At 31.3% G+C, this 72,089-nt stretch overlaps 2 protein-coding genes and 2 long non-coding RNA genes across 4 annotated transcripts; 3 read left to right on the forward strand and 1 right to left on the reverse strand.

Annotated features, from left to right (window-relative positions):
* The first annotated feature begins 13,005 nt into the window (after positions 1-13,005).
* LOC143078628 (perlucin-like protein) lies at positions 13,006-16,452 on the forward strand. The gene is made up of 6 exons (XM_076253478.1): positions 13,006-13,036; positions 13,363-13,469; positions 13,951-14,032; positions 14,922-15,163; positions 15,573-15,583; positions 16,401-16,452. The coding sequence occupies exons 1-6, from the start codon at positions 13,006-13,008 to the stop codon at positions 16,450-16,452; spliced, it is 525 nt and encodes a 174-aa protein (XP_076109593.1).
* Positions 16,453-20,949: 4,497 nt separating this feature from the next.
* LOC143078221 (perlucin-like protein) lies at positions 20,950-26,152 on the forward strand. Its single transcript, XM_076253151.1, has 6 exons — positions 20,950-21,042; positions 21,975-22,099; positions 22,452-22,555; positions 23,006-23,087; positions 24,043-24,284; positions 26,050-26,152. The coding sequence occupies exons 2-6, from the start codon at positions 21,976-21,978 to the stop codon at positions 26,077-26,079; spliced, it is 582 nt and encodes a 193-aa protein (XP_076109266.1). The 5' UTR covers positions 20,950-21,042; position 21,975; the 3' UTR covers positions 26,080-26,152.
* A 6,949-nt stretch (positions 26,153-33,101) lies between these two features.
* LOC143079942 (uncharacterized) lies at positions 33,102-37,742 on the reverse strand. Its single transcript, XR_012979554.1, has 3 exons — positions 37,387-37,742; positions 34,845-34,937; positions 33,102-33,788 (listed from the first exon to the last, which is right to left on the reverse strand). It is a non-coding gene; the product is annotated as an uncharacterized LOC143079942 (long non-coding RNA).
* A 13,080-nt stretch (positions 37,743-50,822) lies between these two features.
* On the forward strand, positions 50,823-55,241 carry LOC143079941 (uncharacterized). The gene is made up of 3 exons (XR_012979553.1): positions 50,823-51,005; positions 53,692-53,779; positions 54,473-55,241. It is a non-coding gene; the product is annotated as an uncharacterized LOC143079941 (long non-coding RNA).
* The last annotated feature ends 16,848 nt before the right edge of the window (positions 55,242-72,089 follow it).

A 72,089-nucleotide genomic window follows, 5' to 3' on the forward strand; every position in this document is an offset into this window, starting at 1 on the left:
GCCATTCAATTTTTCATCAGCATTTAATTTATAAGTGCACTTGGATTGTTTAGGTTTTATGTGGTTTGCAATTGAAGGGTGGAAGAGTTTTCATTGATATGTTCATAATTATAAATTTACTGTTAACGAAATTTGGTATTTATGAAACACTAAGGCTTTTCTATCTCAGGAATAGATTACCTTAGATGTAATTGGTAAAACTTTTAGGTATGTTGGTCCTCAGTGCTCTTCAACTTCGTACTTTATTTGGCCTTTTTAAAAATTTTGATTCGAGCGCACAGTCTTTTTTTAGACGAAACGCACGTCTTCCGTAAATATAAAATTTCAATCCTGGTATATATGATGAGTAACTATACCATAGTTTCAATAGAGAGAAAATTCTTCGATTAAAACACTAGGGAACAGCAAGAAAGTTTACCGAAGAAGAAGTGGGATTTTTTTTTTATCATATATATTTCTGATAGTTTTCCCGACCTATTCACATACTTTCCAACTTTAAAGGAGACCTCTTTCAGCGACACGAGCCTGGAACATGTTCACATGACAGTTGTAAGTAATAGCTATATAAATATTAAATAGAAGATGTGGTATGATTGCGAATGAGAGAATTGTCAACAAGAGACCAAAATGACACAGACATTAACAACTATATGTCACCGTACGGCCGTCAACTATGAGCAAAGCCCATACCGCATAGTCAGCTATAAAATGCATTTCAAAGATACTAGAATAATTAGATAATTAGAATAAAAGGTTAAAGTACTTACAAAATATGTCATCTTGTAGAATGTGATTTCACAAATATATTATTTTCAAAATCGCAGTCCAAGTCAACGTCAAATCGGTTACACACATTTTTCATGCTATAAATCCATTCCAACAATATCATTTTAAACACACACTAGCTTGCCTTTTCATTAATTTGAATAAAACAAATTCAACTAAATTTTGTTTATTCCCATCAACAGAGAAATTTCACACTCATCCCAGACGTTAATAATACTCATGCACTTCAATTTTGATAAACAATTTATTGATACGGATGACAACGCTTTAAAAATACGTTACATCAGGGTGTAAACATATGTGGATTTGTTTTTAATTGAATTCAAAGATAGATTAATGGGAAGCTTTAATAGTGAAATGAACTAATTTTTTGAAGAATCGCCTAAATGTATGTTGCATAGATGTATTTGAGCCCAACAATTTTATTTAGATCATGCTGTAAATTATATTTATAAACCAATTATTTGTAAATACCGCATATCTGCTCACTGTTTGAATATAGAAACTTGTCGATTTTATAATATTGAGAGATATCTGAAATTTTGTAATATGTGTGATAAACAAGTAATTGAAGATGAATATCATTTTATTTTAGTATGTGTAAAGTATAATGAACTTCGAAAGAAATTTATCAAACCATATTGTTGGAGAAAACCTTCGAATTTAAAACTTTTTAGACGATCAATGCATTTGAATGGGGACATATAGTTGGAACTCGCCCCTTTTTTTTTGTGCTCGGTCGGGACCCCCCTTTTAAAATTGCTGGGTGCTCCCCAGTCTCTGTTCATAATGTAAAGGAACTTAACAATTAAAGGGAAGTTTTTATTTCTGACTGAGAAGGCACGAAATTAAATTCATTTATTAATGCTAAAAATGTGTTATATTTGATCATACTCTGCTGTACTGTTATATGAGTATACTTACTTAAATGATTATTTGACTAATTGTTTAAATGTGATTATATTTCACTGATGTAATTGAATATTTGTAATAATTATATTCTGTAAGTTGTATTGCTAACGAATAAAAAAGTATATTATCAATAAAATAAATATTATGACTTTCCTTTTTTGATTGGATGACCATGCAGTGGTGTTGCAATGCCAAAGAACTGGAAATAGAAAGCTATTTCAATTTGATACATAGGACAATGAATCTTAAAAAAAGGTTCCATTAATTCACTTGTGAAAAAAAATCACTACCGTGCATTAACTCAACAACCGTCCTTCGACAAATATTACTTGATATTCATTGAAATGATAACAGGTAAACAATTATTGTAAAAAGCAGAGCAGCCTTAAATTCTAATAGTTTTGTCGATTACCGATACAACGATATTTTATATATTTTGAGTTGAAATTTCCTAGCGGTAGGCTGATCACCTCGAATGCAACACGCTTAATCTTAATCCAAAAGAACTGTTTGTAAGTTAACACATCCGGTGAAATTTCCAGTATTTTGGCAATGTTTGTTTTTAGTTTACCAATCAGTCTATCCCAGCACTCACCACACCAAGGTGCTGCTCCTATTATGAATTTCAAGTCTAATTGAATGCTCACTTTTTTTTACAGTAATTTTACATCTCGCACAAAAGTAAGGGGAATTTCATAATCCACTAATAGGATGTCATTCCTACTGGTGAAGCTTTCAAATGCTGACATAAAAGCGTCAAGTGTCATATCTGGAATAAGTTCTAAATAATACACTCGATGACACGCACATGTAAATAAACAAATGGACATCTGTTTTCAAAGTCCTGTTTTTATTTTTGCTTATTTTGTGTACCCTGCTCTTTCTTGTTGCAAATTCTAATTTTATCAACATTTTGTACAGGTTTTCGTCGATTTGCAGTGTGTAACTCTGTGACTTCTCTCATCAATAAGTTTCACTTTCATACATGCATGTGGGGCGTAAATGGCATACAATATAAAAAGTGTTTACTGGTTAAATTTCTGTAATTTGAATCGAATTTGGTTTTTTTTTTATATATATATAAATGCCGGAGCAGACATATCTTCTGTTTCTAATTCTAATAGACCAATGACTGACTGAATTGTAATCCAAACTTAATTTCGTCACGTCGCAACCGTGAATTCCACCTGTAATTTCCGTGCACATGGAGCATATTTTGTAGGAAGTTTCCTGGAAATTGTTTAAAGATGGTTAGAACTAGAAGGCTCCCGTGTCAGTCCCATTCGCTAAAATCCTCGAATATTTAAAAAAAAAAAAAATAGGCGAAAGATACAAATGGACATTCAAACTCATATGTCGGGAAATAAACTGACAACGTCACGACCTTATGCCGGCGTCACTCATTGGCGTATAGACCGGTGTGCACCAAACGTACAGAGAAAATTGACAATGTCGGTATACGTTAGTTGCACGCCAGAGGAACGCCAAGCAATCGTTAAAAGCGCGTGTCATAAGTTTGAAGTACGTCGAAATTAAAAGGTATACGCTTGGTGAACTCTATACAACTCGAGGAAATTTTTATGCAGCATACAAATTTTCACCCAGCTCAAGCGTGTGTCTAGCGTTTACCTGTACGCTTCACGCACGTATAACATACGCTACAAGCGCTATAGATAAGTTTAAGACACGTTAAGAGCACGTTGTATACGCCTGAAGATCGTTCGACCTTAACTGAAACGTATGCGAGTCTGTTTGTAAGAAACACCTCATAATAGAACGTCAAAGATACGACCGGGACGTGTCTCGAATACGTTCAAGAAACGTTTTTCCTTCGTAGCGTGCATTCCATCTACGTAAGACAAACGCAAAACATACGCCAACATACGTTTATTGAACGACGTTAAACGCTTAGGTACGCTTCTCGTACGCCAAGTTCACGCTTAAAGATCGTTGTGACACATTTCATATATGATTGACAGGTAGAATGCATCCAAAATTACTAGCGTATTGGCAGCGTACATGATATTTTAACACGCCCGGCGTACGTCGGATCTATACGCTGATGTGTGACGCCGGTATAAGAAGAAGAAAAGATCAGGCAAACAACAGTACCAAACACTACATAAAAAATAAAGACTGAGCGACACGGACCCTACCATGCATTTTGGGGTTTATCTTAGGTGGTACGAAAGGACGTCCTTCAAACGTAAAAAATATGTTGTCAAATGCAAAATCAATCATCTTGATAATGTCAGTTCAAATATGTGTTTGTTAGAATCAGAGCGAATGCATACAAAGTATGATTAGTCCATCCATCAGACAAGATACTTGTTTCAACGTTGGTAAATCTTTTAAATGAAACAAAGAAGGTCAAACTTTTTCAATTTGTCGTTTACTAGATTATGGAAATGGACCATACTTGTGTACTGTGTAGTAAAGTGAAATGTTTCATTAATATTGCAAGATAAAAGGGTCTCAATTTGTAATGTTAAGGAAAGATCTTTTGGGTTAAAGTTTCTACATCTGATTCACAACACCTCTAGAATGGGTAGCTTCAAAATAACTTGGCAACCTGCTGATAGAATGGACATTTTAAATTTAGAAAGAAGTTTCGTGGAGCACTTGGAAGATTCAGCAATATAACGTTGTCGTGTTTTTGGTATTTATTGAATCTACTTGAATTATTAATACCTTATCAATGCATCATTGACAAATAGTTTATGTTAGGTGATTTAGACACAACACTATCGTGTTTAGGGCTTTGCAACATTTGTATCTTTAAATGTTGATGTGACTTGGGTATGCATTGACTCATTCAGTTTTTAATTCTGATTTGTATCACCGACCCTACAGCCTTAAACCATTTAGAAAGAGTGTCTAATGTCTTTTTACTTGCGTTTAACCCATGGTCTGGCATATTCATCGAATGCATCCATCAGTATTTTGAAGTTGTGGTCCCAATTGATAGATTAAAGCACACACTATTTCGGGCCTTTGCATACCATATTTCGCAGAGAAGTGTTATTGACAAAATTTCGGTCACTAGTAATATCGTGGCTAGTCAGATATTATATGAATGGGAAACTAGCACAAGTGCAATCAGGAGGTTTGTACTTGAATTCGTTAATATTTAGATCCTGCAACACGTGTTTGTAATCATACATTTAGTTGCAGTTGGTTTTGTACAGTTATAAGAAATAATAGCTATGTAAGACTGATCTTTGAAATAACAAGGTATTTTCGAGAACAAATATTTATGTTAAAAGATATTGTCCAATTTGGTGGCATCGATACCTTTGTTGGCAAATGGAAGTTTAAGAAAGGATCTTTTCAAGTTTTTATCTTTTCTAAATAATGCAAAATTTAGCTCTCTAATATTAAGATAGATTTGGTAGACTAATGAGGATTGCATTTACATGAATAGGCATTCACAATTTTGTGCTGTTGACCCAATCTCTGTTTCAATACATGTAGGGCTTGAACCTTATTTGAGTTTGTAATTTGTAGTCTTGGAATACACTGGCGTGCTCTTACAGACAATTGAGCCTTTTATGTAAGAATCTGGAACGTTGGCTAACGACGAATATTCACTGTTGCATAAGAAGATAAGAATTTTTATTAATCTAATCAAGAACCCATAAAAAGCATCATTTTACAAAACATTATGCACAATATGATTTCATAATAGGAATCCAAAACTGGAAGCACTTCTAATATATTTCATCTGAACATGGGTAGGTTGAACATTGGCAATTTATGGTACATACTGGAGTTAAAGATGCTGATTGATTCGCTTTTGCGAAACCTAATATGCTAAATTCAGTTCAATGTGTATAGTTGTTTAAAATGGTTAATTCAGTTACATAAGAGTTTGATTGAGGTTGATCGTTGTGTGGTATGCTTCCTGGATGACTCTTTTTTAATTTTGTTCATTATTTTTGTCAAATGCATACCTGTAGGATGTTTTATAACTTAATGAACATCTCTTCCGTAGTATTATTATTGAGTTTTGGAAGCATTGTTTCCTTTTTCCGTATCAATTATCTGATTTACATAAGTTCATTCACATCATATTCCTGTAATAACTCCTGGATATGTGCGTGAACCCGTTTCAGATTCTGTTATTGCACTAGTTCGATGTCCAGCTCGCATGTATTTCAGTTTGGAATCAAATACTTGCCACTTTACCAATGTGACATATATTCTAATGAAATAATGGAGACCGTCTTCAAATAACGAAATCTTTATTTAAACTAAAAATAATCACAATATCGTTTCTCAGTAGCGACGTCGAATATATTGTTACGTACATGTAAATACCGCGCTATACGACGTTTGAAGATGTTAAGCAAATGGATATATGAAAGAAAGTTATATTCAACACTAGCAATGTAAGTGTCAGTATTTGTATTTTACAAACAAAAAACAATAGTCATCAAACAAAATTAATGTAGAAAACAAATTAACCCTTGCTACTGAAGTCGACATTAGACGATTGCATGATTTGTTTAATTACCTGCCGCAGATACATTAACTTTATGTGGAGTTTATTGCCAAAAGTCTATTAATATCTTTCCATTATTGAAATCAAAAGGGGCGAGTAATTCAGAATAGAATCTTTTTTTCTCCCTTGTAGCGCACTTTAGCCAGATACTTCATTTATAAGCCATGTCAAAATAAGATATTCATGCTTGAAGAGTTTATATTTCATAAAATGTAGTTTAGACACTATGCATGACACCTATACAAAAAGTGTTAACCATGTTAGTATGGAACCTGATCATACTGCAATTCCTATAACAGAAAGAGGTTTTACAATTAATTCAAGTTCTCGCACAATCTGAACCATATATGACGCTATTATGCACTTCCTATCACCCGGTTTTACCAAGATAGTTTATGTTTTCTTTTAGCATGTTTAGCAAATTGTGGACTTCTAGCTATTCTCCTGGATTTGGTTTGATTCATGAGAAAGTTGATATATAAATGCATAATAAGAACATGTAGAGTGTTACTTCAAAGTGTGACATGTATATCGATGTACGCAACATCTACCCGTATGATTTTATGTTCTCATACTTAGTGCAGTTGAAACCATAAAAAAATAAGATTTTGTGGTAAGGGGTATGCTTATACAGCATATGTGACTGAGTGGTTAAAATGTGAACACAAGTTTAAAAATTTTAGATTTACTTAAGAGAATCTCCTGCAGATTGAAATTATGAGCAATAAGGCTTGTCCATGGTTATGATGGTTATAATCAAAAGGTTTTCTCTTCCTTCTAAAATTTGAATATGGATTAATCTACATAATATACTTAAATGTTTCGACAATTTTTTCATACAATACAATATATATATTCCTAATATCTAAATTGTATTGTATCAAATCTATGAGTTACTGTTAAGTATAGAATGAATTATTTTTAATAAACATGCTTAAACGAATAGCATTACCCAAAAATCAATATTTAAATTTTCTTCAAATAAATTTTTACTTAGAATGTTATTTGTCGGGCAAATCATAAAAAAAATGACAAAAATATTGCGGGTTTGGGCTCACATTGAGAATGGAAATGGAGAATATGCCAAAAGGAAACCAACCCGACCAAAGAGTGGGTATCGCCGAAGGCAAGCAACGAGTTTACAACGCAGCGAGAAAATCCCGCACCCTGTGGTGGTCCGCAGCTGGCCCCTTGATAAAAATGTGAACTAGTTCAGCGAACTTATTTTCCTTATATGTGTCTTATATATGTCTTTCTGATGTCATAATTGTCAACATTGGTGGTTCAAGCTATTAAGAAAGTGTATAAATTAATGACAGATTGTTGTTGCTCGCCTGAATACGAGGCCTATGTTTGGAAAGCCTTAGGCATAAAACACGTTAAAAACGTCGATTTTTGGGTTTTACAAATAAGGCAAGCTATCTTTATTTTCTTTAAGTTTAAATGGATAATTTTAAAATGTTAACAGTGATAAAACAGTTATATTGATCATTAATGCTTAATTAACGTCAAGCGGCAAATATCTCATAATATCGCGGCTCCGATCGATTGAATTTGAAATGAAAGACAATACAGAACAGTTTCACAGAACGAATCATATTACTCAGAAAGTATATATTTGAAATTAAATAGTAATTACTGTTGAAATCAAAATCAGGATAAAGGGTAGGTTACAAATTCTAAAAATATATGTTTAAGAGAAATAAATCGGTTGCAGATATTTTACACTGTACTACCGTAATATCATATAGTGACAGGTGGACAAAAGAAAGTTAAACACGATAACAAATGATAAGTTTGCATTGTTTTTATTTCATAAACCAATATTCAGTATCAGCTTTATAACTTTACATAAAAAGCAGAAAGGTAAGTTAAAGGGATAATTCGCGAATTTTTACTTATTAGCTAATTATGTTCATAATACCATAAAAAACATATTCACCAAGTTTTATCTGGATATGAACAGCAATAAAGGAGAAAATTAAGAATTATTAATTTTATTTCTTCGAACTTCCTGACTTATGTGACGTAGTTTAAGTCTTTAAGCATGCCGGGAGTGAAAATAATCTCATTTTAAATCTTAATCGTGAATCATCTTATAACGCTATTTAAAGCGCATCGACGACGTTTGGTGTAGCTATTAACCAACTAATAATTAAGATGGAACAGCGCTCCGCTTGAAATTAGAATGTACGATTTATATTTTAATATTTTCTGAAATGATTACAGTGATACAAGTTAATCATATAAAATATTTTTTTATGATTTTTTTTTTTCGACGGATATTTTGAACAAACATATATAACTGATAGTGTTTTAAAAATGCATGTTTGTACTTTTTACCTTTTACGTCAGTCTAGTAAATATGTGCTGCTACATGTAGTACATTTGTAATGTGCAAATACGGCCCCGCAAATACAATGTGTATTGTACTTTGACACACACTACCTGTTAAATGCATGGGTAAATTCAAGTTAATTAAAAGATTAGCATTTTGTATCTTTTGATCTTTACTCAGTGAATTTAAGCCGTCACGGTTCACTTTTCTAGGTGTGAACAACATTTCGTATGAATGATAAACGGGGGAATCTTAATATTTTCCATGAGCTCAGGTTAATTAAATATATTATTGACGCTGAATATTTTTTGTTAAAAAAAAGAAATACTGAATTAATTTAATTGAATGAATTGATGAATAATGATGTCCTTATAAACACGAGTAAATGAATTAAAATTTTTAAATAAGAATCGGTGACCTTGAATTTTTGAAAGAGATAGTAATTACCAATTGCAGTTATATAAATGGGTCGTTCAAAGCGATCTTCTTTTTTTTTTAAATATTCAGGAAGTAATGTCCTGATCAAAATAATTTAATTCTCACCACGTTCTAATTCCTCAGCTATTTGAACGAAAATATCATAAAATATAATTATGGTAGGTATTAACCTTAGTCATTCATAAAAGATTCAAATCATACCATTGTCATATGATAGGGCTCTCAAAAGAAAAAGCACTGATGGATTGTACTAGAAGCATATTTTATGAGAATAATAATGGTCTATAAGCAGTTACATTTATTTCATGTTTGAAGCGGTGCAAATTTTTTAATTTAATTTGACTTTTACCAAGAAATGCCTTGTAGCAACGGGGAAGAGTAAGTCTAATGTCAGAAAATCGAAATAATGTAATTTAACAGTAAGGAAACAAATAACGGACTTTGGCAAAAAGGAAGAACGCTTTTGATATATCCTTTTCTCATTACATAAAATCTTTTTTCAATAAATCATCCTACAACAGCTTAAAAGCTGGAAATGCCACCGATTTCGCGGGTGTGTTTTAGTGTTGTAAAAATCTTATATTGAAAAAATGACAACTCCTTTGAATAATTGAATGTACATGTACAGAAAGACAAACGAATGCCGTTTCTAGAGACAACCACGAACTAAGTATCATCTTCGTGTCATAATTGCACATGCTTGTCTCTTCACATACAAGTAAACGCAAATTTCCTAATGGCAAATTATTTCGTAATTGCGCCCGCTCATATCGGAAATAGGACAAGAAAGTATAAGATAGTCATCCATAATGCTCGGTTAAATTCTCTACGATTAACTCCAAACAATGTTGTAAAATGATGCAGTTTTTTTCTTAAATTATTCATCACAACTCACGACCACAACTTAAATTTAACATTTGATTAGCAAATAAAACAAGCTGACAAAACATAATGAAAGTTATTGTGTACAAAAGCATTGGCGGATCCAAAGGGGGGGGGGGGTGGTTTCGAGGGTTGGAACCCCCCTTTTTTTTGGCCGATCAATGCATTTGAAGTCAGACATATAGTTGGAACCCTCCTTTTTAATGTGACTGGATCCATCCCGAAAAGTAAATCCCTTGTACAATTGAAATTTCAAAAAAAGAATCATTTTACATGGTACGTGTACACAAGGAATTGTATATTTAAATATACAATTCCTTGGTGTACAGTACTAGATAATCTTCTACACATTAATTTTGAAACCGAAGTCAAAATTAATAATTTACGGTGTTATTATTTCTGTCTTTGCACATGTCAGAATTAATCAGCATGTGGATATAAATTTTAAACTCTTAATTTCATATTTGGACGGATTTGTGTATTTCAATCAGATTAGGGGCATACATTTTTAACAGGATGTATAATACACCTGACTGCATTTTTGATGGCACTTTTACCTGTGCACACCTGGGTCAAACAGCTAGGTCCGGAATTGCGTAATGTCAACAGTTTATTACCCCGCAGGAAGTCACTAGAATACCTGAATGTGACACTATTACACGACCTCTGGCAATAATTCAAAAGATCGTCGGTTTTCATATTAGAGTTAAGTACCCGAAATGAATAAAATCTATTACAGATAAAAGACTTTTTTTTTTTGGCATAGTATTTCGAAAAGTTGAAAGCCGCTACAGATACCTTTTAATCTCATTAGAATTATTTTATGCTTTTACAACTTCCAAATTAGTGTCCACCCTACTAGATGTATTCCTATCATAAATTTAGGAAGAAAAATTACTCCTACGATTGACCATAAATCATTACAAATTTCGTTAGCCTAGCTGTCGACATTTTATATCCCGAAACTGCTTAGCCTTAACTTGTAGGACCACGCAACTGGGTTGACCTAGTAGACAGATAAAAAACATAACAAGGGGGCGGTAAGATATATTAAGTTTCCGTTTCCACACGAATACATACGCTCCCATCTACCCATCACCTCTTCAACCTTTTCTATGGGGCAATATGTAAAAGGCGGGAGGGGGGGGGGGTTAAACAGCATCTATACTACATGTAAATAAAGTCTTATTTTTAAACCATTATTATATTAAACAAATGAACCTTTAAATGTTTTACGTAATTTTTAATTTTTTATGTACACATAAAATTAGTGCACCTAAAAAAAATATACTTCATTGAACTGGTGAATTTACGACAGAAAGTCACAAAACAAAACGTCATAATTCAGTTTCGAGTTTATTTTTCTTTAAACGAGAAAACGTATAAATTAAATAATTCTTTTTTGGTTTGTTCTTGAAATATTATTTTTAAAGCAAGTTTTAAACAGAAATTATTAAATTAATATAAATGACATCACATTATTGTTATAAAATAAAAATGCCAAAGTGGCTAGGTACCTTTTATGGCTTCATTGTGCCAAGAAATATATATCCCCTTGCATGATTGAAATCAAATATCTTTTTATTTTTAAGGCTTATAAACAAGTTCATAAACTTAAAATTGAATAAATGTAATAAATAATATAATATTTGAAGATTTTTTTCTTGTTTATATTTAAAAATTATCAACAAATTTGTTGTGACTTTTTGTCTGTGACTTTTTATCCGTTTACTTAACTTGTAAACAACAAAATCTGTAACTAATGCATGAATGCCGAAATACTGAACAACATTAATCTGACAATATCTTTCAACCAGGCTTGGAACGAAATAGCAATAAAAACATTCATGAGAAAAAAATCATAATTACTATCAAATTTCCAACGAAACAAGATGCTTCAAAATGGTCTGCACACACTTTCTTGAACTTGTTGTGAGTGAAGGTGGTTGGTGTTAGATTAAGGTTAATCATCCACGTCTGGTACAACTCTTTCTTTTTTGCAGGATCTGGGAAAGTGTGTAAGCTTATGCCATGGGAACTCCGAGTTGTACATCCGTACGCTTGACAAGTCATTTTGATACTGAATATACGATATGCCATGCTTGTTTTTTCGCTTTGTGGTATTCAGATATTTTATTCAAATATACTCACCACGTGACAATTTGTATCGGAGATGCCGTCAAAATGGCGATAAGTCGAGAAGTGATAGTGGGATTTTAATTTTTATTTTAATCATTTATCTAGAAGAATTGAACAATAATTTTAACAAATCTATGATTATTTATATCAAATAAACATAATATAAAATTTTCATTTTTTTGCGAAGTTTCCCTTTAAGTCAATAATCGTAATTTGTTATAATTTTGGTTTTAAAACCGATGTAAATTAAACATTATATACAGAAAAAATAATATAAACAGTACCCAGAATCGATTTATAAACAGGTGTGTTTGTTTGTAAATCTGCATGCTTTGTAATTGTATTTTAAAGTGTCAATTTCATAACTATTTAAGGATGCACTTCTGTAAGTATAGACACTGCACTTTTCCATAGGGCATAGGACTTCATCTGTGCAACTTTGACTCTGATGTTTCATATAAAAATTATATCCTAGCATCAGAAGTTCATATGCTAAACTTTTTTTTCAAAGTTCAAAATCAAACCATAGGGCTGTGCGGTACAATTTTAGCATACATGTACACATGTCTCGAACTTGTACAGTGTATTACCTCTTCCATCACTTTGAGATTTCTGTTGAAACTAATCTCCCCGTTATATCCTTGAGTATAAATACTGGTAATATTTTCCTATCAGATGAAACATAGATATGGTTTCTATGAATATTATATATCTCCCAAAAAGAGTTGTGTTTTGTGAAAAAAAGCTGTATATACAAAGTGCAACCTATAGAGAGTTAACTGAAATTAATTCCCTCAGCTATAATAAATCATATCCGTTGAATAAAGGTGCAGAATAACATAAATAAAACTCAGAACATTGATATCAAATTTGAATTCTTTTTTTTTTAAAGATTAGTTTTTACAGGATGTTCCTATCTGTTGTTTTTTTTCTGGTTCTGAGTTGCATTTCTATCATCGAGTCAACAACATGTGATATATCCAAAGAGAAATCAACAATATATAGCATGCTTCAGTCCATAGAAAAAAATATGAAAGGTAAATTAAACTTTTAATTATGGGTACTTAGCAAAGTTTAATAGATACTAGCAAAACTTCATTTTGCACCAATTTGACGATTCTTAAAGAAAAATATACTAAACAAATGTTGGTTTATTTTTGTTTGATCATAAGTTGTGGAGTACTTTTTTTGACGTAGATTTCAACATAAAGTGTTTTCAATTTGTTTACTATTTGTTAAAATGACTCTTATACTTCTTAAATAGTCGGAATTGAAACAGTTAAACAAATGGTTAAATGTATTTTTCATAATTATGTATTGCGCCACAGTTCTTGGTATACTGCTTATTATATTTATTTAACAGACTCTTGTAAGCTCACTGTCGATAATAATTGTCCAGCCGGTTGGAAAAAATACAAGGATCACTGTTACTTTTTTTCACCGGAAACAAGAATATGGCATGATGCTGCAGTAGGTCACCTCTTTACATAATTATACTTATATAGGAAATTATTTACAAATTTCAATCAAACTGATCAATTCATTTTTTTCAAGATCAATTCGATCATTTATTTGGTGTTAGGTCAATATTTCTCTATTATAAATAATGGATTTAGTTGACACTACTAACATCCATAAGCCTAGATGAACTGTTTTAATAGCTTTTGATTAAAAGAAATGGTCCAGTACAAGAATATTGACTCAATAATGAGTGTTTTTGTGTAATGTTAATGACAACTCACTGTTATTTTACTATAATAATAGGTACTAATGTTTTTCATCTTTCATATCTTCTGTCAAGTATCTTGTAATGTAAGAAATGTTTCATAAATTGTATGCAAATATATAAGATTTTAAAGTTTACTAAAAAGTCAGAAGACGACATCTAAAAGTATAATTACATGCTTTTTTAATGTCCATGGTATACAGTGTAATTTCTGTTCTTGTTTAGAAACAATGTATCAAAATGGGAGGCTACCTTGTAAAGATTGATGACTCAGCAGAAAACTCATGGGTTGTTAGCAAGATTTACGGTAAGTATATTTTATACATATGATAAGACGCACCGACACTGTTACATATTTGAAACACAGTTGTGTTAGAAAAAAATAACAAAATAGAGAAATCACAAGTGAAAGAAATTGTGTGAAAATATTTTTTTTCGAGTTTAGGAAAGAGTGTGATCGTATATTATGATATCAATTAGGTTGTTGTTAGGGAGGAATAAATACTTAAAAACAATAAAGTGCATTGTATATCAATTTCTTGGAAATATACCAAACAATACACAGTAACGTCATCAATGATTGTTTACGCGTTACTTATTTCAATTGTTTATGTAGTATATAAAAGGAAAAATCATTAAATAACAAAACAAAATGATAGAGCTTTTAAATCAAATAAGTAAACTTACCAACAACTTCCATTGAATAAAAAAGCATGGTTTCGTGTTCAAGCTACATAGAACAGCTATCTCTAGGATACATTTCAAACTCTGTTGACCACTTTCGCGCCAAAATATATCATAATACAATCTATTGCAATTGCTACTTAAAATATTTAACAAATGACAATTTTTAACGTTCCGTCAGTTCAGTAAAATTATGAGTTCACATATAAGTTTTGTTACGATTTAAACATTTAATTTTATTAAATTGAAACGAAAGATATATCGGAAAATTAACCGAAGTCCAATTCAAAACAACGTGGTGTTTCATTGGAAAACGTCTGTATTTTTTTTAAATTGGTAACACAGACAATAACGAAAGTATCGTATTATTGATGTCTTTCATAATAAGTATATAACATCAGGATATGAAGTATAATCACGTCCATTTTCATTTGCATGAATAATTATTTTTTTACATGTTTTATAAACTGATAACAATTAATATGATATATTTTTATTATTGCTGAAATCAGAATCGGTAAAGCACACATATGGCTCTTGGATTGGAATGGCAGACTTGAAGAAAGAAGGAGATTGGAGATGGGTTCATGACTCTTCTAAGGTTGTTTATTCTCAGTGGTACCCAGGCGAACCAAACAATACTGGACACACTGGAAATGAAGACTGTGGTCAATTGTGTGCAGTCGTTAAGTATAAATGGAATGATGCACGATGTAACCATGAGAACACAGGGTACATCTGTGAGTGTTCACATGTAAGTGTATTATCATAAATACAGTTTCCCGTTTTCATTTCTATGTTTGTTAATTGGATTTCCTATGGCCAGACATGGTGGGTCAACTGATAGGATTTAAATTAATCCTCAATCATATTCAATTCAGGGTTATAAACGGCATTTTTTTTTAATTTAAAATATCTTAAATGTAAATTATTAAATTATTTGGACAATAAATTGTCTGATAATTTTAAAACAAATATCCCCATTACTCCTCTAACAAGGTCTTATTAGAAAGGAGTTAAGTTGAGATAATGAAAAATACTGAAGTCGTTTTCCATGGCGTTAATAACCAGCAAATTTGTTTTAATTGTCATAGCGACAATAACTTCCTATTTGTCGCAATTTTGAAATCATAAATTGTGACTTATCATGTATATTTCTTCAGGATGAAACTAGGTCTGTTTATCAATTATGCGTAAAACGAAATCACCTGTTGATGTTCTTTTCGTTTTTCATTAAATTGTTGTTTTGATTGTCCCTTTTGGTTACTTCTGCCTCTTTTGTTGCAGTTACTCGGAGGAAAGTCCATAACCCATAATCAATTGGCAAAATCAAAAGCTCAAACGAATGGATGACAAATGTCATATTCCTGACTTGGTACAGGCATTTTCTTACATAGAAAATGATGGATTCAACCAGGTTAAAACCTAGCTAACAAATGTATACAGTCATGTTTAATGGTGTTTAGAACACTTTTCAATGTCTTGATAGATGTTGAAGGGAAAGGTATTAAAAAAGTAATTTTTTCTGTTGTTTAATAGAGATTCAATCGAGTAAGTTTTCGTGGTGTTCATACTGCTCAAAAACTTTGTTAAGGTAAATTGTAATATATTACCTGCTGTATGTTTTGTTTAGTATTATCAATATTCACTGAATCGTTTTCTTATCATTTTGAAATTCATCATTTAAATAACTTGTGTTGTAAAATTAATCGTGCGGAAATAAACAGGATTTATTAAGTCAAACATATAAAAGACATATTACTCCCGTAGCAAACTGCACTTCAATATTTTACCAAACAGAATAGGAGTATTCTTAAAAGGTAAGACTTATATTTTTAAATAGCTTTGTTTTGCAAAGTGAACATATGTTTGTAATCTTTGCTAGTATTTTTTCATGACAACTGTTTTAAATTTTCTCCAATATACACAATTAATTTTGATTTAGAAAGGGACATCTTCAGACATACTCATGTTTTATTCTTCTGTTACAGGGACCAAACTGCCGTCCGCACAATGGATGAGAGAGAAATAAATAGCCAGTAGAAGACAGATTTGATGTTATTTTTAATAAAGAAATGTAATCACAAATAATTTGTCTGTTTATCTCATATATGATAAATAATATAATGTAAACTTGTCTCACCATTCAAGAGTAACTATTAGAAACCAGCATTGGGATACCTGTACAACAAAATACCACAATAAGTATCTGCAAAGTTCTGGAAAGGCCTCTTAAATCCGAAAATATTCTCATGATGTACCGAAAGTCTAAATATTTGTCAACAAACATATTGGCGAAATAAAATTGAGAATGGAAATGGGGAATGTGTCAAAGAGACAACAACCCTACCAAATAAAAAACAACAGCAGAGGGTCACCAACAGGTCTTCAATGTAGCGAGAATTTCCCGCACCCGGAGGCGTCCTTCAGCTGGCCCCTAAACAAATATATACTAGTCCAGTGATAATGAACGCCATACTAATTTCCAAATTGTACACAAGAAACTAAAATTAAAATAATACAAGACTAACAAAGGCCAGAGGCTCCTGACTTGGGACAGGCGCAAAAATGCGGCGGGGTTAAACATGTTTGTGAGATCTCAATCCTCCCCCTATACCTCTAACCAATGTAGTAAAGTAAACGCATAACAATACGCACATTAAAATTCAGTTCAAGAGAAAGCATAGGAGAAAATGCTAAGTGTATGCATTTTACAAAGAGTCTATGATAAACTTCCTTCCTCAGTCTGAATTTTCTTTGGTTTTTTATTTGAAAGACCTCATAATCCCAGTTCAATATTTTACGCGTTTCCTAAAACTAATCATTGTAATAACAGGAAAACTGGACATGACTTAAATTCGGTCGAGACAAAATTGAATGGAGAACATATTAAAAAAACCGTGTTCATTAGTTCAATTAGATATAGAACCCAAAGGAAATTGTTTTAAGATGACTCGTATGTGTTACTGAGATATTTGAATGTGGTTTAACCAAAACACTTATCCATTAAAAATTAAAGGTTTTATTTAACAGCCTATTCTTACCTAATCAATTATCTTCTTTATAATAAATGAACACTTTAAATATGTATTAATCAAAGAACATCTTGAACTTACACCGACAAATTGATAATGCTTTCAATAGACAAAGCAGAAAGAAAGAAATTGTAAGACCCGTTATGTTTTGTTAAATGCTAATACGTTTACTAATACAAATACCTCTTTGTTTTGTCGCACTGCGCTTTATTGTTACTTAAGACAAGTCTCTTATTTCAACAATAATATAACCTGCAATTAATCCCAAAACAGTTAAGTTGTGGCTATTAGCTGAATGAGATCTCTTTACGCTAAATTTTTCAATTATTTTACAATGGACATTTGAAAGCAGAAGCTCAACCCTTAAAACCCATAATTTAAAAATACTACATGAGTCAAAAAACTCTTGTTTTGATAAACATTGAATACTTGAACGTTCTTTATTGGCATGTTTTATAATTCGACTATATACCGGATTGGTTATAGCATAAGCAACACGACGGGTGCCACATGTGGAGCAGGATCTGTTTACCCTTCCGGAGCACCAGAGACCACCCCTAGTTTTTGATGGGGTTCGTGTTGCTTATTCTTTAGTTTTCTATGTTGTGTCATGTGTTCTATTGTTTGTCTGTTTGTCTTCTTTCATTTTTAGCCAGGCGTTGTCAGTTTATTTTCGATTTATGAGTTTGACTGTCCCTCTGGTATTTTTCGTCCCTCATTTGTTAAGTGTTTGTATTTAAATGCTATATTATACCGAATGTTTTTTTCAAAATAAACGATTTACTCCTTTCAAAGAACAAATTAAATATTTGACGATTAATTTAAATATCAAAGATTATGAACATTAAACAGTATTACAGACAAAAAGGGATTAAGATCTATAGACGAAAGAGGGTCGATTGTCCAAGTGCTTGTGGACCTACACAATGTCGGTTATTTTCATGCCTAGAGTTTGTATAATATATTGATTCATCGTTGTCTGAAAATATATATAATCCTTGCAATGATAGAAATTACACGTTTGCGTTTACAAAATTCTTCTGAATGTCAAATTGTTGTCTAATAATTGAAAGTATATTATATAAGTTTGTTTGTTTAAGCGTAAATATTTCCTCTCTCCTTCTGTATTTATATAAATCATCTGTCTCGTCATTTATATCTTTTCTTGTTATAAAATATCAAATATCTATAATGTTACAAACAATATTACTCAGAAGGAAATATCAAGTTACCTTTTTTCCCTTGGATTTCTCCACAAAAAAGGAGAAAAGTTTTCGGACAACCAAGTCGACAAGTAACTGCAGAAAGTCTATGTATAGTTCATTTTATTTTTGAAAATAAAAACCTTCCACCTGTCATTTTTTAAAGATATTATTCAAACTTCAAAGAAAAAGAAAAGTTTGTATTTGACCTAGCACAGTACAATACGTATTTTTTTCTGCATTACAATAGACTTAGATCAAATTGAGCAGACATTGGATCAACGTGTCAAAAGTGTCAAACACCTCCAAAAAGTAGAAAATAGTCGAAGACCACCAATGGGTCTTCAACACAGCGAGAAAATCCCGCACCCACAGGCATGATTCAGCTGGCCTCTTAATATTTGTGTGTTTTGAATGTGTTCTCTTTTTGTAATTTCTGTTGTGTGAACGCTGTCACATTGGTAAATCATATACATCTCCTTAATTTATATTCTAAGACCTGTAAACCTTAGTTATATATCCTTGCAACTCTTTCGAAATCATTCATTTCATTTTTTTAGCCATAAAAATGTACCTTGTGCACCTTTTCATTTTGTAGCGCTATCCGATTTTTTTTTAGGTTTTCTTCAACAATGCATATTCATGATATTATATGTGAAGTTTTGTCGTCGTACAACTTTTTAGTAATGTCATAAAAGTCTGGCTTTTAGTCGTCTGTGATACAGACAATAACAATCAAAACCAAGGAGTTAAAAAAGAATCACAAAACCAAAGGACATTAACATCAACAGTTATAAATAATAATTAAGAAACAACACGAACTCCACTAAAAACCGGGAGTGAAATCAGGTGCTCCAGAAGGGTCTCATTTCCTGCACCGTATAGAAATTAGGAGTTACTATTCATTCTGATTTTATTCCCTTTGAAAGTTTATATATATACCTTTGCCTCATCTACAAATCGAGACAAACATTAAGGGAAATGGTGAAATATCAATATGAATAGGTAACTTCCTGTTAAGCGTTTTAAATATGTCTTTCGAACGTCAATACACTCATCAATGTGTTTTCCATCTAGGTATCTATAAGTTGATGACAGATCTTTTTTTTATAATATGATCATTTAATGTATAAACAAAACGACTGAGAGCTTGATATAGACACCTGTCTTGTTCAAATCTGTATATTGTTGATTTATAAATAGACAATAATAGTGTATTGACTTGACATATCAATGATATAAGGATGACGCTTAAAAACGGGGAAAAGCGAGTCTCTGTCGAGCTTTTTCCCCGTTTCGGGCCGAATTCTTAGATTGTTGATATGTCAAGTCAATGCACTATTATTGTCTTTCTACTGCAATCTAGAAAAAAAACATTTCCAAGTAAAGTAAAATCACAAAAATACTGAACTCCGAGGAAAATTTAATCGGAAAGTCGCTAATCACATGGCAAAATCAAATCACAAAACACATCAAACGAATGGACAACAACTGTCATATTTCTGACTTGGTACAGGCATTTTCAAATGTAGAAAATATATTGGAAGCAAGAACAAATTGAGAGGTCGTATGAATAACTAGATATAGTTTCGGCAACTTCTATTTAAATATTCATGATGAAAAGTGATATCGGGTCAGACTTAGTGACTGTATATGACATAGAAATATACAGTCAACGCATTTTGACTGCTCAAATAAAACGAGTGCAGTATAAATGCCTTTTCTTGTCATGTTTTTTTAACATAGGTTTAAATACGTATTATCTTCAAGTCTCTCATATTTGTGCAGCCTAGACCAATTTTAATACGCGGCCTATGATTGGAAAGCCCTATGATAAAAGCATGCTAAAACGCCAGTTGTTGGGGTTCAACACAAAATACAAAAAGCAAGCTATCTACCGTCATTGTCTGTAGGTTTGAATAGCTAGTTCTAAAATGTTCACAGTGTTAAAACAGTTCTATTGACTTAAATATGTTATAATTTATGCAATTAATGTCAAGTGGCAAACATCTCATGGAAGAAACAAAGTTGAACAATACATTTAAAAACATGTTCTGAAATTGAGCGACCAATATCAATTAGATTTGAACTGGCAAGCAAATTCAGAAATCTTTCTCAGTAACGAATCTTATACTAAGGAAGTACATATTTGAAATAAAATGACAATTTGCGTTTGAATCTGATCAGGATAAGTTAGAAGTTTAAAAAGTGTAATTTCTAGAAAAATAAATCGGTTGCAGATATGTTACACTGTACTACCGTAATACCATATAGTGACATGTGTACTATTAAAGTTAAACACGATAACACAAAGTCATGATAAGTTTGCATTGTTTCTGTATCCTAAACCAATATTCATTTACAGCTTTATAACTTTACATCAATAACCAAAAAAGGTTTGTTATAATGTTTTTTATTTACTAATATATTTGATTTTATGATCAGTATAATGATTTTGTTTTAATTTAGTCTAATTTGAATTACAAATAATATACAGAAATAAGAACATAACCTAAACAAATAATCGATATCTGTACTGGTGTTTTTCCAAATCTGTTTGCGAAATATGTATATTCTATCTAAAAGACGCATCTGAATGTAAATAGTTTATATATGATGAAATGTATGTTAACCGATTAAATGGTCCCTTTGTTATTCTTAACGATCCAATAAAACACCATCTCACAAGTAAACATGTATAAGTTCGTAAAGATCATCTCTAACTGTTTCACTGTTCAAACTTCAAAGTTTTGAGATCACAATAGTTCTCAAATGTTTCAATCAGATGTAAGCGGTTTTTAAATAAAATATAAGGTGTATATAATGAGAATTGTATCACGTGATAATAGTTTGAACTGGACTGGCTTGATATCATTATAATCTTTAAAACATGGATATTATAAGTTGCCCGTCACAGAGTCCTTGTTTATAATCACTCTTATATTTCCGTAAAATTGTCAGGCGGTCAAAATCAAAACAATGAACGCAAATTTAGTGAATTTTTCGTGTTTTCGTGAGTTTATTCTTCTTTAAAAAGGGGCATTTTAACCTTACGTGGGAACCTAGAGTTCAAAGACTACGCATACAGGGTTTGGACTTGCTTATATTTTTATTTAACAGAAATTCCAATAATCTGAAACATGAAGAAGTTTACGACAAATATAATAACATATCATAACAATTAATTATGGGCGTCTGAAATTATATAATATACCTCAAAGAAAACATAGTTGTCTGTTAAATTATAGTTGCATGATTACATTAACTGGAATCTGAACCTTGCTGTCTTTGTTTGAAATTTGTTTTAAATGTTAATAATTTTTTATAAGATGTTTCTTTCTGCAATTATGGTTCTGTGTTGTATTTCCATGACCGAGTCAAACTCATGTGATATATCCAAAGAAAAATCAACGATATCGAGCATGCTTCAGTCCATAGAAAAAAAGATGAAAGGTAAATTAAACCTTTCCATTGTGGGAACTTGGCAAAGCTTAGAATTACGCCAAGCTTCAATTTGCAACAAATTTGACAATTCTTAAACATGATATCTGAATCCAATATTGTTTAATTTTTGTTAGAAATTAATATTCATTTTTTGGGGAGGGGTACGTTTATAACGCAGATTTTTTCAAAAAAAAGGTTTTAAAGTGTTTCAAATTTGTTAAAATCACTTCAATAACCGAGAGAAAAACAAACGGCTAAACAAATGATTTGACATCATTTTTTTAACGTATGGATTGTTCATTATGAGATTATGCTACATAATTGCAATAATACTTCTAAATAATATTGTATATTTTTATAGAAAAGTGTTCTACCAACTCAGGGAATTGTCCAGCCGGTTGGAAGAAATACAAAGATCACTGCTACTCTTTCTCACGTTTGACCAAAACATGGCCTGCTGCTTCTGTACGTCAAGTCTTTGCTTATTTTTAGAGAGAAAACTATGCATATGCATATGTTAACAAGTTTTCTTTCAAAGAGTTTGCTTAATCTTATCAAGGGTTTTCAAACATCCATTTTGTGTTCAATCAATATTTCTCTATTGATACAACTGGATTCAGTTGACACTTCTGGAGGCCCGTATTTATAATGTTGGATTCAACGGCTTTTCTCACGCAATGATTGGAAATGTTTCTCATGTTCTATTTTTCATGATTTCACTGTTCTGTCAACACCTTATATTGTAATTAACATTTCATCATTTTAATAGAAATAGATATCATTTGATTTTATAATAAAATTCAAGCCGACACTAGTACACTTTTGTTTGTTTTTATGTAACATATGTAAGAATGATGTTTATGTTTTGCTGTTGTCTATCATGATAAGCATTAGGTTCTAGTTCTGTTATTACAGGGACAATGTAAAAACTTGGGAGGCTACCTTGTGAAAATAACTGACTCTGCAGAAAATACATGGGTTGTAGACATGATGAAAAGTAAGCTTATTGTTTACTTTATGACTTTAAATTGTATAACACATATTTACATTTTGGAAACGCAGCTGAATTTTGATCTGAGACGGTTATTTTGATCTGAACAGATCTTAAAAGACTGAACAATATGTTCATAAGTTATTTCAGTCATTCATTCAATTTTCAGTTAATTCGCTTGCATTCAACTAAAACAGACATGTTCAGTCGATGATCAGATTTTCCGGAGGTAGCTATTTACCTGTACACAACAACATTATTCAAAAGTGTTTGAAGTGCTCCTGGTCAGTACTTAGTTGACTGCAAGCATATGGTTTGAATAATACTTAATTTACCGTCACGTAGTGGATAAATTGGATGATTGACTGAAAGAATAAGATGACAACAACATTTATTGTTAGACTTTCAGATGATGATAAGATCAACTGGACCGTTACAAATCAAATTTGATTTACTAGTGTTATATAAAGCAAACAATCGCAGAAAGATCTAGTATTATCATATCTTTAAAATTGAGGTAATATATAGTCAAACAAAACACTTTGACTAAATTAATGTACAATATATTTTGTATGAGTTATATGATAAAAATGTAATAAAAATTATAAGTATTCATGCATATTCAGATTGAATTTAAAAGACAAGAATAATATGAGAACTCGAAACAGTATTGTTTTTGTGGTGGTAAACCCTTGTGAAAACATTTGTATTGGTCTGGTACTAGGGGGAAAAGTGAAAGTGGTGTCGAGTTACTGTTATTTTTTTCAGTATGTTTTCATGTTATAAGGTTATTGTTTACTTGCATACATAATTGACCCTGTTTCGATTGGGGAATTTTCTTTTTTAATTTTCCTCGGAGTTCAGTACTTTTGTGATTTTACTTTTTATGATTACTCTTATCATAGAAATATTATTGTAATGGTTATTGTTTTAAGATTTGATTGTTTATTTCGATGAACAGAATCAGTTAACCACCGTTATGGCTATTGGATGGGACTGGCAGATTTTAACAAAGAAGGAGATTATAGATGGATGCATGACTCTTCTAAGATAACTTATTCCAACTGGATTCCACAACTACGTGGGCCTCACAGGTATGGACAAAATGAAGACTGTATTCATTTTTACAGTGGCGCTAGATATGAATGGAATGATTTTCCATGCACCTCAGATGGAATGGGATATGTGTGTGAATGTTCATATGTAAGTTTATTGGTATACAAGGCAGTTAACATTTTCATATCTATAGTTGATACATGTTTTGGACCTTTAATAAAAGTTAAAATATCATTTATATTCGGTGTCATGATATTATTAGTTACATAGTGTGTTAGTGACCTAATATGATATATACAGGGTCAGTAAATTCCATATGGGTGAGAGCGAAGCTCGAACCCAATATGGAATTTATTGACCCTGTATATATCATATTAAGTCACTAACACACTATGTAACGAATTTATCTTACCGACTATCTTTAGACTAGAGTATCATAACACATCTTCTTATTTCTATATTAAAGTGTTCAAGTGTTCAATTTTAAGAACCTTCTTCAATTGGTCTGCCCTAAAAAAAAAGCTAATGTAAACGATAATTATTTATTATCAACAACCTTTATATAACAATATTAAATTAAACTTTTAATACTTTTAAATAATCAAACAGTGCCAAAGCCGTAATTCCACTACTAACCGTGTATTGAAATAAGCCCCGCCTCCCTACTAACCTTATATTGAATATACACGGTCTCCACGAGGTCGCTTTTAACCAATCATATTACTAGAAATGTATATGAGGTAAGATAAATATCGGTATTGAGAACATACACGTTATGAAATTAGTTAGACAGTACATGGCAGATGTATGTTTGCCTCATCGTTCCTGTATTCTTGTTTGGCGTACGTACAATGAGAAAGAGATGACAAAAAGGAAGTTATTACCTCGTTTCACATCCATGACATTTCTATTGAATAATGTACAAAAAAAAAGAAATGTGGTAGAACAATTACAAGGTATATATTCAGTTCAAGGGGGTTATTTACCAAGTCCGAGAAGGTTCACAAGACTGGCATTTAAGGTCAACATCAATCTTGCAGATATATCAGTTTGATTACATCGAATATTAGTAGAGATTTTTAAGTTAATCATTTAAGATAATCATTTCGCTATTAAGACGTAAACAAAAGAAGGAAATTTTATAAAGCGCACAAATGATTAAGTCTCTCCATAAAGGGAAATATCATATTCGTTTTGGAAAATACAAGAAAGGCAGTACTTGTGTAAAATATACATAGCCTTGTGCATATACAATGGCGATGTTGAATTCATTTGATAATAAAAAAAATACATGAAAAACATCCGCTATCGATTAATAGACTGACATAAATGATAATTGTATGAAGAGAACAGATCATTAAATAACCAGAGACCACAAAACGATCATAAAACAATTAAACTCAGAATTGTCTATACTATTTTAGGTATGCTATTTCATTCACTTTTCATAAAGTAAAGAGTATCTTTTTTGGGGCATTTATAAAAAGGGATGTAATTGTATCAAGTTGTTTTCATATTGGCCATAAGATATTTTAAGGTCACCTACAAAAAGTTGTTTTAACATACTTCATAAAATAATATAAACTCAACCGTGTTTTATTCATTTTGAACTCAACCCTTTTAGAAGGTAAACTACTTGTTGGATGTGCGGACGTTAACTCTAAAAGTCAAATGTTACTCATAATGCAACCTGCACTCCCATATCTTACTGAAGATAATACGAAAAAAAATCAAAGTTTATATATACATATTATATTACATACTTTTGGAAATGTAAATAAATGTTCATAATATAAGATATTTATATGTAATGATTACTTTCTAAGGTTTCTTCCGATACAAATGACACATTTTAATTGATAATGAAAACAAATAGAAATAATAATACTGTTGTCCTATTGTGTTCCTACAGGGACCAAACTGTCGTCCGTTCCATGGATAGGGGAGAGATTTGTTTGCAGTGTGATACAGTTGTACATGTACAGTTCATGTCATTAAAGAATACAAAAATCACACAAGGAATTGTTCATTTTATGTATTTGTAAACTTTACTAACCCTTACACGGCCACGTTTACAAAACAGTATTGTGACAATGTACAATTGAACAATAAAAAAAGAATTCGGAAAACTACAAAAATATTCTCCTGCAATACCGAAAGTTCAGCGTTTAATATTTGTAAAAACAAAAACAAAACACCACAGTATACATCTGACGGGAAGGAAACAACTATTGCTACAGTCGACTTTTGCCCGATTTAGAAGGATTTTGTTTAATCACTTGCTACAAACACGTTTCTAAGGAAACGAATTACTTGTTAAAGTTTGTGCATATCTTACAATCTTACTTTATTTTACCTTATTTGGCAAAACGCTGTTGTAATCTTTACTTTTAGTAAACATCGTGAGAAAATGAGATATTCATGTTTTATGTGTTTATAATTCATTATGTAACATTATCTTATTAATATCGTAGATACTCCGTATTATTGAATAGTGCAATCAAAACAACGAATATTGGCTGGTTACCAAACAACTCAATTTCCGATAGTTCGAGGATGGAGTAATTGTTGAGCTCGGCCCTTTTTAAAGTTTATGAGTATAAGTAGGTTAGACACAAAGTGGAAATTTATCAATTTTTCACCCAGTCTTGACTATGAAAGCTTGTGATCAATACAGATTTTGACGTTTTGCATAAGAATATGTTTTAAATACTGATTTGTCGTTGTCACAAATATATATAAGAGTTCCTTACGATGATAGAAAACAAACATTAGTGTAGAAATATTCTTCAGATGTCAATTGTTGTTCAAAAATTAGAAATGCACTTTTAACTCTGTTTGTTTTAGTGTAAAAATAATAAATACGAATTTTCAGGTTATACTTAGTGAAACTAGCTTTAATAATACAACCAATTTTGCTTAGAGGAAAGTATGAAGTTACCTTTTTCACGTTAGTCCCCCTTAGAAATAAGAAAAAAGAGAAAATGTTTTGGAAAACCCAGTCAACAATTTTTTGATGAAAATCTAGGTATATGTATGGTAAATTTTAAATCTGAAATTATATACCTTCAAACCTGTGTGTTGTTACAGATCCCATTATCAATTCAAACAAATAGAAAAGTTTGATTTAAATAAAAACACTTCATTGTATTAGACTACGAACAGTTCAATAGGTGTTTGTCTGTCTTGACTTATGATTTTAATGTCTGTGTTTTAATGTGGGTTTTTTTAATTTGTGTTATTGAAATGTTGTCTCATTGGCAAATACTAGACATCCCCTTTATTGATATTCTACAGAAAGTAAAGCTACAAATGAAGTTACATATTCTATGAGTAAACCAATTAAAACACGTAAAAGACCGGCATCGTATGAAACCTGAATCGTAATTTCAAGGGTTAAATTTTATTCAGCATGATCCTTGCATATCGAAGAAAATTTGATCGTTGGAATCTGCTATGTGACTTCAAAATATCTTCCACGCGACAAAATCATGTAGTCAAGAAGAAACAAACGTATTGTGTTTGAAGGTTGCATTTCTGCGTATACTCTTAGTTTTTCTTAACTGTACATTTTATACCATGTATACCCCTCCCATGTTTTAACTTTTTTAAAGAATTTGAAGACTTTAAATATTGCCAGCTTACCCTTTTTGCATATTATCTGATAAAAAATGCCTAGAACCTGTTTAAAACTGTTTTGATAACATATTGAAAGCATATCAGAATACTATAAATGTAATGTTTAGCAGTCAATCATTACAACATTCAAGATTTATAAAGTATCCAATCCAGCCTCTGTCTCCAGTCCACATCTTACTGTATGCCTATTTGTCAATAAAAGTTCGTATTTTCTGCCTCAAATGGTCAATTTAGAATTTTTGTCACAACAGTATCATCTGTGACCATATATCTGACACAATTTAGCAAATATATATACGAGAAGTGTTCAAACAAAGTCATATTTGCAATAGTTGTATGTATGCAGATACCAGTCTGAGATATATATTCACCTAAAATGTTATAGAGATGACTGTTAACATCTGATTTTTGGATAACTTACAAGCATAGTTATTGTTGTCAATATCAAAATCTTTAAAATCATAAAATTGTAGCATTTACAAGTTAAATTCTTTATTTTATGACCCAGTGGGTAGGCAATTTTCTATGTCTTTTGCCCCTGGGGCTTCAAACTTCCTTAATTATTCTGATGTTTCTAGCAATTTGGAAAGTTTAGTACATATTCAGGATAGAACACACTGTTGTAAGTTTTATTGAGATATCTTTGTATTTCTAGCTTGTATTTTTTATGCCGTGGTGACAAAAAAAGCAGATTAAGGTATTACCGCTTACTTTTGGTTAATTGACAGGACACAAACACCCCATAGATAATATTGAGGAAGGATCTATGAGTTTCAATGACTGCGAAGAGTAAATATTAGCAATTCTCAATAATTCAACTTACATATATGCAAATATTATGAATTAATTTTGTATTCAGGACTTTAAGTAAACTCTGCATACTGTTAACTGTGAATTTGTGCTGAGTCATCATATTTAAGGCCAAGGATTCTATCCATCTTCATGAAATATTTATAAACCTTCATATTTGAGTTTATTTCTTCAAGATCTGAGAGACAAAGCAAATTTGGTTAAATCCTGAATGTTCTCTTTTTTTACCCAATATAGGTTGCATTTCTGTAAATATTGACAATGCAATTTCCCATAGGAACTCCTTTTACGGCTATAACTGTACCACTTTTACTATGAAGTTTTGAAAAAAATCTTTTCCTATAACTGAAATTTCATATGCACTACAATTTTTCTCAAAGATCAAAATATAGGGCTGTGCGGCATATTTTCAACGTTTATATGCCCTGAACTTCCCAGAGTTTAAACTAACACTAATTTTCTTAACTATCCCTACCTCGAATGAAGGATTACACAGATTTCAATGTAAACAATATGTACATGTATATTTACTGGTAACTTTCCCAAGTTAAGTCTCTGTGAGAAAGAACACAGAGAGCATAACAGGGAACCAGTATGTAAACATAATTAATTTTCTATGGATATTCAAGATCTCCCCAAAAGAGGCGTGGTTTGAAAACAGTTGTATTTACAAAGTGTAACCTATAATACAAACATTTATTCAAATAGAAAACTCTCTAAAATCAGTTTTTCTCACATTAATACTCATTTATCAGAATTATAGCCTTAAAAAAATCGCCTCAGGGTGTAGGAATTTTCAACAACGGTGTAAAATTCTGTACACCCCTGATTACACCAAGATAACTAATATTCTATCTGTGTAATATTTTGTTTATACAATACATTATTTAAATCAGCATACAAATCTAAATTACATTCTTTAAACTTAGACATAATCCTAAAACACCAATTTCTTGTCGTATTAAGAGCATTACTGTAACACCATTCAAATATTCTATAATTTAATCTATCTGTGCACATTGTGTTACATCTAGCCCAGTGTCGAAAAACACGAATCAACTGCTTAACACTTGGAGGTCGAACGACCTTATTAATCAATAATAGCTTACATGTAATACCATCTACATATAATCCGAAAATATGTCATATGGCATACAAAGACGAATATAAATTGAAGCTACGAATGAACATTTTTAATGAAAGTACATGTACATGCATAAGTCTGGATCAGGGATTTTTAATTTCTGTATTCTTTTATTTTAGGTCACTTTACTCTATTCTTTATATTTTAGGTAATTTTAGCCCATATCCCCCTTGGATTGAATCGTTCGGGGTATATTTACCCACAACCATAAAAAACCTGATAGCTCTTTTCTGGACATATATATATAGTACACTGTATATATAAGATAATTAATGAATTAAAACGACCTTATTAATCAATGATAGCTTACATGTAATACCATCTACATATAATCCGAAAATATGTCATATGGCATATAAAGACGAATATAAATTGAAGCTACGAATGAACATTTCAAATGAAAGTACATTTACATGCATAAGTCTGGATCGGGGATTTTTAATTTCTGTATTCTTTTTATTTTAGGTCACTTTACTCTACTATTCTTTATATTTTATGTAATTTTACTCTATTCTTTATATTTTCTTACCATTATAATCTTCTCTTTGTATTTTGACACAAATTATTCTTTATTCTTCTTACGTTGGCCTGTTTTTCGCTATTATTTATATTTTTACCAAATTTATTGTATTGATTTAATAATCTTTTTTATGTAAACTCTATCATTACCCTTGTGTATAGACTAAATTCTGAAACATGTCTAATGATGTGGAGTATAGTACCTTCACTTACTTGTACGTTTTCTGCTGTTTGGTCGGGTTGTTGTCTCTTTGACACATTCCCCATTTCCATTCTCAATTTTATTTTTTACAAAGTTTGTCTTTAGTGCCGTGTGCAGACAGTAGAGTGCCTCCCTTCGCTTCAGGTTTATGCTCTTATAATATACTAGATAATGGAGTGTGTGTCCGAGCAAGAACAGGAGACCTTAACATTGTTCATGACCGTGAGTTGAAATCATTCCTCAGTTAACATAATACATGTAATGGTTAAGGACCTAAATATCGTCCCCCGTCAATTAATAATCGGAATGAGTGTCGTAACATCATCAACGACTCACTCCGTAATTACTGCTCAAAATGGATAAAACGAGAAAAAGCTGACAAAAAATCTTTAGATTCTTTTTTTTAATTCAGTAATGAACATAGATGATATTCGTATTCAACATTTTAAAGAACATTTCACTCCCAACAACAACCATAATAGCCTTATTTCTCGTATCAAAAATAAGCTAAAAGACATCGCCACGTAACAATATTTAGATCGCGATGACCGTGAGGGCATTCCACTGTATTGTTGCCACAGAGATTTGACTGGTAACCGATCGTATAAATACGCGGACATGATCGAGTGCAAAATATCATTCCTTATCGCTTGTTATAAATTCATTTCTTCAATGAATACTCATAAAAATATTTTTTTAGAACATAGATTAATAATTTGAAAATGTTTTGTCGTTAGAAATATAAATATATAAGTAAAAAATCATTAATATCTATGCACACGTACAGAAAAATTGTGTTAAATCATGCGATAGAATATCTCAAGAACGTTTTGCGGGAAAATATGAATGCATACTAAAATTCAATTTATTAGAAAAATCGAATTATTACAGAAGAGTGTCCACCATGCACTTGCACTGCACTATTATTAGAATAGTAGAATAGAATGATATACAAATGGATGAACATTATATATACATGTAACTGTTATATACAAATATTAATATAATATATAACAACAAACCAGAGTATACTGATTTGTATCACGTATTACGGTGACGTTGAATTTGCTATCATTTATTCATCATCCACGCACGAACTTGTCTCAGAAAAAAAATATATCTTTGTACATTAACACACTTTCAGGGATAGAGATGAGATTTTTTTCTGAGACAAGTGCTTGTGGCCATCCACAAGAACTTGCCGTCATCCGCTGTTCAGTACTTCAGTACTTTGATTGTTTTTGTCCTGGCTGATAAGGCTGATAATAATATCATTATTGTTAGACGTAAATTTTACATTGAGGTTCTGCAAAAGGAAATCACTAATTCACCAACATTCCAACTTACTCCATTTACGGAAAATGACATCTGCAACAAACATAAACTCTTAGCTACCTCTTTACAAGCAGAACCAAATACAATGAAAGCTCCAACTATGTACTGGCTTCCGAAGCTGCACAAAACACCATACAAATATAGATTTATTTCATCTTCAAGCCATTGTTCCACTACTAAACAACTATCTATTATACTTACAAGTACACTAAGTACAATCACAAACCTGATAATAAATTGTTAAAATAAGGCCTTTGAAAATAGTGGAATTAATTACTTTTGGGGTGTCAAAAATTCGTTGGAAGTACTTAATAAATTACATGCTTATATTTGTGATTTCGAATCTGTTCGAGGCCTCGGTGGTCGAGTGGTCTAAGTAGTTACTACTGTAATCACTAGCCAGTCAACACTGAAATTGTGAGTTCGAACCCCGCTCGTGCGGGTGCACCCGACTCCAATATTAATTGACTAGGATTGTCAGTTTTCCTATCGAAGGTCGGATGTTTTCTCCGGGCACTCCGGCTTCCTCCACAAATAAAATATGGCCGCCACGAAACAGCCCAAAAGCGGTGCTTAAAAGTGGCGTTAAAACACCAAAAATCAAAAATCAAACAAATCGAATCTGTTCAAAGTTTTGATTTTTCTACTCTATAAACAGTCTCCGGGACAAGTTTGCAATTCCGCTGAGTGCAAAAGTTGTCACCTTAATTTTTGGAGTTAAGTCAAAACAAAGTTGATAACTTGGTTGGTATTGGTTCCCTGATATTTGTCCTAAATTTTTTTGGATCTAGCACCACTGTTGAAAAAGTTATGCCCCTTTTTTCAACAATTTCCTCAGAGGAAAAGTACTTTTCCTCAAGGGAAATCAAATTTCCCTGAAGGAAAAAGATTTTTTCTCAAGGGAAATTGTTTTTTCCTCAAGGGAAAAAGATTTCCCTTAGGGAATTTGCTGCATAATTATTTCCTTTGAGGAAATTCTATTTCCCTAGAGGAAATTCTTTTTCCTTTGAGGAAATTTGCAGCTTCAAATTTTCCTTGGAGGAAATACTTTTTCCTGTGAGGAAATTTGTAGCTTCAAATTTTCCTTGGAGGAAATACTTTTTCCTGTGAGGAAATTTTTGACAAACACTTTTCCTTGGAGGAAAATTCAAGACAACAAATTTCCTCTAAGGAAATCATTGATCTTCAAATTTCCTCTAGGGAAATTTCTGAACATCAAATTTCCCTTAAGGAAATGTTTTTCCTCTATGGAAGTTTCATAACAGTACAAACAGTATTAATATATTTTCTCCTAGACTGAATTATTGATACAAAAGATAATTAAAACTTTAATACTGTAATACAAATTTTCATGGTGAGTATTAAACATACAAAAACAAAAGGCTGACTGTTTAGCATGTTTAAGACAATACAATAATAAGCCAAACGCTATGAATATCATATCATTTGTGATGTTATTAATATTGTGCTCATATTTGCATATTAAATAAAATAAACACTTTTCATGTCAAATTAACTTGTCTTCTGTTTCAGCTGCTGTGTATTCGACCCCCTACATAACAGTTCAGTGCATAAATAATTCAATCCACAAGACATCTTCCTTCAATTGGTTGAATAAATTTTGGCAACGTATGTTCTTCAAACATCTTCTTTGTATATTTGATATGATGGAGCCATGTACATGAATTGATAAAGCAGGTGTTTATTTCGACAACAAACATGACAAAGATACTATTTTTTTTCTTAATTTCTCCATAATCCATCAGTTAATATGAATGTAGGTTGTTACATTTTACACAATTGTGTTCTTTGATAGTACTCCATTTTGTTTATAGCAATTTTGAAGGATTTTTTCTATTTCTTTTTCCAGAAAAACAGTTGAGTTCATTTCACATTAATAATCCAATTAGCACATTATGTAGAAAAGTATTAACAATTAAGTTTCCTCTTCAGTATAGACCTGCAGGACCTGTTGATGATCATAAAAACCAAGATATCTGACCTATAAATACACAAAATAAAAAAAAATGTTATAAATGGAGAAAAAAACAGCAATATAAATAAGCTTATTTTATCATGTTTTAATGAACATTTTGAGAAACTTTCATTTGATATTCTTACTTGTCATGCTTATGAGTTCTCTTATTTCAGTGCTTTGTGTCCAAGATTTAATATTCGTTGTTTAGTGCCTTGCAGTGATATTTAAAGTTGAGCCACTTGCAATAGTTGTTATAGAATGTTCATATGTTGTGTTAATATTTGAACCACTGTCCTATATTATGGTCAGGTTGAGTGCTCACAGACATGAGGCCTAAATTAATATATTGTTTGTTTCCCTAATCCCTATTCTGACAAGCCAGGTGTGGGTAGGTAGGTAGGTAAATAATTTTATTTTTCCCAAAAGCCTGAATATTATCGGATGATCCGGCAAGCCCGAAAATCAGAAATGAATAAAATAATATTTGGCTTAGTTTTGACAATAAAATTTTATGAGTAGGGCCATTTTTGCAGGGTCGGTCAGGATTGAAGAAACAAACAATATTTTATATTAGGCATGATTTTTTTTTATTAATTGTTATTGACTTTGAACATGTTGAACTAAATTGGATTGTTTAAATCTTTATATGTTGAGATCTTTAATGGATGACCTATAAAGGAAGTGTTTTCTCATTATTGAAGGCAGGCCCATGATTGGCCTTTAATTTCTTGCATCCGCTTCATTGAACTCTGGTGGATAAGTCACTCATTTACCATACCACATTTTCTTATTTTTATATGAGTCATCATTCAAAGGCAATTTCTTTTATTACTGTAATTCAGAAATTATCGATCGAAACTTTTTAGTAATGCGAATAATGTGACTGGGTGAGTATCGCAAAAATAAGAAATCATATTTTGATAACAGAAACATATATATATATATATATATATATATATATATATATATATATATATATCATGTAACTATATAGATCTTTATGCAGATTTTTTTTGTAATCACAATAAGTTGTCCCTTCCCTGAAAAATCTGAATTTACAGTATATAGAAGTGGTCTTACCATTTAGGCCTTGTTGTATTCTGTTTATCTTGTTTTGCGCTCATTTCTATTGTAACTGTTTATATTTTTCATCATTTTTCTATATTTCTTGTCCTATAAAACATAAAAAAGGGTAAAAACTATTATAAAACATCAGTTTGTGTTTTTCTTTATATTCAGTTATATTTAAAAAGAATGGAATATTTGTGCTATTTCATTTCACAAACTTTTTGCCAGTCATGACTTTCAAAGACTTTCACCCTGGTCAATAGTTTAAAAAACAAACATTCCCATACTTTTTCTTTGTGTTCGTACTAATTTTTCATTTGACAACAAAGACATGATTCAACTATTCTTCTAAAATTTGTTTCGCTTGACTACGTTAAACTCTGAAATATTGTTAACAGTATAATCTGTATGTGTCTCACTTGTCAAAATTTCAAATTAATATATAAATCAGATAAAAATGCTATGCATGGCTCAGCTTGATACAAACGTACAGGTTGAACCCAGAACAGTTGGGGCAAGTATGGACACAACATTCAAGCTCAATACAACTCTGAATTTTAAATTTGGATTGTGATTCAATAGTTGATGCAGCATAGGTTTCTGACACAGAATGAATGCGGTCCAAGTACTTAAAAATTTTAAATTGACAATTAACCTCTAAAATGGTCCAATATTCAAAATCTCAATACATGGTTAGATGCAGCATATCAACATGATCAAAGAACCCCAATAATTCATTTTTTGGTGAAATCAAATAAAGTTAAATTTTGGACCTTTTAGAACTCAATGTGAACCAATTTGATAATGGGTCAAAATATCAAAAATCTTAATGAATGGTTAGATTCAGCATATCAAAGAGCCCCATATAATCAATTTTTGTTGAAATCAAACAAAGTAAAATTTTGGACCCCGATTTGGATCAACTTGAATTTGGGCCCATAATAAAAAAATCTAAGTAAATATTCAGATTCAGCATATTAATCTGAACACCAAGGATTTAAATATTGTTAAAATCAAAATAAGTTTAATTTTGTACCCTTTGGACCTTAAGGTAGACCAATTTAAACAGGACCAAAAAACTAGGAATCTAAATACACAGTTAGATTTGGCATATCAAAGAACTCCAATAATTCAATTTTCTATAAAATCAAACAAAGTTTAATATTGGCCCCTAATTCATGTAATTCCTAAACTCTGAACAAAACTCTGGTCACAAACCTTGTGTTTGAATTTCATAGATTTCTATTACTTGTACTAAAGTTATTAAGCGAAAACTAAATGTCCTGGGACAACGACGACTACATGATAAAATTGAGAATGGAAAAAGGGAATGTGTCAAAGAGACAACAACCTGACCATAGATTTGAGGGTTGGAATCCTTTTCTTTTACCGAGCAATGCATTTGAATGGGAGATATAGTTGGAACCCCTCTTTGCTCTTGGTTGGGACCCCCCTTTTAAAATGGCTGGATCCGCCCCTGAGAAGCATTATAGAAAAATCTATAAGCTTTAACTCAAAATAAGGATAATTTTATTTTTAAAGGGCAGGCACAGATCCAGAGGGGGTTCAAGGGATTGGAACCCCCCTTTTTTGGATAATCAATGCATTTGAATAGGGACATGTAATTGGACCCCCCCCCCTTCCCCTTTTGTCCTGGGTTAGAATCCCACCCCCACCCCTTTTTAAAATGACTGGATCCGCCCCTTAAGGGTCTATAATTAAGTTTGACAACATCAGACGACATACTACTTTATCAAAAAAAAATGCCACATTTCATCCAATTTAATTTCATCCCTTACTTGCTACATGTATTTCATCCATAATATTTAAAGAAATAAATTTGGGAGGAGTATGATTTTAATTCATTTGTAATTTGCAAGTTATTAACTATCCAAACTAGAGACCTAATAGAGTAGATATACTTGACTAATTTAAATCAAACTTGGGGTGACTGGGAACAAAGATTTAAGGGAATAGATGACAGTTTACCTACAATGACCTAGTTTCATAGCAATAGCATACATTAATAAAGACTACATGGTCATTCTTATGTTTAAACGTGGTTTAAACTTTGGGTGTTCATTTTTTAATGTTTAACATGTTTAAAGCTAACAATTTCAACTACGTACATGTATCAAGATTTGATCCTACATTATTTAAATATTGAAAAAAATAGCTTTTTAAATTTGGATCTATATATAATTGTGAATGTCACATGGATGTATTTTAATGTAAAGCATCTGAAAAATCATTAGCCGTCTCATATTTATTTCAGTTCTTCAAAAGGCAAATTTATATGAGCTTATGCTGAAAATAGAGATTTCTTATTAAGGAGAAATCCCTGCCCCCCTTTTTGTGTGAAAAATTTTGTTGATTATATAGGGAATCACAGAAACATGACTGAGGCAAGCATCCCCCATCTGAACCCCCCATGAATATGTTTTTTTAGCTTGTGTAGGTGTAAGTCAGTAAGGAGGCAACCATTTGATTTGTAGGCCGGGTGAAAAATGTGATTAATCTTGCTTTGTAAACTTGTGCTATAAATAAAAATTACCAATCCATTAAAAAATCCGTGAGCCCAATCTCATCCAGTGAAATAGATTATAGTCTGTTTTCGAAGTTATATGGAAGTAAGTTAGTAGTCCAGATAATTATGACGCATTGCAAGGCATTTTTTCTAAGGAGAAGTGTAGAATGGGGGAATGGAACCAATAAATTGATCGGATCCGAAATGTTCTTCCCAGTAAAGGAGCACCTATTATTTTGTAGGTAATTATTATTAGTGTCGGTGGTCTCACAAGTAAATCAGAGTGAATATTGCATGCACATTAAAATTAGCAGAGAAGAGACAATTATCAACTTGTGTATTATTCATTTTCTCGCAGTTATTTACGGTAAATCAGCTATATAGACATAGGACGATGTGGTGTATGTATATATATATATCCGAAAACAGGTGTTCGGTTCTAGTACTATAGTGGCTATAGTATATGACTTTTAAATAACAATTATCAATTATATCTGTATTCTGTGGCGGGTCGAAGGGGATGGAATCCGGGGTTGGCCTCCCCTAGCATTTTGTGAGCAATCATTGATTGTGACGTCAGGCAAAATGGAAGGTTGGAAAAAAATCGGCTTCACCTCGGCAGTAGTTTTTAGACGAAAAAGTGTCCAGACACAATATAAATCAGGGAAAAAAAGTTACAACAGAAAGGATGATATATTCGCTTATTTCTGGTAGGACATTTATTGCACTCTTAGCTAATTTTCATAGAAAAAATGAATAGAACATAAATCTCTACATCGTTGAATTTGTATGGACTGCAGTATCTAGGAAACAGAACGTCACAAATTAACTTTTAATTGTTGCGTCGTTAGCAACTATTGTTCTAAAAATGGCGACGTCCATATCTCTTCAATGTGAACAAACATTAATTGCAAATGAAACTATTGCAAAAGATTATTCATTAAATAAACAAAGATCTCTTAAAAAGAAACTTGATGCAACCCAAAATGAGCATTTTCGATACAATCTAACAGGCGGTGGACTTAGAATATGGTTAAGCGCTAGCTGCTATGAATCATTTAGATGGGCACTAAATACTTTTTATGATAACAAAAGAAAAGAAAATGAAGGAAACATCATATACAAAAAGGTATTTGACAAATCAGAAACTGTCAATGTTGAAGATCAATATAAAATAAAATGTGAAGGATTTGATACACGAGGCCGAAATATAAAACTTAGTTGTTTTTCTATAAATATGTACCATACAACTTCGTCCTTACTAGTAAATGGAAAAAAGTTACTTGTGTTCATCAATGATCATCTTCCAGAAGTACTTAACTGTATGAAAAACTATCAAATCAATGGAAAACCAGTTGATCTGAATATGCTTAATAAATGCATTTATGACATGATTTCTGTAAACTTTCCGGAACAGGAAAATCATTCAAATTCAACCAAGACAAATGAAAAATCATGTGAAAACATTGAACATTCGCAAGCTAAATCTATTATGTCTATTACATGTACATCTAATACATGTTCAAACACGGAAAATAAGAATATCAATGAAGAAAATTCTGAGATATCAACCAAAGATAACAGTAACATAAAAAAGAAAGAAGATATAAAAGAAATTCATTCCGATACAGTACGCCAACCATTACAGAATGTTAATGAATTGTTACATGCACGTGAAAATATCACACAAGATGAAAATTCTGTCAAATCACTTTTACATCAACTATTAGATAAAACCGACAGTTTATTTGAACTCGTTAAATCAATAGACAAACAATGTATAGAAGACAAACAAGATTTCCAAAATAAGATCGATCAAGTCAACGATAGGATTACCGCTTTTTCAAAAAAAATGTGTACTATTGACGAACACCAGACACAACATTTATATGACATTGAAAACAGTGTCAAGTTGGTTAAAGTTGACCAGGACAAAAATTTTAGTCACGTTCATAACAAAATACAAAGCCTCGCCGATAGAGTAAAAGATTTACCAAGCCGTACACAGTACAACGCCAAAAACTTTGAAGTGGAAAAATCAAATGAAAATATAGATTATCGTAGTGTTAACAGCAACACAGCCAATACATCAAAGACATATATAGATCAATCACATACAACCATAAGAAACTCTCAAATATTTCCAGACGAACGGAAAGAAAAACATTGATAATAGGAAGTTCCATAATTAAAGGCATCGATGCAAACAAAGTTGGAAAAGATGTTCACATACGAACAAATAGAGGCGCAACAGTACCAACATTAACAGAAAAGATTAAAAAATCTAATATACAACATTACAAAAGTATTATTTTAGTTGTTGGTGGGAATGATGCCTCGTCAAGGATACATCCAGAAGCTTTCAAAGAAAAATATGATGATATGATAAAAACTGTCAAATGGATAAACCCAGGCATAAACATTGCTGTATCTGAGATTTGTCCAAGACGGAATGTTGATACAGAAATTTATAATGCAATATTACACAGGGTTTCTACTGAACATAAGTTAAAAATCATCAAACAAACAGATGCATTTGTCTCCAGAGGCGGCGATCTCGTTTCTTCTTACTACCACCGTGATGGAATACACCTCACTAATCAGGGTACAATTCTTTTACTTAGAAACATAAACAAAGTTGTAAACATTTTCAACCAAACAACTATTTCTCAGTCCAATAATGAAAGTAATGAACAGCATGGTAAAAGACAAACCATTGCAAAGACATCCAATGGTATCTGCTTTAATTGTGGCTTTTATGGTCATCATTGTAAAGACTGTCACACACTTTAGGATAAATCTGATGTATTTCAATTTGTAGACAAAGTATCAAATCATAGTAAATCATTACTACTTCATAACAATTTCGATATACTTCTTAATTTATGTCCAAATTGTAATACATCAAAATATATATGTACTCAAAAATGTATGTCTGTAGCTGAGAATTTTAAAAACCAAAGTTCTACAGAAAATTGTCAAAAATCACAAAATGGTAAATATGCTAATAGCCTCAGCTCAAAACCTAATTGTAATAGAAACAAACATTATCAAAAAAACTGTCTTAATCTAAAATGTAAAGGTTTCAATGCTGTATGCCTTAATGTTAGACATATTTTATCTAAATTTGACGAGTTAAAAAATATAATTACTATAAACAACAAATATTTAGATTTATTTGGATTAGTTGAAACATTCTTAAAACCTGACATTAACAATGAACAATGTAAAGTGCCGGGATACAAAATTTTCAGAAAAGATCGCCAGTGTAAGGATGGTGGTGGCCTATTGGTTTATGTCAAAGATTCTATTGCAGTTAAAAATCGATCTGATTTATCCATTAATACATTAGAAACTTTATGGTTAGAGGTAGAATTTCCAAAATCTAAACCTTTCTTCATTTGTACTATTTATAGACCACCAAATTCCCCTCAGTCCTGGATAGATCTTTTTGAGGAAGAATTTAATGCAGCTCTTTCAGAAAACAAAGAGATAATTTTAATGGGGGACTTTAATATTGACTTGATTAAAATTGAGAATAAAAAATGGATCAATTTCATAAACAATTTTAATCTTCAACAACAAATTTCCACTGCAACACGTATTTGTGACAAATCTGAAACTCTAATTGATCATATTTACACTACTAATCCTGAAAATATTGTCCATTGTCATGTACCTTCATATGCTTTAAGTGACCACTATCCTGTTTGCTTAAATAGAAAAATCAATATAAAGATAAAAAAAAGAAAATCATATCGAAATAAAGTATAGGTGTTTCAAAAAATTTAATGAAGATGCCTTTTGTACAGACTTACATCAAACCCCTTTTCATATTGTTGAAATGGAAGATGATATTGATATTGCTGTCGACAAATGGTATGAACTTTTTAATCAAGTTATAAACAAGCATGCACCAATGAAAACTAAAAGAGTAAAAACATTTAAACAAGCCGAATGGTTTAATGAAGAAATTAAAAACTCCATTCAATATAGGAATATGTATCATTCAAAAAAAGATTGGATAAACTTTAAAAAGTGGCGTAATAAAACAACGTCGTTAATATTTAATGCAAAAAAGGAATATTACCAAAACGCCATAACTAGTTCCAAAAATAGTAAAGAACTTTGGAATCATATTAAAGAGTTAAATCCAAAAGAGGATAATATTTTTCCACCTAAAATGCAGTATGAAAATCAAACGGTTTATAACAACCAAGATATTGTAAATACTCTTAATGTTCATTTTTCATCCGTAGCTGAAAAACTTATTGGAAATAATACTTCAGATATGGATTTTTCTATGCTACAAAATTTTACTAGTGAAAAATTAAAGAAAACTGAAAATTTTCATTTAAAACTCATTTCCATTGGAGAGGTGTGTTCTGAACTAAAACATCTTAATATTAATAAATCCGCAGGTTTAGATGGAATAGGTCCCAAATTTTTAAAGTTAAGTGCAGAAATAATATCCCCATCATTAACTTTTTTAATAAACAAAAGTATAACTTCAAATCGTTTTCCGCAAAAATTAAAACTTGCAAGAGTAACTGCTATACATAAAGGAGGACCAAGAGATATTCCCTCAAATTATCGTCCAATTTCTATTTTGAATACCATATCTAAAATTTTCGAAAGACATGTATGTACACAGTTATATGAATTCCTTAACAATAAAAAATTGTTACATATCGCCCAGTCAGGTTTCAGACAAGGTCATTCCTGCCAAACAGCGCTAACTAAACTAATTGACGAATGGTTAAAATATTTAGATAATGGAGAAATAGTTGGTACAGTGTTTTTAGATTTCAGTAAGGCTTTTGACCTTATTAACCATGCCATACTTCTAGAAAAGTTAAAATTTTATCATATCGGAAAACATATAATAGATTGGATAAAATCATATTTGTCTGACAGACAACAAGAAGTCCAATACGCTAACATTAAATCTGATAAATCGTTTGTAAAGTATGGAGTGCCTCAAGGTTCTATTTTAGGTCCGCTGTTATTTTTAATATATATAAATGATTTACCACTTCATGTTAAACAATCCAATATGGATTTATATGCTGATGATTCAACATTGCATTTTCATGATAAAAACATTGAAAAAATAAACAGCATATTGCAAAATGATTTAAATGCTATACAATCTTGGTGTAACAATAACAGTATGAAAATCAATGCACAAAAAACTAAGTGTATGAAATTGGGTTCAAAACAAAAACTTAAACAACTATCAGAATTATGTATTACCGTCAACGAAACATGTATTGAGAATGTCCATTCTTTCAAATTACTTGGAATAGACATTGATGAAAATTTAAGCTGGGAAGATCATGTTGATCGTATATGTAAAATTATCTCATCTAAAGTATCACTTTTATATAAAATTAAAGTATATTTGCCAATACACACAAGGCAACTATTTTATAATGCATATATTCTACCATATATAGACTATTGTAGTTCAGTTTGGGGAATTTATTACAAAAAGATTCAGATAGAATCATAAAACTTCAAAAAAGAGTAGCAAGAATTATACTGGAATGCGATATTTCTATTCCATCTAATTTCATGTTTTCTTCTTTAAAATGGCTATCTTTTACCAAAAGAATAAAATACCAACAATCAATTCTAATGTATAAAATTGTAAATGGGCTAACATCTGATTACTTAGCAATACTAAATATTGATGATGTGCAACGCCACAACTTACGATCTGTCTCTAATAATGATCTTTTTGTTCCAAGACCAAATACAAATTTTTATAAAAAATCTTTTCATTATTCTGCAACCAAAGTATGGAATAATTTACCACTCGAAATAAAGAAATGTCCTAATGTGGAATTATTCAAGAAACATAGTTATAATCATTTTCTTGAAAATTATATGCAAGTCAACTAATTTGTTTTCCTCTAACAAAACTATATCAAATATTGTCATTTATTACCCTTTGTATATTTCAATGCTTGAATTGTGTATATACTAGTAATATATATTGTAAATTAATGTATGAATGTATGAATGTTAACTGTATGCATGTATTTTGTTTGAGGGCCTCAATGAAAATTAGACTATTTCTAATTGAGTTACCCTCTTTAAATAAAGAATTTATTATTATTATTATTATTATTATTGCATAAATGATAATCTCGGGAATCCTCTCAAGTTCCTATATATACAAGGTGATAGGACGTTCCGTTGGAATAGGTTACCTGTGCATCAGGAAAAGTTTTAAGGCATAGCGTGAAAAGGTAACCTATTCCAACGGAACCGAACGTCCTATCACCTTGTATATAGGAACCTTAAAAAAATGTGAATAGGTCGGGAAAAACTCTCTTTTGACACTTAGGTATTGCACTGTTGCATTACACACCAATCAAAACGCAAACAATATGGGAAAAGATAACATTTTAACCTACACAATATATGAATAAGGTATACACTTTTGAAATCTAAATTATATGAAAAGGGTGGGGTAACCGTAGAAAACCAGCGGCAACGACACCCCTTATTTAATGGAGACATGTAGTTGGAACCCCCTTTATCATGGCTGGATCCGCCCATGATTTTACATGTAAATCAAGCCCCGGGTATTTGTTAGCATAACGGTAACCACGAAAGGGGGGGGGGCTAATTAAAAGCACGAGGAATTATAAAAATACAATTCAACAGGGGTAGAGTGCATCGAGGAATGGGAATTAAAATTGTCTCTTCACGATGATCGAAAAAAGTATCTTGCACGTTATTTTCATCATCTTGTCTGAAACACTCTGAATAATGAGCTTCAAGGCGAAAACAAGGCATGTGAAATACTAATAACATACACTTCTTTTTTTATACGTTGTATGGACAAACCCATAAATCCCTCAACAAAAATTGCTTGATTCATGTCATATCAAATAAATTACAGCGCGGAAAGGTAACTTTAATTTAATATCAAAACTAAATTTTTGTTATATTTTTCAATAAATTTATAAATCTTAATTAGGCATGCGTTGCGTGAGTTCCATTTCATGAGACCTACACAGATTTCTATAAAACAAATCAAAAATTATAAATACAGTTTTTCAATTCTTTCCGGCATAGATAAAAAAAAAATATGTATATAATCTATATACGATTTGGTTGAATTATTTCACTTCATTTTAATGATAAATCCTTCAGTTCTTAAATTTTTAATTAAAATGAATTTATCATTTTGATATCTAACGATAAACTTTTTAAATTGAAGTGACATGGTCAGTAACCTAATTAGTTGCATGGCTGATTACCATCTTACAGGTGACCCAGTAATTTTCCATATGACAGTAGCGTGTACCCTCGGGGTTATATCGGGGTGTGTATAACTTATTTTCTGGGGAACATCCTGTCCACGTGTAGTACTTAGCATATATTGCAACAGATGACATTAAACAAATTTTCTTTGTAGCATCGGAGGCAATTTCATGTTCGACCACACAAAATATTTCACAAAAAAGATATGATAAAATCAAAAGAAAAAGATAAAGAAATATTAACAAATAAAGGTGGAATTGAGTAAACGGGGATTCGTGTTTTTATGAGCTTATTTTCAGTGGACAACAACAAATGGAAGTTTTTAACGACCTTGTGTGACCTATAGTTGTTAATGTTTGTGTCATCTTGGTCTTTTGTGGATAGTTGTCTCATTGGCAATCATACCACATCTTTTTGACTGGCTATATACATGATATAATATATATAGCACTTACACGGTCGGTCCAGTGGACATATTTCATACTAGATAACTTATACAGTAATTCTTTTTATATATATGAAAATTATTGTCCGATCTGATACACGTACCTATAATGTACAGAATTTTGAACAGCTTCAAATATATGGGGTCCGTAGAAACACCGCAAAGGACCTCCTTAGTGCACTAAGAACAAAAATGTGCACTAAGGACCTACTCCTTTCATAATTTTAAATTATATTTTTTCTAATGTTTTCTCGACACGTGCCTCAAAAAGTTGATTGTCACCTTTAGTATAATCGATAGCAATTCATGTTCGCTCAACCTTGGCCCGTGAATAATCTACTAGTATACTGATTAAACATGTATATGGTATTTCAAATTGTTCTCTATTTTTTTTTTTCATTTGTTTGTTTTTGCCGTATTTATTCTGTCTGCTATATTTTTAACTTCTAAATTAATAGGGTATTTTCAACTCTTTTCAGTTTGGGATTTTTCATCCTTTTAATTTTAAAAAGACAAATAATTGTGAACACTTCACGGAAAAGTGAGGATTGATATTTGGTTGCTTAACGTCCAGTTGCCAATACTTCATTCATTTTTCTAATGTTAAGAACTATGCCATTTATCAATATTTCGATTTGAGCGTTACTGATGAGTCTTGTGTAGACGAAACGCGCGTCTGGCGTACTAAATTATAATCCTGGTACTTTTGATAACTATCACAGCAATGTTTTTAAACATGTTTAGGAAAGGAACATATTTCTGATTCGATGTTTATATACAAATGCATTACAAGTATAAATATGTATAGGTTGATGTTTAGTCCCTTCGATGTTTTAGACTGTAAATAAATTATGACCAATTTATTTCTGACATCTTCTTCATTTTTAACTTTTGTGGATAGGTGTTTCATTGACAGCCGTACCACATCTCCTTTCGCTTATTTTTGTTGTATATATTTTTTAATTCACTTTCCTTGTCTTTTAAAATATAAAGTAAGTAAGTAAGTAAGTAAATTGTTTATTATAGTGACATGTGTAAATCAGCATAAATTTGTACAAAATATAATTACATATATAATACACCCGGCCCAATGGACCAATAAGTCACCTTTTACTGTTAGTTCAATATAAATGTTCTAATATCACGTGTCAATTGCCAATTTAAATTTAAATACAGATAATTATAGATTAAGAATTAACGCTTGTAAAAGTTCATATATTATTCAACTAATGTTTGTGAAAAAGTTTAAGAATGTTAACTAGAGTAAACTGTTTGTTTTCTACGGAAAAGTGACGCTGCTAAATATTTAGCTATTTTCCTTGGATGGTTCACCATTAGAAATGTTAATTTTCCCTGCTCATCTAGTTGCGTAAAGTCAGGCACCATTAATATCTCGCTAAAAACAGTTTGTCTGATATCATTATAAAATGTGCAGTTTATAAGAAAATGTAGCTCACTTTCAACATTTTGAGAATTACAAAATCGGCATAGTCTGTTTTCTACTGGTTCCCCAATATATCTACCAGTCTCAATTCTGATCGGTAATAATCCCCATCTAAACTGGGCTAGCACAGATCGTTCGTGTTTCGTAAGATTTAGTTTTACATAGTGCTCTAGTTCGAAGTTTGTTTTAAAGTTTAAGTAAGATCGTAGCTTTGGTTTATTTATCAAGGACTCTCTCCATATATCACTGTAATAAGTTCGTACAATTTGTTCAAAAGATTTTAAATCCACCATTGTTCTACTTTCGTAATAATGTAACATATTAAGTTTAGTGAAAATATCTTTAGTGTCACTACACCAATTGTTTGTGCAACGATCATAATCCATATTGAACACCACTTTCGTTAATCGGTCGTCTTCAAACGATAAAAGCCTATTCCAGTATCGAATAATGTTCACCCAATGCCGAAACTGACTTGGTATCCATCCAGTATCCCCATACAGTGCTAGAATTGGTGCAAATCTGTGAACGCCTAAGTAATATCGAATTGCTCTGTTCTGTACGTTGTCTATTGATTGGAACTTCCTATATATTTATTCCATTATTTTTATTTGATGCCGAAAATAAGAATACGAAGTTATTTGTTAAATGCTATAAATAAGCGAAGTAAAACAACCGTTAATAATTATGTATATGAGCATTATATCTATTTATAAAATATTTTAAATACAAGCAGACATACCATTTGTGACACCAATTTCATTTATTTCCAAATCTTAAAATCATACATTTCCGTTCTTTAGCGTTTCTTAATAATGACAGAACGGGCTTAAGAGTCATATGATTAAGTTAACTAAATAATTTAGTTTTCCCACATCATTAGCGGATTTAGGGGGGTTAAAGCGAGAGGGTAACTTGATAATTAGAGGACCAAAGGATTTAATTAAGACAATCCAAGGCTGCTATCTCTATATTTTATTATATATATCTTTATTAGCCTCCCTTAGAGTGATACAACAATTGCAAAACGGGTAGATACGATCTGTAATCAAATAATTAACCTTATAAAATTAATACTTAAAATTTTATTTAGAGTAACCATATGCCGGATGAACAAAAAGTGTGCCATTTATTGAAAAACATATGGTTTGGTATAACATGAAAACTTCTCTAGTGTTTTAAACATTTCTCACATAACCCCTCCCCCAAACCCCCACTTCAAGCTCTGGATCCACGCCTGCCCATAGTGCTTATTACATTATAAAATAAAATGGTATTCATCTTCAATTGTTGAAATAAAGATGAATTGTTAAAAAAAAAGCATTGACACCAGTTTAAAGTTATCGTTCATAGAAGACAGTTATGATTTATTCTATAATTTTCTTTTTAAAACGTAATATAATTTTACTCTTGGAGTTTTTCTATATGTTACTTCTGTAATCGGATTTTGAAGAACCCCATGGACACCACATACTCTCAAATGTCTTTCAAGGAATAATGATAGTATGTAAACTCTTGTGTTGTTAGTAAGGAAATGAAATATCAAAAGCATTTGTTTCTCAATTTTTATCTCAAAATAGGGTTCTTTAAATAAAAAAAAAGCTTGCATAGCAATTTCCTTAAAAACTAAATATATATAACAAAGGCAAAGTTTTAAAACACAAAATTTATTTTTTATTTTTCTTTCATAAACTTGAATTTATACCACGCTAAACCGTTAGGTTAACAACCATTGATTAATCAATAAGTAACGATCAAAAGACAATTGTTTATTGGATTAGGTTGATTGAACATGATGATTCGGGAATCTGCAATAAACCGTTGGTCACGTGGCGAGTGGCAGGCGTTGATTAAAAAGTCATTTAACTTCAAAATTACAAAATCTATTGATACCTAACTTTATAGATTTGAGGTATTTAATCATATCCTCTTATATTCATGTTCGCTGTGATCTTAAAACATCGTTTTAGTGTCCTTAATCATAATGCAAAAACTTTCTTCTTAGTGCACTAAGAAGTCTTTTGCGGTATTTCTACACACCGAAATATATGGCCTTATTATTGGTAATATACCATATTAGTGTCACTAATGGCTTAACGTGTTACCAAATTAAAAAGAAGAAATAGGCTCAAAACCGCATTTTTAACTTTAGATTTTTTTTTCAATCCCAAAATAGAGAAGAGGTCCGGTATACAGACTTATTAAAAAGTCCAGATGCTTTTCTATTCCCGGCACTTTTAACTTAAGTGGGTCTCATTGGGGACTAAGCGTGACGCGGGATTGCCGATTTTTTGTAAGCGTGAAACGTGAAAGTCAAATTATTGTGTCGTGAAAACGGGAAATGAGGTCTAGCGGGATCTGGGAAATGACAAAAAAAATGAGAATTGCTTACGTACATAGTGTAAGCGGGAAACGGGAATGTGACAAAACAGTAAGCGTGATCCGGGATCGGCACCCCCCACTTAACGAATGCAAAAAAAAAAATCAGTACGGCTGGTTACAGTTGCGCATTGACAAATTATAATCTTTCGATTAAATGATCTTAAATCTATATGGTCTTTATTTTAAAAGTTATAAAATCTAAATGTAAAGTGATCTAAAATGTTCAATATAAATGAGTATTTTCGCTGTGAAATGAATCTAAGGTCGTCTAAAAGTGTATACATGTGTATTTGACCCGACTACTGAATACATAGTAAACTATTCATTATGTACCTATAAGGGGGGTCTGAGCGGGACTCGGGATTGTCGAGGCGTATTTTTTTGTAAACGTGACACATGAAAGTCAAATTATGAGGGAGGGTAGGAGGGGTACTGATCCCGAAATCCCGAGCTTAAAAACACGAAATCCCGAAATCCCGGGCTTAAAAAACACGAAATCCAGAGGTCCCGAAATTCGAAAAAAGAATTATCGTATCCCGAAAGGGTCAATCCCGAAATCCAGAGCTTAAAAACACCCGATCCCGCAGTCCCGATAAAGGTCCTATCCTCCCTCAAATTATTGTGCCGTGAAAACGCGAAATGAAGTTTAGCGGGACATGGGAAATTACAAAAATAGCAGAATTGTTCACTTACATGGGCCTTTTTCAAAAAATGTGGATTTTCTTGTACAATCAATATTTCTAAAAAAGTGTAAATATTTTTATCCAATTTTTAGATACACCATTTAGTTTTTGGTGTGTGTAACAAGTTCCAGCAAATTCAATATGAAATTTAGCTACAGAAATTGCTTCCAGTGGGTTTCAAAGGGTCCAAAAACCCCAAAATTGCTTGTACGAAATTGAAAAACTAGTCTTTTTTAAATGCTGGTTTTAATACCCAGCGGAAATTATTATTTTTCTTTTGTTATTATAAATATATAGGTATCACTGCAGGTATGTATACACAAATACAGGGAATTATTAGATTTTATTAGCATTTTTTTTTTCTTTTCATTTCGTACTTAAAAAAATGTCAACTACATAACACAAATGAAATAATGTTGCCAATAAACAACTGATTATATCCCTTGTAACTAAGGAAGTGTTCTCTACTTACTCTTCATCCTCTGATGACGTGCTTAAAGTTACAGGATGACATCATTGATTCATTTCATTGTAGATTAGTTTTGGTGAGTACAAATTACTCCGTAATTTTATTCTATGTCAACTTTGTAACGGCAAAAACATTGATAAATTTTGGCATAGATATTTTTTTTTACATAAATCATTCAAAGTCTATAATACTGACTCTAATTCAATAAAAACCATTTATCTGGTAGTATTAGGGTCAAGAAAAACATCCAAAAACCACAAATAGGTCAACTACATAACGGTCAACTACATAACGCAGTGAATCGTTATGTAGTTGACAAAAAGCGTTATGTAGTTGACAATGCTGAATTAAATTCACTTTAAAATATGTTTCTAAAAAGTGTTATTTTAACCATGTTAACTGTTTTGAAAAAAGTGTGATGATTTTTATGGAAATATATATCAAGCAAAATGTAAATATTATTAAAAAAAATTAGGGACCGAAACTAAATCCGTTATGTAGTTGACATGCGTCCCATACTTGTTTCTATGTTATTTTTTAAAATATTTTTGTAGTAGCATTTAAGATTGCATATTTTTATTTCAGGTTGTATTGTTGTTAAACTATTCAATTTCATATATTAAAGTTGAAAATTGAATATTTTTTTGTATTGTTATTTCACAACTGAAATATCCACATTTTTTGAAAATGACCCACATAGTGTACGCGGGATGGCATCATGCGAGAATCTAAAAAAATAAGTAGTAACTATAAGCGGGATCCGTGAACAGAACCCCCAATGAGACCCCCATTAGTTGTGGCTTATTTTGGTCTTTTTAGTTAGTTTCTTTCCCCTACATTACTTGACCGTTTTTGTAAAACAACAGCACTCGAGGTCTGACAGTATTTTACCAAGAAATGCACAAAATATTCAAAAAGAAGGCCTAGAAAATTTAAATATTGGTATGCACACATACTCCCCTATCAGCACAGACAATTATATTTTTGTAAAGGCGCCAAACTCGTTTCTAATATTTATAATAGAACCGAAAAGAAAATGGAAATGGAAATGGGGAATGTATCAAAGAGATAACAACATGACCAAAGAGCAGATAACAGCCATAGGTCACCGATGGGTCTTCATTGCAACGAGAAAATCCCGCAACCTGAGACTGGGGTGGATCTAGTCATATAAAGGAGGGGTTCCTAACCCAGGACAATTTTTTTTTTGGGGGGGGGGGGGTGTCCAACTACATGTCCCCATTCAAATGCATTGATCGTCCAATAAAGAAAGGGGGTTCCAACATGTCCAACCTTCAGCCCCCCCCCCCCTGGATCCGTGCCTGTGAGGCATGCTTTAGCTTGCCATTAAACAAAAATGTATACTAGTTGAGTGATAATGGACGTCATACTAAACTCTTCAATATAAAAAAAAGAAACTAAAATAAAAATCATACAAAGGTCACAAAGGCCATAACTTCTGGCTCCTGAATTAGGAAAAGTGCAAATTGCAGTGAGGATAAAAGCCTTTACTGTAAATTCCTGAAATTACAATTATATAAATCATCTCACATCTTTGTGCATTTCTTGAAATTGGTCATATTAATAAATGCATGCAATATTTTCAGAAAATTTCAATATATAGGCTTTTAAAAGTCAATCTTGTGCATGATTATCAATGATTATACTCGCACAATTAACACATGTGGTTCTCAAAACTCAGAGGTGTCTATGCTATTTATGACAACATTTTAATCAAGTATAAATTTACAAAATATGTTTAGAACTATATGATTTTTAGGTTTTTAAGCATAGATATAGTAGGTCAGGATCTGCGAACTCTCACTGACTGACTGAGCACATGAATTCAACACTAGTTTTTTGGTGATGTTGGTGTTGCTTAGTGTTTTGTTTTGTTTTTCTTTTCTGCATCTTATGTTTTGCCTTGGCATTGTCAGTTTCTCTTTCATTGCCTTTGGTTTTTTTTGTTATGTTAAATAACAAGTCACAAGAGAGAAAAAACAAAAAAAATATGTGAAAAAATGGCTTAGTTCAGTATATATTAAGGACAGAGATAACAAATAGCTAAATAAGAAAAAAGAAAAAAGAAAATTCCTTTTCTATGTGCAGTCAATTGTCTGATAATCTAGAAGATATCCTGATTTGGTCTAATTCTCCTGAATTCTAGCAGGTACTTTATTCCAACTTTTTTAATTCAAACAAACCATGTCTTAGATAGTCTTGGAATTAGAATACATTAATCATAAAATTTTCATAATACTTTGGTGAATTATCTATTGATATAATCATGATAATTAAGCTCCTTTTTAATTTTTAGGGATTTTAAATTTTTAATTTAAAGTTAGGGATTTTATTCATAAAAGCGGGGATTTTTCCAGTACGTATACTATTAATAATGCTTTGAGCAATTTTCATGAAACTTTGTGAATTATTTTTGTATAACATAAACATGATAATTTTCCTTTTAATTTAAAAAAAAATCTGATTTATGTCATTGTACTATCATGACTTGGGATTAGGATAGTCTCAAGAATGCTTTCACAAATTTTTATGAAACTTTGGTGAATTGTTTTTATATCTTGACAAACTCCCTTTTTATTGTTATGACCCAAAGTGGAGGGGACATAATGTTTAACACTTGTCAGATCGTTTGTCCGTCTGTCCCAAAGTTGTTTTTTGTTCTCTTACAGTACTTTAGTTTGCCTCAACCAAATTCAATTAAACTTTTACAAAAGCTTGTTATCACAATTCTCATATCAAGTTTGAATTTTGGTGATGTCAGTGTTACTGTACTAGAGTATCAGAGTTATGCCCCTTTAGAAATGGGGAAAATATGCTGAATTTTTGGTTTCCTGTTCTCTAAAATTTAGTTTGTCTCAACCAAATGTTATGAAATCAATACACAATGCTTATCATCACAAAATACAGATTAAGTTTGAATTTTGGTAGTGTCTCTTTTACTAAATTCTATAGTTATGTTCTTTAAAAATGGAAAAAAATGTTTCGGCCTTCTAACTTAAGTTTCCCTCAACCAAATTTTATTAAACTTTAAAAAAATACTTTTTATCACAATTTTAATCGGATCAATTTCAAATTTTGGTAGTAAAACTTTTACCGTTCTTCAGTTATGTTCCTTTAAAACTTTGAATAATATGCAAGCTGGAGTATCATTCCCTATTTATCATGTATATTTTTTTATAAGATGCAGAGTTAAGGAACTTTAGTTGTTGCAAAGTTATTTTAAAATTGTCCATTTTCAAAAACTTTGAAAGGTTTTAGAAATTTATGGATTTGTTAAAAAAATCACAGCCTTAAACTTATAGTCACTTGAGATATATATCTATAAATGGAGCCAAATTATATACATGTTTTATGTCAATAAATACCACTGTTTGTGCATGTTTTGTTTTGTTTGGAGGGCAGGGGTCTTATTTGCACAGTGCTCATAGTTTTTTAGTCGATCATTAAAATTCATTTAAAGCTTAAAGACCAGCTATAAGGGCAAGAAGCTTATCAAGCACTCATGGTTTAGATTTTTATTAAACACACATTAATAAACCTAATGTACATTAAACAGAAAAAAATATTGATGCAAGATGTCATTCAACTTTTACTCTTTTATGTATAGGACAAGAACTATAGAAGATACAGAGAAATTATATACAGCAGAAATGATAGGCAATGTAAAATTTGCAGAAGCCAACTAAACCTAAATGGTAAGGCACCTTTTAATTTTAAAAAAGTTATTGAACTTGAAAGATGATTACTAGTATCATGATTACTATAAAAATTAAAAGATGTGGTATATTAAATATGAAAACTATCATGGCTTTGAGAAAGCAATTGTAGGCCTGTTACGACCTTCAATAATGAGAAAATCCATACCCTATACTATAGTCAAAGTAGGCAGCTATAAAAGACCTAAAGATGAAACATTGAAACAATCCAAACTAAAACTAATCATGGTAATTGCCTAGTTTATAACAAAATAAATTACAAAAAATAAATATGACCGGTATGAAACAACAACAACAACAACCACTAAATTTTAGTGTCAGACTAAACTGACAAAAGCTACAGGCTCTGAACTTTGGACAGGCACAATAGGAATATGGCAAGGTTATATAAAAATAAGATGTGGTATGATTGCCAATAAGACAACTCTCCACCAGACAACCAATGATGTAAATTTCCTGCAAACAGGGACTTGACTTCTGTAAATCAACTAATTTTTCGTTAATACTTTATTTGGCATTTTATACTTTCTAGTCTACATCGCAGTTATTTATTTTTCTCGAGTTCAAGTTTACTTAATGTATTTTAATAAGGAAAGATACACATGAAAAACATTTATTGCTGTTTCTCTCTCCATTTATAACATTTTATTTGTTTATTTTGTGTATTTATAGGTGATCAGACATCTTGGTTTTCATGATCAATAGGTCATTACTGAAGAGGAAACTTATAGTTGAAATTTATTTACATAGTGCATAATTGGATTAATTTGAAATGGAATGTGTGCTTTCCTGCAAAAAAGAAATAGGAAATTTCAACATTATCACATGATAATGACCATAAACAAAATGGAGTTCTATCATAGATACACAAAAACACTATTGCATAAAAGCAACAACATATCTTAATCAAAAGAAAGGAGAATGCTGAACAAATACTATTTTGTTGTTGAAAAAAGGAACACCAGTTTTATCCACTCATTTACATCGCTCCCTCATATCAAATATACAGAAGAAGATCATTGAAGAACAATTTGCAAAAATTATTTCTCTTAGAATTGAAGGGAATTGTTTAGTGAATGGAATAATGTATTCACTGAATTCTTACGTAGTGGATTGAATAACTGTACACAAGCTGAAACAGAAGAAATTCTAATTTAAAATAACACGAAAAGTGTTTATTTTATTATTTAATCTGCAAATATATAAACAAATTCTTTAGAACACCACAAATGGTATGACATTCAAATTGGTTGCTTATTAATGTATTGCATTGAAACAATTACAAAGAAAATAGAAGCATTTGCTCCAAAAAAAAATTATAAATCAAAGTTAAATTTATAAAAAAAAGTATAAACAATACCTAGATCTAAATAGTCAGACTGTATTATTTTCAATGTCATTAAAATGTTGAGTCAAACATTTATTAAAGTTTTAAATATCATTTGCATCAATTATACAGTCTTGTTATTATTATATTCATACTGTTTGTATACATGGTGTAGTGAAGAAATGTTCAACAAGTAAAAATAAGGGAAAACATTTCCTTAAGGGAAATTTGATCTTCAGAAATTTCCTTAGAGGAAATTTGAAGAACAATGATTTCCCTAGAGGAATTTGTTGTCTTGAATTTTCCTCCAAGGAAAAGTGTTTGTCAAAAATTTCCTCACAGGAAAAAGTATTTCCTCCAAGGAAAATTTGAAGCTACAAATTTCCTCACAGGAAAAAGTATTTCCTCCAAGGAAAATTTGAAGCTGCAAATTTCCTCAAAGGAAAAAGAATTTCCTCTAAGGAAAAAGAATTTCCTCTAAGGAAAAAGAATTTCCTCTAAGGAAATAGTATTTCCTCAAAGGAAATAATTATGCAGCAAATTCCCTAAGGGAAATCTTTTTCCCTTGAGGAAAAAACAATTTCCCTTGAGGAAAAATCTTTTTCCTTCAGGGAAATTTGATTTCCCTTGAAGTACTTTTCCTCTGAGGAAATTGTTGAAAAAAGGGGCATAACTTTTTCAACAGTGGTGCTAGATCCAAAAAAATTTAGGACAAATATCAGGGAACCAATACCAACCAAGTTATCAACTTTGTTTTGACTTAACTCCAAAAATTAAGGTGACAACTTTTGCACTCAGCGGAATTGCAAACTTGTCCCGGAGACTGTTTATACACCACATTGCCTCATAAGCATATTAAGAAAAATTCACACACCTAAATAAATGGGCATTTAAAAAGTCCGAATGCGAATGTATATGTTCAAACTTCTTTCAAATTAAAAAAAAAATTTCACATTATTTTCTTCGAAAGTTAAAATGCGCGTCAATGGCGATTTTTTACTATTTCAGTCTAATATACGGAGGAAAGGATTGTTTCTGCCCTAAATCTATCAAAGATGGAACATGAAAAAATAAATTCCCCAATCGCAACAACAAACTATCAAACGAATTAAATGTTTAAGTAAATTATAGTTTGCATTTTATCAAGGAAAACAATGACCTTACACATGTCATTATTTTATGCCTTGAAGCATATTTCATTGAAACTTGGTATCGTCCGGGTTGATTCTTCGAAAGAATGACCTATCGTTCTGAAAGAAAATAACTCTATATAAGTATATAATTTTAATCACTTGACTCAGATGCATTTATAATATGTGGAAATAAGAAAAAGAAATTATTGTGGTAGAGTTTAAAGTTTGTAAATATCTAACCATTATTGAAATCAAATTGGGCGAGTACTGTAAACAATCTAACCATTACTGAAATCAAATTGGACGAGTACTGTAAACAGTTTACAGTACTCGCCCAATTTGATTTCAATAATGGTTAGATATTTACAAACTTTAAACTCTACCACAATAATAACTTTGGTAAAGTAGACTTTATTTTCCCTAGTAATTAACTTAAGGCAAACATTTCTAGTATAGACCGTGACAACATAAGATATTCATGTTTGTTTAGTGTTTGTAATTCATGATGTAACAATAACTTTTTAAAATATTCATAAAATAGTACTATTGAAAACTACAGTCAAAAGAACGGACATTGGTTGGGTACTAGATTCTGATGAATCTTGGATTCTACAATTTCAGATTTATGTGTATTATATTGTCAAGTAAGTCCTTACCATAATGGTTACAGATTTTGATATCTTAACGATATTTGCATGCTATTAAATTGGGTTTAAATTAGAATTTCCCTAGAACAGATGGATTTTTACAGATATTTATACATTGGGAATTCAAGCCTAGGTAAAGTTTAATACAAGGGTCGAGTTTCAGCTTTAACGTGTTTACATTAAGTATACGAAGGAGTTCGGATCAATCTTTACTCAAATTTGAAACAATATTTACTTTTTAGTTAACAATTTCAAAATAATGGCTCTATTTAGCCAGAGTAGTTTTGAAAAAAATCAGCAACTTCAACATAAGTGCATGGAAAAATATTTACTTTGAAGAAAGGTTTTATACTTGAGCATTTTAAAACAGATGGATTTTGTATTATATACTCGCCCAAATTGATTTCAATTATGGATTATGTGGACAGCGCCTGCATACGGAGTATATATCTCCAAATTGATACGATATTCCCGGGCTTGTATTTACTACCATGCTTTCCTTTATAGGGGGTTGCTGCCTACAAGGAAGCTATTCAGCCAAGAGTTCCAAATGGTGAAGATGAATGCATCCCTTCTTAAACTTTACGGACGCCATCACGAGTTGGTTGACCGTTATGGAATATCCGTTTCACAGATCGACGATAGCGGATATGTTCCTAATGTCGTACCTACAATCCCGCCCCCTTTCACGAATGTTACCTACCTAATTAGATTTGTTATTGGGTTTGTATTAACATGAGCAACACGACTGGTGTCAAATATGGAGCAGGATCTGCTTACCCTTCCGGAGCTCCTGAGATTACCCCCAGATTTGTGTGGGGTTCATGTCTTGAGTTTTCAATGTTGTGTTTCGTGTGCTGTTGTTTTTCTGTTGGTCTTTTTCTTTTTTTGGCCATGGCGTTGTCAGTTTATTTTCGACTTTTGAGTTTGGTTGTTCCTCTGGTATCCTTGGCCTCTCTTTTAGAAACGGTCTATAAATCAAACCGGCTATGATACAAACTAATTCGCAATGTGATATTATATCATTAAAAGTTTGGGAATTGATTGATTTTAATTTTGGAAATGCGGAATGTGTCAAAGAGACAAAAACCCAACCAAAGAGCAGAACACAGCCCAAGGCCACCAATGGGTCTTCAACACAGCGAAAAAAACCCGCCCCCGGAGGCGGGCTTCAACTGGCCCGTTAACACAAATGTCTTTTAGGCCGATTATTTTTAAGGTTCCCTTACCAAATAATCGACTTAGCCATTGCTCTGTTTAGATGTACCATTTTTTGGATCCATCACTCCTTTTAAACCCCTTATTTGTATTAATTCAAACTTTCTCAAAATCCTTACCATATAATACCGTTATACACTTTGTATTATGCCTTTTGTTTCGAATTATGTATAGTGTTTCGCCTTTTTGTCATATATTACTAAATTATGTCTCATCAAAAATACTTTTAATGTAGATAACCCATTTTTAAATTGTATCACCTTCTTCGAGGAATTTATATAATAAAAGAAGATGTGGTATGATTGCCAATGAGACAACCATCACAAAAGACCAAATGACAAAGAAGTTCACAACGTTAGGTCACCGTACGGTCTTCAACAATGAACAAAGCATATACCGCATAGTCAGCTATATAAGGCCCATAAATGACAAATGTTAAACAATTAAAACGAGAAAACTTACAGCCTTATTTATGTACAAAATAATGAACGAAAAACAAATATGTTACACAGCAACAAACGGCAACCACGGAATAACAGGCTCCTAACTTGGGACAGACACATACAAAATGATTAACTTGTACTACAAGGAAGTCATTTGACACTAGCCGATTCCAAAACAGATAACATTTACCTTTACGTGTAGATCTAAAGGGAATCTACCTAACTCGCCATATACTATATATATATCTAAGCGTACTGGAACATATCCCTAGAATTTTCTTGCAAAATTGTAGATTAAGTCTTTCTATATCTTTTAAATTTTCAGGGCACCAATTCACTGCCATATGTACATATGGGTAAAACTAGTAGGTCAAAATGCTTTATTTGCAGGTCGATCGGTAAGAATTTGTTACGAATGTTGTGATACATGTACAGAGCATAATATCTTTTCTGACTGTTGTAATAGTTTTCTGTCTTTGTGGCAGAGTGAATCTGATCTTACCTCATTTACATGGGACATTGATAATGTTAATTTTATGTAATACTAGTTGCATAATACAAAAGTAAGAATATGTGGAAGTACATGTAAGCATTTATAGGCAACCGTACGGCCTTGAGAAAGCCCATACCGTATGGTCGGCTATAAAATGCCCTGATATGGAAAATTTTAAATAATTCATTTTAGAAAACTAACAGCCAAATTTATAACAAAACAATTGACCCAAAAAATTATGACAAACATGAACCAACGACAACCACGCAAATACCGAATCTATACTGACTTTGGACAGGCATTTACAGAATTTATAATCCTTTTCTCCAAGACTTAATTTCTACAAAATACAGTAAGTTAGTAAAGCATGCTGTACCAGCTTATATAAATGTATTATGGTGATTGGTTTGCATTGCCGAGTGTTAAAACAGTTGATAAGTGTGTCTTCAGTCATTGAAATTCATGAGATATTAATGAAGTTCATAGGATTAAATAATAAAGGCATGCATATTAAACAAAATATACATATTATTTAGAAATATCTACTTTTATTAAATAAAAAAAAATTGGTGTTAATAAAAATAAAAAAGACCGTAAAATTTCTGTTCATTTGAATATAATTTGAATTATCTTAATTACTGATAATGAGGGAAAAGAATATTAGATATTTTCAAGAATTATTTGAAACATGAAAAACAAAACCACTTTGAGTATTGACTAATATGAAACATGACCTATATAACCTTTCGTGTATCCATATGTTTCTGTGTGATATGATATTACGGTAATTAAATGTCAAATACATACATGCATGCATAAACTAGGTAAATGCATAGATTTTTCCAGTAAGTTGGTCATTTTCGCATACCTAGAAGTTTTCCAGATAGTTAAAACCTTTTCTGCTTATCTGGGGGTTAACAAGAGAACTTTGTAAATAACAAAATTCTTCGTTTAAACAGTTATGGTCGTTGTATCAATCTTATAGATATCGATATCTGTACCTCCTATTTACTGATTCCCCTTGTTCCTTTATTTGTAATAGTCTTTTATCCATTTCATTACCACCTACCACATATTATTTTCTTCATTCCGTTTGATGCAATTGATACTGGACCGTATAATTATGTTTTTTCATATATATTTTTACTTAAACGCGTTTGATTCATCTCTTTTCTGTATTTTGGTATATCATGAAACTTGCGAAGAAAAAAATATACTAGTCAATTATATCTCATGACTAATTCTTACTATTTAAGCGGCGGATTCAACAAAGGTGAGAGATATTAAGGCTCGAGTCCTACTCCCTGATATAGACGCTAGTCTTATTTTATTAAACATATTTGTTTTGTAAGTTTCTATTTCTAAACAGATATAAAGAATTACATTATCCCTTCCAAAAAATACGAAATTCGAAAATTGATAACCTGAAAGTAATGCATTGATTTTATTTGACCTCTTGACATATAAGTTTCTGTAGTAAACACATTGAGGGATAATAAATGTCACCATCATAAATTGAAATGGGTACAATGAAGCAGAATATGTGATGATTATCATAGATATAGTATATATATAAGATTATGATCATCTCCTTCTTCGTGAATAAGAACGAGCTTATTTATTTATGATAAAATTAAGAATGAAAATGGGGAATATGTCAAAGAGTCAACAACCCGACCCAAAGAGCAGAAAACAGCCGAAGGCCGCCAATGGGTCTTCAACACAGCGAGAAAATCCCGCACCCGGAGATGGGCTTCAGCTGGCCCCTAAACAAAAATGTGTACTAGTTAAGTGAATATTGCTTTTCTGTAAACCCCATCCTGACCCCCATGATTCGAATTAACTCTTAGACAAGGCTTATGATATGGAATTTACGATTGCTTGTGAATTCTGATTATATCTTTTTATTAATCTTTTCTTTTCTTGAATTTTTTGCATGAACATATATTGGCGAGTTTTGGATGTGTCTATGGGCCACTCGATATCTCTCGGCCGGAAGTCAGTTAAATTCTCGGAACGTCTCTAAAGCTTTCGGTCATTTGTACAGGTCTTAACAGGTTGTTATCTACGTTTTTGATATGGTCCCTTGATGGCCCTTGACGGCGCAATTATATTTGTTTTAAAACGACCACTGTACACTGTGTGTATCTGGGTCAATTATAACGTGGTATTGTCTGTTGTCTCGATAACATGTAAACTAATTATGATCAATTATGTTTGAAGATTTAACCACGGAATTACTGTGTATTTCATCATAGACTTACGGGAGATAACATTCTGGTTAAAATATTAATATTTAGATCGGAAAACAGAGAGATAATATTCTTATCAAAAGTATTTAATACAATCGGAAACAAAGAAATATATACAAAATATATACTGTATTTATGTTTCTGAAGAAACTAACAATGATTGAAATCAGAATATTTTCAGAGTTGCAATTAAGAAATAAGTATTTTATATGACAAGATACTCTGCTTTGGTATTTTTAAATATTCATTTGTAAAGGAAACATAAAAATTAAATCTAAATAAATTCTTGCATCCTAGAAAAAAATGTGTATAAACAATAATCATTATACTTCTACGTTAAATATTTCATACCATTTTAGTATTTAGGTTTTATGAGTAATTATTATTTATTTTTGTGTATTGTAATATATATATCCATAAAACGGAAAGTAAGATCAATTTATTAAATATTTAAATTTTAAACGGTCGTGAATAAAATTACTTGTGTGTTTTCAATTCATAAAGCATGATTTTAAATCCTTGCAGCTCACAACACATGCAACAACCGTTAAAATAATTTACAATAATCACAATGCAAATTGTATTCATTGTGTGTCCAACTATCCTACACGTCTTGATTCATACACATTATAGATCACATTTCAAAAGCACACTATCGGTTTGCGTTCTCAAAAATTCCGGATAAAATGTCAATGAAGCCGGAATCAAAACATTTAATGTAGGCCGTTTGACATTCGAATTCAATATAAGATTAAGATATGTGATGACGCAAATGCGTATTCTTTTCCTGAGTATCAGTGAGATGCTTTCTATTTACTACTTCGTGCGCTAAAATACTACTTGCATGTAATACTATTAAATTCACTCGTGAAAGCTTATTTTCGTTTTTGTAAATATCTAAATTCAGGACACGACAGAAAGAGCTTTACATGTGACTTTCAAGCACGGTCATCATTACTAACGGTATTCTGACCTCGTGGGAGTTATTTCTCTTTTGTTTCTTTTTTGAGTCACTGTCCTATTATAAACTTTGACCTTTTCGAAAACCTAAGGATTGTCTACCCAAGGAATAGATTTCTTAACTTTGGAATGTATTTAGCCTTTTAACTTTTTTCATTCGAGCGTCACTGATGTTTTTTTTGTAGACTTAACTCGTGTCTGGCGTTTTTTATATCTACATACCTTTTTATATACATTGGTTATTATGAAAGAGTGTACAGGTATTCATAAACTTCTGAATTAAGAAATATTCTTCGGCAAAACTCAGTTTCCCTGTAGAATGTTTGAATTGATTTAAGTAAAATCAGGAAAATTAATCCTTAAAATTTGAGATGTTTTATGAATCCAAAATAAATCTCTTCATAAGAGGTCTCAATCAATTGCATGCCAAGACAGCTTCAAATACGAGTTGAGAATATAAAGACATTCATGTAGGAAACAAAATATAAAGATATGATAGATAGAATAAATGCATCCAGAATCCCAGATTATAAAGCAAACTGAGTGCATAAATTTATATTGCGATAGGTTTGTGCAATTTGCATAAGTCATCCGGTTAACTAGTAGAAATTAGGATTTGCCAAACGGTTGTAATAGGAAAAATTATGTACATTCCCAAGTCATAAATAAAATAGTTGAGCTTTAAAATAACTATTCAAATAGAAGCTGTAAATATATACTTTCAACTGGCTTTTTCTATTCTCAGTCAATTATTTCAATTTAAAAGCAAACACAAATTCAGCAACAATCTTTTGGTGACCCGGCATTCAGCGGTTTTCTCGTTTGAATTGTTTTACATTGTCTTATCGGGGCCTTTTATAGCTGACTATGAGGTATGGGCTTTGCTCATTGTTGAAGGCCGTACGGTGACCTATAGTTGTTAATGTCTGTGTCATTTTGGTCTTTTGTGGATAGTTGTCTCATTGGCAATCATACCACATCTTCTTTTTTAAATATAAGGTTCATGTATTGCTTTTCTTTTTTTTAAAGAAAGCAACTTGTTTTTTATATAAATGTTGGTTTAACGAGCCTTTGACACATATTTCATTTTCACAATTAAATAACAAGTCTTATGTCTGATTTAAAAAGCATGATTATAAAATGGTTTCTGCAATATTTCTTTCAAGCACGCCGTTTTCAGCAGAAAAAAAAAACTTGTTAGCATCAGAAAAACGTTTTTAAATTGGATATAAAAATAAGAAGATGCGGTATGATAGCCAATGAGACAACTCTCCACCAGATACTAAATGACAAAGAAGTTAACAATTATATGTCACATAACGGTCTTCTACAACGAGCAATCCGCATACCGGCATAGTCCGCTATATAAGATCCCGACTTGACAAATGTAAAAAAAAATCACGAGAAAACTTACATACAAAACAATGAACGAAAAATATATATGATATACAGCAACAAACGACAATCACTGATAGTTTGATAATTTGTTTTCCTGTGAAAACTCTACATGCGTGTTGGTCTAGCAGTACATTCATATCGCATTTACATACAAACATCATGACACTATGCTTCTAATGGTTAAAACTTTACAGTTCAGCTGCAATCTATCATCTATCACAGAGTAAAATACATAATACAGAATTTCATCAACACAACATGCAAGATGATTATATTGGTTACACCCTAATGTGATCAATCAAATAGCATATTTGTTTTTTGTAATTTTTACGAACAAACATGCCTTTGGTAATATTTGCTTAATATCTTCATTGCATGCCTAGAAAAGACGTATAAGTTTCTTAGCCTAGACTACTCGTTAAATACTGTATGCATGTGATCCTTTCGTGAGTAAGCCATATTACTATTTCATCTAGGTGTAAATACTGAAGAAGATTTGTAGATGTTATAAAGATTGTGTTCTATATATAGTAACGTAAATAAAAGACATGTTTCATTAACATTAAAATTGTAATGAATTTAATAAAAGTAGAAATAAAAGGAATAGCTGCATGAGTATAGACTGTTACTCGTCTTACCTTTAATCAAAGGGCCATCACTCGGATAATTAATTCCATAATTATGTTTAAATGTGAAAATCAATTTATTAAAAAATGAAAAGTCATTATTTAAATGTCACAAAAAAGTGTTCAAAAGTGATTAAACCCGCAATTTATTCACAGTTTCCTTTTGTGTTACTTCCATCAAAAAGTGAATGGAGAAGATAATAAACAGTATCAGTACTCTATTTTCGACACCCCTTTGTCCTTATCCTAATTGTGTTTTAAATCAACGACATTAAGTTTGCTTTTAACCTGATTGATTCTGTAGACAAACTTTGTACAGCTAAGTGACAAATTTCCCCTATATTAAAAGCTGGCTGTCAATTTCTCGCTTCAAGATCTTAAAATGATTTTAATTATTGCCACTTATGAAACGATTTTGGAAATTAATACATTCAACAGAATGACAAATTTGAAATTTCTTTTCCGTTTTGATAGCGATAAGTTTGATTTAATTGGCCATGTTCTCTTGCAAATTGAAATGTGGGCCTCAATCAGATATAACTTGAATCACGTCTAACTATTTGCATTTTTTTTTTTTAATTGAAGATTCCTTGTTTTATTAAAGCTTAAAATCGATGTAGAATACTTATGGTAGTCGGATCAATCCCCTACGCAAGACATCCCTTGGTGAGAAATCTTTAGGTGTCCGCATTTGCCATTATAGAGATACGCAACGAGTTGAAGTTTTTTTTACAATTATAAATAACTTCAGACTCGTGGTGGAAGATAGAGACTCCCGCGATAAGTTTACGGTCTCATTCCACTAACCTTTTGAAATGGTCCGTAGATGGTCAAAATTTGTGTATGTTTCGATCAGTACACCCTTTTTTTAAACTTCTATCCTTTCAACCATGGTTACCTACATTGCAACACCAACCAATAAATTTATTATTGATATCAGTTGCTGTGCTAGTTTCTTGAAATCAGTTGGATCAATTCCCGATCATGTCATTCAAAAGGAACTTTACAATTGATATTATTTCCCCGCTCATGCGACATTAAGGAGTAAGAGTTGTCTCAAACTCGGAACAACATGTTTGGTAGGGTGATATGCAAATCATTTTATATAATGTTACCTTGTAAACTAGTGCGAAAGGATCAACCTCAGTGTGTTCATATTCAGAATGTTTTAGTCAAGGTGTATGTGTAATATTTACCACTGGACAATAAAGACTATTCAGTAAATACATTCGTCCTTTATTTGATGAACACAAGAAACACTTCAAAATAGACAATCAATTATGAAAAATATCTAAACGCATTACATGTATAATTTATACAATTATAAAATTCTAACTGTATAAGTACTTTTATTTTTTTAATTGTGATTCTTGTGTCAGATACTGCTTCTCTATATACTTCTCACGTAGCAACATTATGAACAGTTTAAAAAATCAAAATGTTGTTCTAAACCCATAATAAACGAGTTTATCAAATATCAAAAAAGACGTTGCTTGTGTTTACTTTATTGTACTTTATAATCTATAATAAAAGATGTGATCTTTACCAGACACTGCTAATGTCACCTGAAAGATATCATCCCATTTTCTGATGACAATAGACAAGAACATCTTACTTAATATTTCAAATAATTTTGACAGAGACTGTCAAATTAGCAAAGAAAAACAAATAGTATAACGGGAAACGGAAATCATCAGGCTATCGATATCTTAGAGTTTGAAAGACAAGGAGATTGATAAGTAATGCATTATAAGACGGACGATCATTTACAGATAATTACAGTCATATTCAAACACTCATATATCCTTTTAATTCACGTCTGATGCCATTAAGTAGGATAGCCTTATATGTATTGTGAAGCCAAGTTCAAGTGAAATAAAGACATGTAAACAGAACCAGAAGCATCTCAATGTGCAATTCATTGCAGTGAAATAAAAAGAAACTACGATGCTCACAGAAATACTTAAATGTATGTACCAGTTTCTTTAAACATATAGAAAAACAAAAACAAATAAACAACCAATACAATAGGTACGTTTACAAGGTAAATGTACATCAATTGGAATGGTGGATGTGAAATTTGGGCTGCAATTGCAAAATTATGGTATTTAAGATAGTGACAAAACGATTGCCATTCAACTGGCAACATACGGACCCTTAGGAGTTGTTTTAAGGCCTCTCTGATTTCTTTACTAGCAATTATAGTGTGTGGATTTTTCGGTTTACCCCGAAATAAGCAAATTGATTAAAAAATGATAAAAACAATTGCAGCAAGTTATTCTTCATAATGAAAGCCTTGAAAATATGGGGTTTTTATTTACATCATTTTAAAATTTCCAAGGAATCGAATATTTACGCGTGGTTGTGAACTTTGAATGCTCAAAAGAGGGTCTGTATAGGGTTTTCATAATTAAAATTTTTAATTCAATAATGGACAAAATAATAAAGAAAAAAAAATAATTAACCGACCAATAAAGAATAGAGAGAGAACATTAAAGAATGCAGAATGAGTGAGTGCAAAGGGAAATAGAAAATAATCTGATATATAGATAAAAGAGAATAATGTGCAATGATATAAAGAGTTCAAAAAAGTGTTTAAAAAGATACAAGAAACAAAAACTCCCCCTTCAAGACCCTCTTGCATAGGGTAAATAAAATAATAGTCAGTGTCGGCTATACAAATGGATACAAGGATATAGTTATATAAAAACGATGTTGTATTTAAGCAGGTATTATGTAGATGGAATAAGAGACACCTTATACTATAATAATAATTGAACAATCATTTTATTAAGTATGTTTACTTTCAGCTCAAGAAAAACAAATAAAAACAAACTGTATATAAAAGGAAAACTCGATTGTACTAGTAACATCACTTTGTAATTATCTTTTGAACCTGTTTTATATCGCATTTCTCCGTCTCAGTGATTGCATGCATGAAAGAAATCACCATTATATCTCTCTCGGGGAAATCCATCCCATTTCATTATCTGTTTTCTAGAAACAATAGTTGGAAATAGATAATACGTTCCAAAGGAACCTTGAAAAGTTAATATAACATTACCGTAGACCTGACGTTAATTGACATTGCTTCTTATAATGAAGAAAAGCATGACATGTTCAAATCCATTTAGTAAATTGCTTCTTACATTATGAAGAAAAATTAAATTATTTCTGAATTTGTGTAAATTCAATGATTTATCAATTCAATTCATTGATTGAAATGTTGTAGTGACCGTACAGCGGCAAATAGTTCTGCATATTTGGGACAAAGAACGAATATTACCCCTTTTTTTAATTTCATTCCAATGGACATCCAACATGTACATCACTGTTGGCGAATTTTGAGTAAAATACCTTGATAAAGATGTTTCATTCAATAAAAGGATGGACTACAATTACCTAAGTATTTGGTTCTATTCCTGTGTTATGGCAATGTATAAAAGTTCATGTGTGTTTAAGCCGAAGAAACAAAGGGACCAATAGACGTAAGTACACCTTTGGAAACTTAGCTTCAAGTTTTCTCTGAACGACCCTACATGGAGGTCCGTCCCCGAATTAACCTCTGGTGGCATGCAAGTTGAACAATCAACGTTTTAAATTGTTCCTCAAAACTTTGCAGAAACTTGTTTGATTTTAATTAACAATGGATATGTTGCATTTTACAAGTGTAAATACGTCTATCAAAGTAAGAAGAAAAACAGGCCTCAACACAAGAAAAATAAGACTGAGCGACCGACTAACATCCACCAAATTTCGGGATGAAATAAGTGGGATAAATAGAAGGGAAAATAGCTCATTCATCATAATTTAATCTTTTATTCCGCCAGTTAATACGTTTATACATACCAAAACAAATTACATTATAGAAATATACATTACAATTGTCTTTTATGTTTGTCTGTGCGTGTGCAATTATATCTCCAAAATCCAACATATCCTCATTTACCATAGCAGTTCTAATCACTTCTTCTTGGTCAATTCAATTGAAAGAACCTGTCTATTAGATTTTTATTTATTTGATATTGCCCTGAATATGCATGAAATATTTGCAACTGGACGTAAAGCACAAAAGACTCAATAATCGATCAATCGTGTATTCTTATCTGTAAACATTAACCGCATCCAGACTATCAAGGGTACAATCAATTCTAGAATTCATACATAAACTATACTGTTATACGCGAACAACAACTTTCTTTATTGTCTAGACGCATCACTAAATATTTTATGTTAAATTGTATATAGCCTGTATAGTTCTAGTTAATGATTTTCTTTAGAACAGACATACTTTATATTACTATAGTGATATTTAAAACGTAATCAAGAAATTAAGCTTGATTATTAAGACGACCGCGATATAATATTTCCATGTTTTCAAACCATTAAATTTTGTTATACAAGACATTCTTTTTGAAATACTGTTTTCACGATCCGAAACAATTAAAATCTGAATTTATTGACGTTTTTAAGGCAACTATGATATATAATTGTTCTTAATGATTGAGGAAACAGTATAGGATTATTTTCCTAAATAGAAAATGTAGTTTGAATTAGCTTAGCTGTCAAAATCCTTAAATAAAATAAATCCCATTTGATCCATGAACTATTAAATATACCGTAATTAGCACAATTTTAAAGATTTTTATTATAAAAAAAATCACCAAGTTTCAGTTATATATGAAAATATGTCTGTGGGGAAAACATGTTTTTTGATCTATTAAACTTGTGCTGCATAATATAAAGGAAATATTTGGATTTTTCTAATTGCTTAAAATTTGCAACTTTTATTAAATGAAACAAACAATATTTCATGAGAAGCAACTTTCCTACTACCAACTGTATTTATTGTAATTATTTTCTGATATCACAGCTTTTGAAATCATACAAAATGTCACTTTTATTAAATCAAATTGAATATTAAAAAAAAATAATTCAAGAGAAACACTGCGCTAGTTACATGTTATTTGAATTGTTATAAAAACAGAGGTTTAATTTGTTTATTTAACATTTTTATCTAAATTCACATTTCGCCTTAGTTTAATCCCATCTCGCCTTAGTAATTTTTTTTACCTTTTCTACTTGCAATTCACAACTGATGCGAAATGGGAACACACCAACTAGACAATTATAGATGGATACATGTACGTACATGTAAGACAACATAAACTTCAATTATTAACAAAATAACGAATATATCAATAACAAGCAAAAGAGTGTTGTTCTTCATATCTAAAATTGCTGACTTATCTTCAACACAACCTAAAAAGGTAACTCAGGAAAGCTATACCTAGATACAAATGTAGTCTATAGTATCCACAATTGGTCCAATACCTTTGATCCACAAACTTGTTCGTTTTGGTTTCAAATGTCTTTTGATATAATGACTAATGAACACTTTTTTGTTTATCTGAAATAGTTTATCCCAATTGTCTTAAACAGTATAGATTCTGATTGGTTGTATTATAATGAGGCTGAGATACAGCAACAGCTACCAATGAGATAAAGAATTACAGACTTTTCTCGTCCAGGATAAGACATCAAATGCCGGAAAATTAACTATGTGTATTTCAGTTCCGATTAACTGTCATTAATTCATGTTCGTTTTATTATGCATACATTTTACAGATAAATTCAATATGGAAATATCAATTATTATTACGTGTTTAATTGCTTTGTTACTCTGCAATTTACACGATTTGATTTGCTAAACAATGTTCCTAAACAATGTTTACAAAAATGCATTATCTGTATTTTATAACTTCTGACAATATAGGCACACCTCCAGAAAGGCACACCTCAAGAGTCGTGTTTGAATTTATAATGGTTTTAATTTTCAACAAGAAATATATATTTTTTTAAAGCATGGATGAATAACGCACACTCTTAAAGTACATTGTATCAATCAATATCTAAAAATACCACATTTCCAATACTAATTTAACAACCTCATGAACACATATAACCTTAAATAGTGTAGAGCGAAGCAGTCAATATCTTTTTAGAAAGCTAAAACTTGTATATATTTCATTTCGTTTGAAATTAGGCTTTCCCGTTTGTTAATTTTAGTAATTATATATAATTATAGATTGGAACTAGTATAACTAGTGTTGATACTAGTTCTGCAACAGTACGTACATTTATTAAGTTTGTTAATAGGTGCATAAGCAGGGTTTCTCCTGGGTCAATTATTTTTTCGCCATCTTTCGCCAAAACAATATATTTTTCGCCACTTAATTATTTTTTTCGCCAAGTAACATAAATATATTTTTCGTTTAAAATTTACCTTTCTTCTACCCCCCCCCCCCCCCCTTTCGCTTAAATAAGATAAGTTTGCCCCATTGTGTCTATGATTATTCTCTCAAACTTACAGAATTTTTTTTAACTTCAAGAAAAATATTCTTTGTATTTTAAACAACTTTTCTAAATGAGGGGGCCACTTTACTTTTAATAATAAAGAAGATATAAGTCCTGGAATATAACAAAATTAATGGATATGTTTTCATCATATGATACCAGTACAGTTCGTAGGGAAAGTTTCTTTAAAAGAAAAATACTGATGTGCCCTTTTGTACAAGAATTTGTTTTTACAACAAAACAAAAGCTTTTATCACATGAAATTGATCCCTCATTTCATGTGTAGTCATTACATTTGTACATTGAATGGTTACTCTCATTCGAGGGGTTGTTCCCAACCTTTTTGATAGATTTCTTCATTACGACAGTTTTCTCTTCTTGGCCATCGTAAATGAAAAAGTTGCGACGTAAAACTATGCTTGAAACACGTGTGTCACTCAAACGACTTTAAAGTAATCTCCCTTATCAATTACCTACATTAAAGTCAAAGGATCGGAGATTTTTCTTGCTTTTGAACATTTTTCGTCACAACAACAGCTTTCTTTTCTAAACTATCTTTAAAAGGAGAAGAGACGTCAAAAGTTTGCTTCAAACACGTGCGTCGCAAAGTGGTAAATAAATTCTGTATGTGACATTTAGCGGAAGCCATTTAACCATATCATTTTGTCAAACAATTCAATCATTTGACAACACCTTTATTAATTAGTCCTTTGCTGTCGATAGCTATAAAATGCAATCAGCTGATAATTGATTTTCTGTCCAAATCTTAATGAGGTCAAGGTGAATTCCGAGAATTGTCTGATCGGGTAAAGTCCGAGAAACTCTAAAAAAAAAAGTAAATAAACAAGATGGAGGAAAATAAATTGTTATATAACTATATATATCTTTCGCCAACTACTTTTTCAAATGACGAATTTTTATCGCCACATTTATTATTTTTCGCAATTTGCGAAAATGGGCCAGCGGAAACCCTGTGCATAAGGCATGAGAACAGTTTTCGCGTTTTCTATGGATGGGGTTTATGGTACTATAAAAAGTTTGACTTAAGCCCCAGTCACACTGTCACGCTTCAAGAGCTACATTTTACTACGTTTTGAAAGCGTATCAAAACGTAGTGATCTTTTGTTCAAACGGGATCTGCCCCGTATGTTTTGAAAACTCAACAACAAACGTAGCGAAAATTGAAACGAAGTAGAAACCTAGTAAATACGTATCAAAGCTTAGCGGAACGTAGCAAAACTTGCTTACTACGTATCGAAACGTATCAATGCGTGGTGGAAACGTGGGTCTACTCGTACTAATACGTAGCAAAATGTGATAAGAACATAGCACAAATCTAGTAAAACCTAGCTTTTAAAATAACGGGACATTTTTATTGAAAACGTAGTTGAAACGTAGCATTTTAAAACGAATAATACGTGACAGTGTGACTGGG

The sequence above is a fragment of the Mytilus galloprovincialis genome, chromosome 6 (assembly GCF_965363235.1).
Source record: "Mytilus galloprovincialis chromosome 6, xbMytGall1.hap1.1, whole genome shotgun sequence".
NCBI lineage: Eukaryota > Metazoa > Mollusca > Bivalvia > Mytilida > Mytilidae > Mytilus > Mytilus galloprovincialis.

What these genes read in the sequence shown, in the direction of transcription:
- LOC143078628 (XM_076253478.1), top strand. Translation starts at nt 13,006, where the DNA reads ATGCTTCAGTCCATAGAAAAAAATATGAAAG. An exon ending in GAATATGGCATGATGCTGCA is followed by an intron (nt 13,470 to 13,950) that starts GTAGGTCACCTC and finishes GTTCTTGTTTAG; the next exon opens with AAACAATGTATCAAAATGGG. An exon ending in GGTTGTTAGCAAGATTTACG is followed by an intron (nt 14,033 to 14,921) that starts GTAAGTATATTT and finishes TGCTGAAATCAG; the next exon opens with AATCGGTAAAGCACACATAT.
- LOC143078221 (XM_076253151.1), top strand. Translation starts at nt 21,976, where the DNA reads ATGTTTCTTTCTGCAATTATGGTTCTGTGTTGTATTTCCATGACCGAG. An exon ending in CATAGAAAAAAAGATGAAAG is followed by an intron (nt 22,100 to 22,451) that starts GTAAATTAAACC and finishes ATATTTTTATAG; the next exon opens with AAAAGTGTTCTACCAACTCA. An exon ending in GGTTGTAGACATGATGAAAA is followed by an intron (nt 23,088 to 24,042) that starts GTAAGCTTATTG and finishes TTCGATGAACAG; the next exon opens with AATCAGTTAACCACCGTTAT.